The sequence below is a fragment of the Lissotriton helveticus genome, chromosome 4_1 (genome assembly GCF_964261635.1).
Source record: "Lissotriton helveticus chromosome 4_1, aLisHel1.1, whole genome shotgun sequence".
Lineage (NCBI taxonomy): Eukaryota > Metazoa > Chordata > Amphibia > Caudata > Salamandridae > Lissotriton > Lissotriton helveticus.
The window spans coordinates 370,749,150-370,821,238 of record NC_136063.1 but is presented as its reverse complement, the minus strand read 5'-3'; positions in this window follow the sequence as shown (position 1 = coordinate 370,821,238).

Sequence of the window (72,089 nt, the reverse complement as noted above, 5' to 3'; positions counted from 1 at the left end):
AGAAGTTGCTTTGATGATGGACTTTGAATCTGTAATACAATACCCAAATCTGATCCATTACTGTCTGAGTCTCTTATTGAGTCTGTTGGTTCTTCAATTTAGACTGTATAGTTTAGAATGATTTAAATGTGGTGTAGGAAAAATAAACAAGATTTTACTGAGCATCAAGTTCTGATGTTCTTGTTCATTATCACAGCAGCAGAATTCTGTATTTGTATTGTCCTAGTTCTACTTAACTTCTTCAGGAGGCTGGGTTTACCTGTAGGGATTCTTTTTTTCTATAGCATGGTCAAAAGAGTGGTGTATCTGAATCTGATTTCTAACTTTTGAGTTGATTGCCAATGAATGGTCCTCATTGGACAGCTAATGTGGTGTTTGGCCACCCTAATTTGTACCCCAGAGGATCATTGCCTTTGTTGTAAATCGGGAGCAAGTATTTATTTTAATCGTAGGGGGCCCTGTACGGTAAGAGTAGTTAATAAAATTTTAAATGTGCTTCACGCTGCAACAAATCTTTGTAGCAGAGCTATGGTTCTGCGTAGTGAAGTGAGATTTTACGGTAAGGGCACCAAAAATAAGTCCATAGCCCAAACCCAGAGAGTCAACATTTTTGAATTGACAAAGAGGGACGGAGTGATGAAGTCCTGATGGAGTATTGCACAGCAAAGGCGGGTGAATATTAATAGGGATGCATGTTGCAATTGCTTTTGCTTAAGGTTGGCGTTTTTGAAATGTCTGTATGCTGATTGAGTGGAGTGAAGTTGTTCAAAACTACATGGGTAAAGTCCCTGTATAAGTGTGGCACTTTTGTGCAAAGTTGAAGTGCTAAGGGTTCTCTTCGTATGTTAGTGTTAAGGGATTGGTATGGTTGATGTCAGGTGTGCAGGTACTAACTATATCAATTAAGGGTGAAATCCCACTAGTAGAGGTTTCATTTCAGTAAAAGAGTATAGAGTTGTTAGTTACCATGTAAGAGTGAATATCATATTGTTTCTTAGAAGGAAACATGTAGGGGAGATTGTGAAGGAGGGTGAGCTGCTGCAAGGAGTGAGATTGACGTCAGAGTGTGTCACACTGTGATTGGTTGGTTGGTGCAAAGCTACACTGGGATTGGTTGACTACGTCATAAGAGCTGTGCTGTCATGGGTTGAAATTGCTTAATAGGTGGACTGTGGGAAAGAAATTATTTCCTAGATTTGTGGAATCATTGGTAAAAACAGAATTGAATAAAGATGAAACTTTTCCAGGTTATACAAAAATGAATGAGGAAAGAGGAGACAGGGTTTGCTAAAACCAAGGTAGAGGTACCACCCAAGGGTGCATCAGGATATGTTGTCATGATGGACAAAGGATTGCATCCATGTCTGTGGCTCAAGTTTTGGCAAACACTTACTGCGAAAGATAAGGACTGACAGTTTACTTGTTATGGGACTTTAATTTGAAAATTCTAGAAAATTTAAGAAGAAGAATATATGAAATTCAAGATCCGGTCAGACTCACTGTTCTTGAGGCTTTAAATACCTGCGAACATATCGCTCAGCAGAAAGATAGAGAGAAATATCAAGGGAGATATTAGAGGTCAATGGATCATTACTCTGAAGCTAGTTGGGATACTCAACAGAAAAAGTAGAGAACAGATAGAATATACAGAGTATGGTTATATTCTGTGTTAGAGGTTGAGGAAACAGCAAAGAGCAAGAGAAAGGAGATAACAAAACATCTTGAGACAGACCAAACAGATTGTGTGGAAGAGACTGACATAGATGACAAACTGTTTAATGATTTATTGATGCTTCTCCCACCACCTTATAATGAGCTGCCAAACACAGACTTGATGCAAAAGAACACCACTATTGAACCAAATGCTCTCTTAATGCCTAAAACCCCAAGGGACTGACATTATTATTGCACAAACTGTGAGCTTAGACCCATCTCTATTTTTCGTCCTTAGTTCATCACACTCCAGATGTGGTTGCAGGTCCAAGTTCGATTCAACATTCAAATACGAAAAACAACCTAACTTTAGAGGTGAGCTAACTTCAAATTTAATTGGTGGAGATGATTCATTGAATGCTTAGCCCACTCTAAATTAGAGAATTACCTGGACGAGGAACTATTGTTTCTCTGAAAATAATACATGATGAGCGAACTCGACTTAGAAGGGATTGCTTGAATTGGCTCAGAAATATGGTATAGAACCTTAAAGTTCAAAGGCCTTACAGAGATCCTATAGGATGCCTTTTTCTGACAAATACATTGAAAACATGAGAATCCTAGGAAAGAAATTGAAGAGCTGATGACAGAGTGTGCAGTTACCTTCGGATGTCTTTGAAGGCAGTGTAGGAAATGTAAAAATTCTCCCTGTTAGAGAGATACCTGGAGGAGGGTATGTTCACGTACCACAGAATAGACAGGTTATTTTGTCATTTACCAACAAATTCCCCTGATTAAGAGAAAAGCCAGTGGAATGGTACAGACAAGTTGAACGGTTTGTTAAGATTTCAAAATTTTTGTTGATTGATTTGAATACCTTGATTGAGATAGTTTTTCCAGCAGATTTGTGAGAAGAATGTAAAATTGCTGTGGATTGACTAGAAAGGAAAACACCCAGGGAAAGTAGAACAGGTATACCATCTCCAGAAGTATGGTGGAAATACCATCAGGTGAGAACGCATCTGAAGACTAAAGTCTCACCTAAAGAGATTAATTGGTTGCAGATTGACAGGAAGACTCAGGAGCTGAAAGAGTCAGTACATGCTGGTTATGAGAGGCTAGTACAGATTTTTAAACAGTACAGTGGCTCAGATACTGTTGTAGAGAGAGATATGGGTCAACTTGTTTATACATTTAATATGGGGTTGAGACCTGAGATTTCTGAAAGGATTCGACAACAGATACTCTGCTTGCAAAGCAAATCTGTAGAGAAATTCAGACTTTTGCAAAATATTGCACAGATGATATTGATTTCAGGCACAAAAAACTGAAAGAAAAGTTGATGATTGCCCAGATAAAAGCAGTGCAGTACAGAATCAAACAGGTAATGAAAACACAGGACCGGTACAGAGAAGCTATAATCAGGTTCCAATGATGCAGGGTGCAAATGGTTTACAACAGCAGAACTTTCTGTCGCACAATAGAGGTCGTGCTGGTCCTGTGGATCCTAGAACAGGTATTTAGGTGTCACTCTTGAGAAAGACAAATCCATCTCACGCATGTGGGAAGCTTGGACATTGGAACACAAGGGTAAGGCTGTTTTAAATAATGTAGGGAATCTGATGCAAAATGTGGAACATATACAGTCTCAGGGGAATAGCATGGACAGACTCAACAGATGCAAGGATAAAAAATGCCGAATTCTAATGTATCATAGCAGATGCAAATGCCTCAACCTCCCATGCCCCAACAGAATGTTCAGGAGCAAAGATATAATGTGAATCATAATTTCTACCAAAATCAGAATGTGGCACAGCAGTACTTGACTGAACTAGATGACATTGACGAGAACCCGTTAGCATGATGGGGCCTGAGGGTGGAGGAGGACTGCATGCCTAGCACAGCACTAGAGGTAGACCAAAGTGGTACTTATATGGATGGAGAAGTGAATGGGAATACCATCTGATTCTTTGTTGACACTGGTGCTACCCTCTCTACTGTGAGAACAGCAGATGTTCCAAATCTGCCCCTCTAGGGAGAAAGTAACCAAGCTGTTGGATTTACTAATTGAAAATTAAATGGTCTACCCTATTTTCAAGACCAGTTACTCTAAAAATAGGTTCATAATTGATTTGTGGTGTGCAACACAAGTCCAGTGAATCTACTTGGAAGTGATTTACTTTGTAAACTAAATTGTTCAATTTATTGCACACCCAGAGGAATGGAATTCCATAAGAATGATGAGGATGGTGCACAGTGCCATGCTTCTAAAGAGTAGTCACCATGAATGCTCAGCTACACTCATACATTCCACATTCTCCGATGGTGACTCAGCAGTTGGATTTTTAAATGGTTACGTCAAACGGGTTGCTAAAAAATATCTAAGTGGAAGTGATGGTGATGAGCGGAGCAACTTTCCTGTGATTTATGCACCACAGTTAGAATTGTTTGCTTTAACTTATCCAGTTACTTTTAGTCTTAAGTCTGGAAAAGAGAAGCAAGCTGAACCTGGTGCACCAGACAGTGGGCACAGATTTCATATCAGGGTTGAAGATTAGCAGTTTTTGAAACCAGCAATGAATAAACTATTTACAGACAGGGAATGAAACAATGCATAAATATCACATGGGCCCTGTGTGGCGATGGGTGGACCACTAACCTGAGTGGAACTTGCTGCAATCAGATGGAGCCCCCAGAAGTGACCAGCATCATATCCGCCAGTATTCCCGGCACACTCCAGGACTGAGGGTCATGGAGAGATGTGGTAGCAACCCATCAGTTGTCGAATATGACCGGTGCGAATAAACTCAGTTCAGTTCAAATAACTTTATTTCGATTCCACAAGGAAATCATAAAAGTATACATCAATTTAAAAAGCACTTGAGCTGCCATAAAATCACAATACATGTTTACATGATTCTATAATAAGACCATAATACATAATTACATAAATCTGATTTTCGAAAAACATTCAATATCGGTTTCTGATCACAAGAGCTGATCTGATAAAATTCAATACAGCATTACAGATATTTACAGTTGACAGTGATAACAAAAATTCATAAGCTTCTTTATAATAACACGTTCCAAGGGATAGTAATAATGGTCTGATAAAGGTATTTCTTGGAACCTTATACAAAGTGCAAAAAAGGATAAGGTGCAGGGTATTTTTTCGAAACCTTATTATTACAGGGACAGGATGGTAGCTTCTCCCTCCAACCCCCCTGCTTTGGAAAAGCAAAAAGGAAGTGTAAAGTACCAAGGCGGAACCTTGTGAGATAGAAACGCCATTGGGTGTTCATAATAAATGATAAATAAAAGGGTTGCACTAGCCTTCCCCAAACACGCAATACACAATCATTCTTCTTTAAGGAACCCAATTTAAGACTATAGGCTTTTTAAATAATTTCCTTAGTATCCTTACTAAGCATGTCAGGATTTGTAAACATGGTGCCTAACCCAATTTTATAAAAGGTGTCTCTGACATATCGAAGCCATGGGATTTCCCTGTAATGCTCAAGTTTAAGGCAATCTTGAAGAATATCCTTTGTCAATTTCAGTTCATCAGATTGCCAAACTTTAGACCATAATACTAAAGGTGCAACGTGGATAATATCACTTACAAACTCAATTCCAACCTCCCCTTGGCAAAATATATTTGATGTAGCCAATGGGACAGATAGTAAACGTTTTAAAAACTTATTCTCCATAATCTGTATCTTTTCACAATTTTGTGACCCCCAGACACCAGCACCATAAGTCATAGCAGAAACACATTTGGCTTTATACAAAGATGTTATTTCCGCTATACGTCGTTGTCCTAATTTACTAGCGAAAGAGAGCTTCAATTGACTGTGTAACCTTTTGGACCCGGGTTGACATCAGAGGTTCCCAATTCAGTTTTTTATTAAAAATGTTTCCCAGATAATTGAAGTTATCAACTTTCTCTATATTAGAGTCCCTCACCTTGTATTTGCGGGTTTTAACACTTTTCGAACCGCAAGTCATGGCAAAAGATTTAGTAAAATTGACCCCAAGATCTAAATTTCCCATAAACATATCAAAGGCATTCAGACAAATCTGCATGCTATTGGGAGTAAGGGCCATTAGGACAGTGTCATCTGCATATGACAACATTGGAATTCTTTTACCATTAATCTTAGGAAAATCAGCTCCAGTTTCTAACAGAAAACCTTCTAAACCGTTTGTATAAACCAGAAATAAAAAAGGAGCTAAAATACATCCCTGGCGGACACCTTCAGTGGATAATATAGGTCTAGATTTCTCTCCTCCAGGGCCATATCTAATTCTAACCGTTGTGGCAGTGTGCAACCTACGGAGCAGAGTGACCAATGGCTCCTCGAACCCCATAGACTCCATCATGCGCCACAATTTATCCCTACATACCGTATCAAAGGCACTAGACAAGTCCATGAATGCCAAGTGAATCGAATTATTCCTGGCACCCATGTACTTGCCCATAATCAGTGCTGAGTTCAGGGACTGCTCAGTAGGTTCTTTCCCTCTTCTAAAACCACATTGGGATTCTACAATAATCCCCGCTGACTCTGCCCATGTTTCAAGACGAGCCAATATCACCCTACCCATTAGTTTACAAGAAGCGTCTATTAATGATATTGGCCTATAACAACGTGGGTCAGACTTGTCTCCCTTTTTAAAAATAGGCACCACGACTGCCTCTTTCCAGGAGGTCGGAATGGGCCCCAGTACTAATGCCTTAAAGACATTCAAAAGTAATGGGGACCAGATCTCCAAATTATGTTTAAAAAAGTCTAAGGGCACTGCATCTGGGCCAAGGGCCTTTAAAGCTGCCCCCTTAGTCAAAGCTAGCTCCACTTCCGAAAGCGTTAATGAATCACTGAGTGGCTTTGCTGATTCCGTGTTAATATTACTATATCCACCAGTTACGGTCAGCAAAATATCCCAAGGCGTTTCCTCCTTCAAAACCTTTTAAATGTTAAGGCGGGGCTTGGTGGACAGGGAGAGCGGCCAGGTGACGGGAGGCGCGGGTTACCGAGGCTTCTGGTCCTTGAAGTCCGACCCCACTCGCTCGCAGCCCTGGCCAACACACGCTTTGCAGGAATACACTGTCAAGGCTTCCAGGTGGGAGTAGAACGCAGCGGGACCCGCGGAGCGGGTACCGCAAGTTGTAAACAACGATAAGGGTCCAGGAGCGCCCTCAGCAGCACCAGTTACGGTCAGCAAAATATCCCCGTGAATAAACTCAGTGGGGGCTGCCCACCATAATATTTAAAGATAAAGTTCGGCATACCGTGCTGACATGGAGAAGATAAAGCAGGAGGGGCGCCCTATTTAAAGTGTAAGCGTTTTGTTTTGTGTAGACACGGACTGATGTTTAAACAAAATGGTGCCACAAAGCTGCTAGATACATTCACTTGGGATTAGGCAGGGGCCACGTGTGAGTGATGTGGGAGGGTGTTGGAAGAGACACAAGGAGGTTAAATGTGAAGCGTATTTTAAATTAAAAGGTAAAAACAACTCTTGGCAATGGCAAATCACTTAATCTCCTGCTCCACGTATTTAAATTAAACAAAAATAATGGCATGTGTGCCCATTCGAGGATCGCAAAAAACAAAAGAAAAGTGCAGCTGCCATTAATCCACTGAGATGTGCTGCGTGAATGAAAAACAAAAATGTTGTGGTAAAGCGTGCCTTGCCTGCAAAAGCAAGCAGAAGAAAGTCATTCAAGAAAAAGGTGCTCAGAGGATGTAATTAAAACCTACCGAGTAACAACACATGTAACAGGGGGGGGGGGGGGGGTCCTCATGGGAGTTTACAAGAAGAGAGTAGGTGGTACTAAGGAGGAACTACTAAGCTGATTGACCAATGAAAAGCCACCATTTACAAAGGACAGTTACAGGAGCTAATTTAAAAGATGAGCGGAATGTGGGCAGAGCTTCTGAGCCATACCCTGAATACAGTAGGTCTCGAAAAGACAGCGCACGCGCTTCCTGGGCAAGACCTAAAAACAGGAGTCTGTAGTATAAATGGGAAGTCTTTAAGAAATGAAAACAAGTATAAATACCTTGGGATTATCATTGACAATAGAGTCTACATTATCCATCACAAAATAGGACCAAAGCCTGGTTGCTCAACTTTGTGTTTGTAACTTTGCCAAAAGCACTCAAGGGTCCATCACGTAAAATCTTACCACAACGTTGACACCAACTCTGATATTCAGCAGTGAAATACTAAGGGGAAGGGACTCATAGGTCCTAGAGAAATTAGTAACTAAATTCAATTGTTCGGCCTTTCCTTTGCCGAAATTTTTCTCCCAAGCCCAAGTGCATCTAGAGTTTGGTCTCCAAAAGTAGAGTCTAGCTAGGTGAGGAGCATTTCTTAAGGCATGTAATCAGTTTAAGAACACAACACTAGGCACTTTGGATAACCTAGTTTTGCACGAACTAAGGGGTCCATTACGATGGCGGGCAGCCACCATAATGTACATGGGACCGACCGCCAGAAGTGCAGCTGTCCCGCCATGGCAATTAGGATGCCACTGACACGGTGGTGTTGGTATCCTGCATATATTGCATTGTGGCGGGCTGTGCTGTGAGCAGCACCCGGCACAACGCAATATATGCATGTTGTGCATTGGCAGGGCTGGACTGGCTACCAAGCGCTTTGGTGCGCTGCGGAGCTGGGGGCTAAGTTCACTGTGGTGGAGGCTGATTTTATTGATGGGGACCTGTGTGTGCTTTGAAATAAACAATGCAAAACAAATTCTTTTCAGCACATGCAGGTCCCCATCAACGAAATCAGCCCCCATCTCTGCAGCACAAGAGAACGCCCAGTGGCCAGTCCGCCCCTGTGCACAACATGACAGCCACCACGTGATGCCTGCCACCTTGTGTATGCCAATGTTGGGGTGTACCATAGGTATCCCCAAGTGCACTCCCCCACCCCTCCACCCCTCTAGGGGCCCACAACGGGCCCACAAAGCAAAATCTGCATGCCTTTCCATGGTGGAGTCTCCGCCATGGAAAGGCATTGAAATAGCCACATGTTAATACATGCACATGCTAATATGGATGGCGGTGCCTGCAAGGCACCGCCACCATGTTAAGGGCCTTTTCTGACCGGCGGGAAAGCGGCGTACGGTCTTTCCGTCCGCCGTGGTGCCCCATGCCATCCAAATATGGCGGGAGGTGATACAGGGCTATCTGCCAGGCGGAGCACCACTGCTGAGCCAGCGGTGACCACCGCTTGCCCAGCGGTGGTGATCCGCCGCTCATGCTAATGACCTCCTAAGCACTCTCTTGAAATGTTCCCCGTACAGGGACTACATGAAGTTCTCGCTGTCCTTACCACAGGTACTTGAGCAGTCAGTGCTATCATGGTCCGGAAAGGAATTTCAAACGCACCTGTTCTCATTCTCCTCACATTTCTCACATTTTCAAAAATTACAGCTTCTGAGACTCCAGTTTCGGGCTTCACCAACACTGGATAGTATACCCTCATTTTATAATAAGCCAGTTTCTTTAGTCCTGCAGACTGTGCATAAAGGCAGAAGAAACACTCTTGCACATAATATGTATTCTTGTTCTCTTGGATGAACGAAGATATCTTCTAAGAAAGTTATTTATTTTCCTGGGGATCTGGTCCTGAAGGCATGCTATTATCAAGTGCATGAACCCTACAAATGTAGCGGTTAGAGTGGTTTTTGTCCAGCTCTTGGTGCATTTCACAAAACAGGTGGAGGCCAGGTGTTGCTCAAAATGCCTGAAGGGCACTACATCTGTGGGATAGTCATCATAGTAATTTGGTTTTGAAACGTTCATTTGGCAACAATATGTCAGAAAGGACAATCTCAGTGACCCCAGAATAACTTTTCTTGTCTCTGCTTAGCATGTCCTTATGTTTTGCACAGCACCCAAAGCCCTTTATCTTCCATATCATAAAAAGGCCTCCTGTTCAGGTGATCCATGATGGAGCATAGGTTGGATACAGGGACCAGCCTTGGCCCGCTGAACAGTGGCTGGGATGCGTCTTCGACTGAGTCGAGATGCGAGAATTGAAGATGCTTCATCAAACCGCAGGATATAGGTAAAACATCGGGAACTGGAAGTAATGCCTTGTGCAGTGGGAAATGTTAGGTCTGCGGTCCATGTAGCAGCAGCAATGCATCGGCGTTGAGGGGGATGCACTGTTTCTGATCTGTGCAGCATCATCAATGTATGTATTCTAGCAGTTGCAGCACTTTATACCCACATCCAAGGGCACAGGACTGGGTTTGTACCCATTGGCAGGTCAAGACCTGCTGAAAGCAAAGTCCAGGTACTGTTGCAAGGTGATGAGAAGTCTTTATCTCCCTGAGACCTAGAACAGTGGACAACCCAGCATGCACTTGGAGTCACTCTGGTGTCCATTCCTTTCTCAGCAGGGCAGAGGGTAGCAGGCAGGAAGGTAGCACAGCAGAAAAACAGTTCATCCAGAGCAGCAGTCCAGCAGAGACTCAGTACTTATAAGCAGTTATGCTTTTGAAGTGGAAGTGACTTCAAAGAGGAGCTTTGAAGTGCACAGAGGTCCTCCCTCTTAGCTCTGGCACCAGAATCACTACCGTGGGGCATGCAGCCCTTTGTGTGGGGACAGGAGACAGCATATTCAGGTGTAAGTGTCAGCTCCTCCCTCCCATCCTGCCCAGGATTTCCCATCATGATCTGAATGGCCACTCAGTCACAGGTTTGCTCCCTATGTGTGTGGCTATCTAGAGGGAATGCGCAAAGCTGATCTGTATCGTATCCTGGATTAAGCCTGCCACATTATGCAGATTTACGCAGGAGGGCAGAGTTTCCTTGTGTGCCCGTTCGCATTGCATTTTACGTTAAATGCAATGCACAGTATGTCCTTGCAAACAACACCACGCAGTTCATATGAGCGTGACCATCTGTTTATGGTGCTGGGCCTGATCTTCAATCCCTTCCTAATTGTTGTAATCCTCCACCCTCCTAATTCAGCTACCTCTCATTTTTATATATTGTATTAGTGTGTTTTTGTGTCTGTGTCTTTACAGTTTTTTTTGTTTTTTTCTGTTTTTAGTGACTTTATGTATCTTTGCTTATGTTTCCCTTCACTTCTTTATTTCTTCCTTCCTTACTTCTTTTTATTGTTGCTTTTCTTTACCCTACCCAATGCCATGGCAGAGCAGGACGACCAGCGGAGCGGCTGCTTCAGGCCCCTCCAAACAGCCAGCAGCAGTATCAGCCTACCTTGTGGCGAGCGACACCACCAATGGGTGCAGGCCTGGGCAATTCTTGGTGAGGTGGAGGTGCCATCTCCCTTTAATACTTGCAGCAGTCAGGAGACCTGGCAGTGGGTACCCCCTGCAGGAGCATCGGCTGTATTGGGGCAGGGTGTGCAGGTGTGTGTAGCGCACCAACCAAGTCCAGCGCACCACCTAGCAGCTGACGCACCACTGGGCAGACATCTTAGACCAGGAACAGGACCTGCTCAGCCTGATAGGTGGCGAGATTCCAGGGCTCAGTGACTATTAATTATTTGCTGTGTTTGTGTTCTACAATGCTAACATTTACTTTCCAAATAGCATGCTCCTCACACTCAGAGGTAAGTTAAATTTAGTTTATGTTATAATATTATTATGTCATCCAGATTCAACTAGGCAAGTGCTCAGCACTACCTAATCGTACTCATTGGCGCTCGATTTGACTGATTAATTAAGAAGTCATTGCAGACTCTTCTGTAATCCTGTCACCATAGTGAATCAGTGATATCAGCGAGTTAGTGTTCTCTGTGACTTTCTTTACGTAGCTTATACAGTCCCAAGCTATTTCACAGTTATGTGTAGGATGCTTCAATGCATTGCAAAAAAGTGAGACTGAGCTGGTCCATCAAGGGGGTTGAGAAATGATAATAGAATCAAAGATCATTCATTGCAATCCAATAGTTCCAAATGTAGGTTTTGTTAAGAAACTTTGGAGTAGGGATTATAGGATTAGTATGGCCAACTCAATGACAGTCAATAGACTTGATTCTAGTACTATGGGGAATCAGTTTTAGATATGCAAAATGTGACTGCTTTTGCCTGTTAAAATAATTTTGTGGAGATAAACTCTACCACAAATCTATCTTTGTATTTTTGTATTTCTTCCAACAGAACCCAAGGGCAAGAAGAGGGGAAGAGTGGAGAAGGGTCAGGGAGGAGCTGGTCCGGCGACGCCGACCACCAGCGCCACTGCCAAGGGCTCTGCGAACCCCAGTAAGTTCAATTATTTATTACTATCATTTCCCTAATGGGTTTTATGATTGTTGTGGGCTTAAGGTAGAATCTTGGGGTATTGGAATGTTTGTGCTTTGTTTCAGGACGGGAGTTGCTGCCTGGAGCCTGTTGTTGCTGGCAAGAAATAAAGTTGCTCAGGCACCCTTACCTGCCATCTTCCTTTCACGTTGCGATGATGATCGGATACAAACTGACGCTTGCAAAGCACAATAGATTAGCTCTTATTCCTCTGCCCACTTTGGTAATTTTATATTTTGCCTTGTTCAATATTTATACTGTTCAAATTTTTTTCTAACTCCCCTATCCAATGTTTGTTTAATTCTTGTTATCCCTGCATTACCTTTTTTCCATATTTCATGTTTTCTTTTTGTAGCTGACTTTCTTCTGTCTGTACTAGTCTATAGTTTTCTTCTTCTTTGTTAGCAATCTTTCTCTCTTCCCTATATATCTTGTCGGGCATAGGAACAGTGTCTGTCAGGCTGAACAAAGGTTAGCCAGACAGACACTGTTCACTTTCAGTTCAAGAAGCCAGGAGCCAGGCATGCGCATTTAGCGCTGGCTCCTGGCTGCCGGAACTGAACTTTGCTGGGCTGAGAAAGGCACAGCTCTGGTGGGCGTGACGTTCTCAGATCAGCAAAGGTTACTGAGGCCCCCCCCTCAGTGACGAGGGGCAGTGTCACTGATTGCCTCACACCTGGGCACTGCAATTTTAAGCCTTGAAGTGCCCAGGGTTGAGTGTCAATCAGTGACACTTCATCACAGAGTGGGGTGGGGTCAGTAGTCTCACTGACCCCATCCCACTCTCTGATGACGTTGGGACCAAGGGTCAGCCAATGCCTAGGGTCAGCAAAGGCAGCAGTCCCAAGCCTTCTAGAACCGCTGAGGCAGCACAGAGCTGGCTGAAGGTAAGTGTGTTTTGTTTTGTTTTTAAATTGTTTGATGCGTGCGTGCATGTATGAATGTTTGAGAAAGAGTGTTGTGAATGAATGTGTTTGTGTGTGCTTGCACGCGCGCGTGTGTGAATGCATGGTTGTGAGTGTTACGGCACGAGTTAGAAGGACCTTGATGAGACGGACGTCTTCCTACATCGAGAAGCGCAGGATCCGTATGACGCATTTCCGGCGCAATTAAATTCAAGCTGCCAACCAGTACTGACGAACAGGGCAGATACCTTTGCCACCTTCTATTAAGTGTTTATCGTTGTTGCAGTGAAAATACACAAAGATATTCGCCCAGCACACGCCTGAAGAGTGTTCCATGATGAACGCTTAGAGCGACAAGGCATCACTGGGTAACATTACGGAACCACACATCACGAGTCTTCATCTAACTTTCTGAGAGCAAAACATACCTTTGAGCCGCTATTATACCCTCTAACAGATTTTAATAGGTTCAAGAATAACTCCGGGACCCACAGCCACAGATCGGATTATACCGTGATTCTTAGACGCTCCAGACATAATCAACTCTGCAGAGCGGTGCACACACAACTGAAGACTTCGCTCATGTCCTCATTAACCAAAACATAGAGAGCCTTTCAGTACTCAAAAATACATGAAAATACAGAACTCCTGAGGAAGGCCACACGCCGAAACGCGTTGATAGGAACTGGTTTTGTATTTGTCAACAACAAACAATCCCCATTTGTGTCCTAAAATTAGCAAATGCATTTATCATTGTAAATAGGATGCTATAGAATTTATTGTGGATATTTGTACTGAATTTGATAGATATGTATAAAATGTATATGAGTTAAAAAAAGAGGGGGGGGGAAAGAAAAAACATTCATCAGATATTTATGAAAAAGATAATAAAATAGATTTTCATATATTTCTTTACCATATTGTCAATCAATCTATAAAACAATTTGTGACGCATTTTAGATAAAACACACACATAACCCGGTGTATAGATCTCTTTTCAAAAAAATGTGAGTGTTATGTGTGTATGTGCGTGTGTATGTGTCCCATCTACCCCCTCCCTCCACAACTTACCTGCTGCCCCTGGATCTTGTGGTACTGTAAAAACAGATGTTTGCTAGTCTACTGCCTTCTGTGAAGATTGCAGGCCCAAGTAAGCAGGTGCTACGAATAATATTCACCACGCATGTTTGTTGAGAATGCTTTTCTTTTCTTGCTCATGCTCTAACAGTTAACGAGAGAGTGGCCATTGTCATGAACCCCCCCAATGTTGTGCTGTAATTAATTTATACAGTATACTGGCAGTGCCCATCGCAGTGCAGCATGGTTGAAAAGTATGGGGTCGCATTGCATTTGCCAACCAGCACCATAGGTCCTTCACTAACCCTTATTCAACCCTTTGATTGTGCTTCAATGACTCAGAGTCATCATCATAGGCTATAGATCTGCCCCTCTATTACGAAACGTTTTTGGTTGGTTTGACTACCTAGTTTTCTAACATTGTCAATGAACCAAATGCCCAAAGAGATATTTGATAGATGATACTGATAACCGAACTGTAGCGATGTATTGAGGTTGTATTTTTTCATTTAAAAAAAAGAAGGGGAGGCATATCTGTCATCTAAAAACTGTGTAATGTTTTTTCAGGTTGTACATACCATCACTGCAATGCTAGTTCATCTGTGGAGGCGGTTGGAGGTAGACACAGTGGCGGCAGGCATGGGCAAGGGTAAGTCATAGTGCTTGCTTATTGGATGGATTTGTGGAAGGATTGTTTAAAGGGTAGATACTGAATGGATGGATATATGGATTAAACATTTTTGGTGAAAGACTGGATGAGAGAAAGTAAAGCTTAAATCATGGTGGCTTTCAATGGGTGAATATAGAAGAATGAAAGGAAGAAAGGGTAATTGCTTAGATGAAGAAACAAGGGAGCTCTTCTGCAGAGGGGCATGCTCACCTACTTCCCTTATTTGGTTTTATCAAAGCTATGGCTCAAATTGGGGGGTATATTTATTTTTGGTCTACTCCCTTGACTCACTGTATTTGTTAAGGGATGCAGATATGTATCCCACCCATAATCATTCATCATCTCCCTCCCTGCCCATTGCCTTTCGCCACCATAATAGAAGTGCAGCATTGTTAATGTAGTGTTAGCCGATTGAAGTAAGGGTAGCATTTGAAAGGCATTTGGAGAAGAAGAGCAGGTCCATTGTAATTAAAGTAAGATAATTGTGCATTACAGCTGAAGCCCGCTGCAGAGTGCCTGATGTGCTGGCTAGCATTCCCCCATTAACTTAGCTCAACAATTTGTACTCCTTAGTGCATAATGCTGTTCTTGTTAATGAGAGGTTATTTTTTTCCCACACAAAGTGTCTGTTTAGTTAATAACTAGGAAAGCCTTTAATAGACAAAAATATAATCACTCTGTTTTTTTAATCTGGTGCTATTGTGACTTAATTCTTTTCAGCCAGAAAGTCAGTGTTTTTTTATGTGAGGCATATGTGGGTTACAAATGGCCATGTGACTCTCCTAATCACATAAAATTCCAATGGCCCTAGGTGACCAGCAATGTGCTTCTACTGTGCCACTATTTAATTTTAAACCAGTGTATGCACAGAGCATTATTTTCAATGTTTCTTTTAGTTTTTTCTTAATATAGCTACTCCTGCCGGTTACCCTCCTACAAGGCAATGGCTGGACACTGTACTTGCAACATACTCCTGGCTGGTGGCCCAGGAGGAGGAGCAGGTTCAAACATCTGCCCCAGGTACCAGCTCACATAGCCTGCCGCAGTTGCCAGCTACCGGCCAATACATCATCACCGCAATCTGTCATGGGCACAAACCACCACTGCTGCCCCCCCCTGCTCAGACCTGCAATTCCAGTACTGCCTCATGCAACGTATGGACCAAATTGATCCAAAATGGCCAGGATGGAACACAGCCTCAATCGCCTCCAGACCAGCAGAGATGATGCCCTCTTTTAGCCCTTTTTTAATGATTTGTTTGGTGGGAGGGACTTGGTTGGGGACGGAGAGGATGGGAATTGGGTAGGGAGTTAGGACCAGGAGTTTGGACTTTGACAGGTTTCTTTGGACATTGGTTGGGGTTGTGGCGATTTGTTTGGGGAGAAGGTGGGCCTGTTGTGGGTGATGAGGGTGGGTGCTTTTTGTAAAAAATCAAAAGGGAACATTTTATTTCTTCACCATTTTTGCCTGAAGTCGTTTATTTGTGTTTTACTTTTACTTTGCACTGCTGCTTTTTTATGCAGCCTGTTATCTTTTAATCTGCTTATAATAGTGTATACCAGTTTGGTACAGTTAGCTATATACCTCTGTAATTATCTTGATGCTGCCATGGCCTATATTGCCTACAACAGTTCTCTTACCTGAATATAGATGATCACAGGGAAGGTATCAGAACTTCACAAGAGAGGTCCCACTCCCACCCAGGTGAATTCCAACTGTTATCCTCATCAGAAGGATTCTCTTAGGCAGGCAACTAAATGGAAATACAAAAACTGATTTAGTGGGTTATATAAATGATATCATAGCTTTATAAAGAATTGAAACCAGACCACTATATGACAGAACAAAGAATAACTAATACTGATACAATAACAAAAAATAAAAATAATAACTTCTTAGCAATGGGGAGCTAGTATTTAATTAAAAAAAAAGTTACAAAATCCTCGAGTCATGAAAAGTGAACTCAAAGTCTAGAGTGGGGAAGGTTAAGCATTAACACAACAAAATGGATGAATGCAGATACTGACAACGAATGTTCTTCTTTATCTAAAATATGGAATTAAAGATCACTTTTAAATGCAGGTGGGTAAATGGGGCCAGTGTGGGCTATTGCTTAGGTAATAGAAGATCCTGCAGTGAGTTGATGTTGCTTTCACCACATCCGCCCCACCAAGTGTGTGATCCATTTATGGTGTAAAGTAGGTCACATGACAATAAATCACTCAGCCCAGAGGAAGAAGGTTAGGGGTTTGAAGAATGAATGGGAAAGGGGATTTGGGGTAAGGTGTAACAAAGACAAACAATACAAAAGAACAATGTTCCTCTGGGAGATGAGCAGTACATAATCGTATTGAATCTGTTGTGGAAAGAAACAAAGGAATGAGTATGATACAGTACATTTAAATGCATTTCAAACACTTCTTCTGCTCCAAAGACCCAAGTTGTCCTTCGCGATCGTCAGAGAGTTCACCTGCACATGAAACACAGAAAACGTTATCCCTGCCTAACAGGAACTCTGTGACGCCCTCGTCGACCACTTCCACAACAAAATTGCAACTATCTACCAAAACTTCGATCCCTAACCCTTAACCTCTTCAGCAACCCATCATCCACAACTACCCGCTCACTGCATGGGAGCAACTTAGCACAGCTACAACAACCACCATGGTAAACTCTATCCACTCAGGAGCACCCACTGACCCATGCCCCCATCGACTCTTCAACCTTTGAAGCGATGAGATCAGCCACCACCTAACCATCATTCTCAGCTGCTCCATAATGACAGCCACCTTTTCCGATGCATGGAAACATGCGAAGGTTAGAACCATCATCAACAAACTTTTGGCAGATCCCAGCAAGCACCAAAACAATCGCCCAATTTCCCTTCTCCTATTACCCACCAAACTCCTGGAGAAGGCCATTAACCTCCAACTCACCAATCATCCGGAAAGAAACAAACTGCTAGACCCTTCCCAATCAGGTTTCAGAGTCAACCACAGAAACGGGACGGCCCTGATAACTGCAATAGATAAGATCCGTGCACTACTGGATAGAGGAGAATCAGCCGCCTTCATCCTCCTGGACCTCTCCGCAGCTTTCAATACCATCTCCCACCAAACACTCATCGACTGAAAACTCCAGATTGGAATCACAGAGGATGCGCTCAGATGGATGGCATCATTCCTCATGGGATGCACTTTGAGAGTCTGCCTCCCTCCCTTCACCATGCAACCCAAGCTCACCATCTGCGGAGTACCACTAGACTCATCTCTTAGTCCAACAGTCTTCAACATCGACATGACACCGGTCGCCGACATTGTCAGAACATACAGCGCACCTCAATGAAGACCAACTTCCACAACTGCTTGAAGAATGTCATGACATGGATGAAAGACAACTGCCTGAAACTCAACCCCGACAAAACTGAAGTTTTGATCTTTGGAAGAAACATCATCTTTTCCAGCTGAGCTCAAACCCACCCACACCAAACAAACACACCCTTAACCTTGACATCATCCTGGACAGGTACCTCTCCATGGAACATCAGGTCAATGCTGTCTCCTCAGCCTGCTTCAAAACTATCTGCATGCTCTGCAAAATCTTCAGATGGTTCCCCAGAAGCACAAGGAAAACAGTGACACAGGCCCTCATCACCAGCCGTCTTGACTACAGCAATGTACTCTATTCCACCTTCACCACCAAACTCATGCAAAGACTCCAGACAATCCAGAACGCAGCAGCCAACCTGGTCCTCAACCTGTCTAAGAGGATACAGATCACCCAGCACTTAAAGGACGTCCACTGGCTCCCTATCCAGAAGATATGTCCTTTACAGCTCTTGACCCATACCTTCAAAGCCCTGCACAACCAAGGACCAGACACCAAGAACCACCACCAGGTCTTCCACTAACCTACCAAAAACCTCAGCTCTGCACACATTGCCTCTGCTCAGACACCATGTATCCTCTGCAGCTGCTCCAGATGACACTCCTTCTCCCATCTCATCCCAAAAGCCTGTACTGCACCCTTGCTGACCCACTTCAGGAAGGGACTCAAGACTTGGCTCTTTGGCTGATATCTACATCACAGGGCCTGGATACCTCCCGGGGTAAATATCCGCACTTTACAAATACTACTTGATTGATTGAATGATTATATCTAAATGTTCTGTGTTCTAGGTTTGAAAAATTATGGAGCAGTGAACCCAACAGGTTCTAAAAATATGACTGTTAAAAGAAAAACGATACTGTAGTGCAAAATTAGGTGGTGCATCTGCATTCTCCTGGGAAATGTTGATTAACCCTGGGCAAAGCACTATGCTACACTTGCGTAGTTTGCGAAGTTTGAGCTACTTCGCACTACGCAAATTGCACGTAGCACAATGCAAACAAACGTAGCATAGTGCAGAGGTAATTCTTTGCTTGCTCGCGGTCCTCAACATCAAGTTGTCGACTGGGAGCAAGCAAAATGACATCCTGGCGAGACTTTTTCCTTGTTCGCCATCAGCAACATCAAGTTGCCGATCGCAAGCGTGGAAAATAAACCTACCAGCGAGATTCTCAATGCGGGGAGGTCAGGTTTCTCATTGCAAGAGGTCGCCTATGCTTGCGACCGCTCGCGATGAGAAACTACCAGTCCGCATTGAGAAAGATGCAGCTCGAGCAGAAATCTACTCGAGCGGCAGAAAACGACCGCTTGCACTGTGCAAGATGCAGTTTGCACTGATTGCACAGTGTAGACAAGCGTCCGGCACTGTGCAATCAGTGCGAACCGCATTTTGCACAGTGCACCACGCAGTTCATGTAGCTACGCGTGGTTCACGTAGTGCGAAGTGCACTTCGCGTAGCTACTCGTAGCTCTACTTCGCGAACTACGCCCACCCTTAATGTTGATCACTCTTGGGTGCCTGTCTGGACTGGTCTGGTAGATAAGCAGGAGTGTTGAGCTCAGCTTTTGCCTTTTGTTTGTGTAGGAGAAGAGAAGGCCAGCAGATTGAAAGACAGAAACTCTTTTTAAGAGACAAGGAGAAGGACAGGTGGAAGGTAAGCTTCATGAGGAGTATACCAAGAAAACTAAGAGGCAGGGCAAGGACTCAGAGTTTCACTTTTACCATCAGTACAACACCCACTCTCAGCTGCATTTCACACATCAAGGTACCTCTCTCCATTCCACATAGCTGAGTACTAGGTCTCAGAGTCATGGTTTCCCTTTGAAGTTGATAACTTCTTTATAATAGCTGTTGAATAGGTAGTCCTGCCCTCCCTGAGCTCTTCTATCCTCCTCCTGACTCTGAGTAACTCTGTCCCAGTCGCGACCCAAGCAAGATAGACATGTAGTGCACTGATGCTTAAAGAACAAGTAAAGAAACGGAATTGCAGTATTTTGTATAGTTTTTGTTTGTTAACTAAAGTGATTTTTATGGCCTCTGCAAAAACAGAAAAAAGGAGTGCACTCTTCAAGTGAATCTGGCTAAGTGTGTCAGACTCAACACCAAGTGAATTGCGCAGGAGCAGACTGATGCTAGTTCCCAACTCCCCTATTCACTTTCCCAGCAAAACACCTTAATAAGTATTTGGGCTGAAGTAAATAAAAGGGGGAAAGGGGCCGGGGACAAGAAGATACAGCTACACTTCTTCAAGATTCTCTTCGTTGTTTCTTGCATATTTCTTTTAAATGTGTGAACTGCAAGGAAACACCTAAATGTTTCAATGTTTTAAAACACAAAATGTGATTTACCTCAATATCTCATTACTCTATTTATCCTCTGATATTCTTACCCTGTTCACAAGTAGCTATTGCCTCTCTTCTATATATTAGTAGGACTTGGCCTTTTTGGCTAAAGTTCCCTAAACCTTTTGCTCTCCCCCAGACTGTTTTTCTGACATGGAGTTGCCAATTTAGATGCTTTAGGTTCTTTGCCACTGCTGATCAGTGTCAAAGTACACGTTTTCCCTATGTAAAATGTAATAGTAATTGATTGGTATGCTTGCCTTACTAGTAAAATCCCTAGTGATGTGCTCTGTGTGTGCCACGGCTAGTAATGCAAGGCGCGTTGAGTAGGGAACTCAGGCCTGCAGTATAGAGTCTGCGTGCAGAATGCTAAGTAAGCATGTTGTCCTGACAAGTGCAACCACTTGTCAGGCCTGACTTTCCCTTTTGCATACATATTGGGCACCCCTGTGGTAGGTCCTGGGTAATCCCTGGGCAGGGTGCAGTGTAGGTAAAAGGCAGGACATATCCTAGTGTGTGTCTTATGTTCTGACAGTGAAAAACACTCCATTATATTTTTCACAGCTGAAAGGTCATCCTGCCCTTAGGACAGAATGGGGAGTCTGAGTGTTGTGTTTGTATAATGGAGAAGTAAAGTTTAGTATGAATGAACTCACAGTGTCATAACACATCTTTCTGTGAAGGTGGTTTTGTCACTGTCTGTTCAGAAACCACTCTTTTCGAAAGTGGCCCAGTTTTCTGTCCTAAGCATTTCTATGTGTCTCTGCTGAAATATGGATTGTCTGTCTGGCTCTGAAAGGTGAGAGGAGCTGGGAGAGATCTTTACCCAGGAGGGGTTGAGATGGCACCAGGTTGCCCTGCATCTGGAGAGTAAGGGGATGAGAAACCCGGGAGGTGAAAAGGCCTGGGATGGTGCTAATAAACCAATTTACCCATCTCCTGCTGAGTTAATAAGGAGCCAGATGCCCAGTATCAAAGGGAGAGAGGTGAAACTGGGAGGGAGACACCCAGAACTTATTTAGGGTGGGTTCAGGGACACCTGAGCACAAACAAACTTCAAAGACATTAAGTGGTATAACTATGAGAGCTGAAACCCCTAAACGTGGTCAGGAGGAACCTTTGCTGAAGAAAGAGCAACTGAAGAGACTGCTGTGGAAAGACCAATCCTTGCTTCGTGATCTGGGACAGTTATGCAGTTTGCTGTTCTAACCAAGGAAGAGGCTGTTGGGACTGTGCTTGGAGGTGCTGGGTCCCCCTGCTTGAAGAAGACTGTGCTTTGTGCTGTGTCTTGTAGCCCCAGGGCCCGGAGTAACCTGGTTCCCTGTTTGTAAATACGGGATCATAAAAGTTTCCAGATAAGTCCCAATCAATGGATTGTGCGCGGGCTTTTGCAGCTTGATACCACCGGCAGGTGGGCCAAGCCATTGGGCACTCTGAGGAAAACAGCAGTGGCCCGGACCAGCAGCCCCAGAGGAGCTGAGCCGCTGGCCCGTGCTCGCCACACCATGGGACGGAGTTCTGGATCAAGGTCCAAGTCACAGATGTCGGACAGGAGAGTGGGGTTGCAGCCCCCCAGGTAACGTGGATCACCACCTGGGGTGAGATGCGGGCCCCGAGGGACACTCTCTCAACCTGTCACTTCAGTCAGCTGAGCAAGCCTGTTTCTTCTGCTTGTATCTCGGCCCATGCTGACTCAAGGAGGGCCAGTACTGGGGCCTGAGTGGGAAGCAGTACTTTTGTGTCATCATTGATCCATATTGGGGACATTGTAACAGAGCACCTAAACTGTCGTATTACACTTTGCATTATTGTTGCTAACAAATTATCGAACTGTCGTATGATGCCTGACCTCATTTGTGTGTGACAAACTACAGGCTTGGTCCGCTACGCACTGCGTAATTTTTCCCTTGCAGATTACCTGATTGTAAAATGGCACATTGCAATAATTCTTCATTGCACAGTATCTGATTATAACGTGGCACAGTGCAGTATTTCTTCATTGCAAAGTACAGCATTGTAGCGTGACGCATTGCATTGTTTCTTCCTGGTACAGGGCATTCTGGTAGTTATACGCATTGCATTATTCCTTCTATTGCAATGACTTTGGCGCTACGTATTGCATTGTTTCTCTGTTGCACAGTACAAGAGAATATTGTTACGCTTTGCAGTATTTGTTTTCTTTTGCAACACGTGTGATTCTAGCAATGCGACTGGTCTAACCTTTTGGAAACGGTTAGAAGTGAGCTTAACTGTTGGTTAGAAGCGGTGGTTGGGATTAGAACCTACCAACCCACCGGAAAGAATACTACCCATTCTTGTATGTTGATTTTGTATTGTGTGATCATAAGGTATAACCTCTTATATAAAGTTTATACTCATTTTATAAAAACTCCTGTGGAGTCTATTTGTGGTGACATCATTGGGTCGCTGTGAGCGAGGTTGCACATACTGTACACTTGTGCCTTGGAGATAAGCATGGCTGCTCGTGCCAAGCTACTAAGGGGGTGAGCAGGGCTATCTCAGACAGTGTCCTTACTTAGCCTAACGTTTAAGCGAGGGGTCGGAGACTCCTGCCTCCAGCATTTGGTGGCGGCGGTAAGCGATAAGGACCCCCACTGCCAACAATTTGCATAGCATGTAAATCTTCATTTTGAGTAAAACTCTTTTCTCTCCTTACAGGAAGGCTTCACGATGAAGGTTCAGCAACACTTTGTGCCAGCAGGTGGTGCTGTTTGGTGAGTATATTATATGTGCACTAATTCACCCTAAGACTTGGTGTAAGGAAATAACTCTTTCCATGTACGATATCTAAATATTCTGAAAACAACAAGTAAATGCTGAGAAATAGCCTTTTGAACAAGTATTCTCTTAATGGTCAAGCAACGAGCAATAGCAGGAAATTTACGCTCCTGACTGAAAGGTTTTAACACCAGCACTTGTATTCAGAATTATGTGCTCTAAACTGAACTAATAAGGTTCAGTAAAGAATTTTACCTTGGGCAACTCGAGAATACAGATTCTCAGAAGAGAGTATTGAATTAAATGACATTGAACTGCTGAGGCCAGCGCAACGATTGCCCTCAATGCTAATGCCTCAGAGCTTCGATAGTTACACGAGCTCTAAACGAAAACAAGTGAAATATTCAAAATTCTCCCAATTCAGCTAAGAGCTTCAAAAGAACAATGTGCATAGAAGCGGTTGAGAATTAGACTCCCACTACACTTGTGACACCTGAGACAAGACTTTTAAGTATGCAGTTACTTAATAACCTGCTTACTAAATGCAGCAATACAATATATGTAATTCTAACACACTGCAACAATAACAATGCAACAGACAGGCGCTACATTAACTAGCTAACGCACCACTAGTTCACAGAAAAACTTTCATTACCTCCAAAATCCTCAGGTGAAGTGCGAGGATTCTAATGCCACAGCTGTCAAAATTCTATCACTGTCTTCAATCACAGTAGCTACTAGAACGCTAAGTGGGACCTTTCCCTGTCCTGGCGGCCATCTATGGGTTCTTCCAGGAGTGGAATCTGAACCTAGCTATGCCATTTCTGACCCTGCGTAATGCCTGATGACTAACTACATTGACAGACAACCTCATTTTTGCGGAATCTGGTTGAGTTCTGACAAAGTGTGAAAAGGCCAATCACTTTCAGTAAAAATGACCACCTATCAATCAGGACCCACACATTGCAAATCATCTGAATCAAATTCCCAAATTACAGTTGAGCACACGCTCTCACTGTCTGCCACCACATGAATCATCAATCATCACCCACAATCACTCAATAATATATCACTTGTTGGAAGTCAGAGTCCCAGTCCGGCACCACTGTCACCAAATAAGAGACCTAGGACTCCTCACTCAAAGTTAGGCCAAGTAAGGACACCATTTGAGATAGACCTGCTCACCCCCTTAGTAGCGTGGCACAAGCAGCCAGGCCTATCTCCCAGGCACAAGTGTACAGTATGTGCAACCACACCCACAGCAGCCCACTGGTGACACCACAAATGGACTCCACTCAAGTTTGATAAAACGAGTATAAACTTTATATAAAAAGATATACGATCAGACCACACAATAAAAAAGCCAACATATAATAAAGGGTAATATTTGTTTCGGCTGGCTGGTAGGTTCAAATCCCAACAACCGCTTTCCAAATGGTATGCTGGTCGCAAAGCTAGAATTACAACTGTTTGCAAAGGAAAAATAATACAGTGCGTAACGATACACCCCGGTACCTTGCAATGGGAGAAATAATGCAATGCGCACAGCTACAATCATGTACTTTGCAATGAAGAAATAATGCAATGCAAGCCGCTACAATCCTAATCTTTGCAATGGAGAAATAATGCAATGCGTAGCGCTACAATTGTGTACTTTGTTATGCAGGCATCATAAGACAGTCAGGCAGTTCGTTAGCAGCAATATTGGCAATGTGTATTACGACAATCAGCCTCTTCATTAACAGTTGCCCCCCACACGTATCAACAACAACATAAAGTACAGCTTACCCTGTGCTGCCACTCCTTTGGTCAGTATGGGCCCCAATCTGACCTGAAGCAAAGACTCAAGTCGCCAGAAAGACTGAGAGGCCGAGAGAGTGTCCTTCCGAGACCCCACCTCGCCCAGGTAGTGATCCATCTTACCTGGGGGCGTGACCTCACTCTCCTCTCCTCCTTCAGCGAAGTGGGCCTTCCGTTCAGAACTTTCTCAATGGGCCTCTGCGGCTCTGCCTGGCAGCTCATCTCCTCCGGGGCTGCCGGTCTGGGCCCCAACTGTTAGAAAGGTCTCAGGCAGCCACAGGGCACAAGTACCCCACGCCTCTGAGATTACGTTATTAGGTGTGCACGTTCACCACAGCACCCTCCGGGTCTCCTCTGGCACAAAGCCACACACACAACTCTGATGGGACTTCATGTCAACTTTGAGGGCACGTTCACAAGGCACTCCTTGCTGTGATCTCAGTTGGCAACAAGACACACACACCGTGCTGCAGAGACTCACTTTCTGCATATGTTGACCAGGCACTCCTCACCAATGCCTCCTATTCACCATGACATGCACCCTGCGCGTTTGAGACTCCCTTCACCTTTGATGCACACACTGAACAGGCGCTCTTCACCAGGGCCTGCGGTGAACCACCACATGCACCCTGCATGTCTGAGTCTCACTTCACCTCTGATTTACACGCTGACCACGCGCTTTTCACCAATGCCTGCGGTTCACCATGACAAGCACCCAGCACATCCGAGACTCACTTCACCTTCGATGGACACATTGACCAGGCGCTCTTCACCAACACCTCCTGTGCACCACGACACGCACCCAGCGCGTCCGATTCACACTTCTCCTCCGTATGTCTAGGATCACAGGGCACACCTTCAGAGGGTCTCAAGCTGTCACACCACGCGCCCACCACATCGCTTGAAACTTCTCCAGAAACTTTTATGTTCCTGTGTTTCCAAAGGTAGCTATCTCACCTCTGGCCCATGGGGTAACAAAACACAGCACAAAGCACAGTCTTCTTCAAGCAAGGGGGCCCAGCACACAGCCCCAATAGCCTCTTCCTTGGTTAAAATAGCAAACTGCAGACCAGCCCCAGATCACGAAGCAAGGGATGGTCCTTCCCAGCAGTCTCTTCAGTTGTTCCTTCCTTGGAAGAGGTTCCTCTTGACCACAAAATGGGTCCTATCCTTTTAAGTGTCAATCAATTTATATTGCAACATTCAGGGGCCTTAGCTCTCATAGTTATACCCCTAAATATCTTTGAAGTTTGTTATGCTCAGGGGTCCCTGACCCCTGCCTAAATCAGTTCTGGGTGTCTCCTTCCCAGTGTCACCTTTCTCCCTTTGATACTAGGAGTCTGGATCCTTAATCACTCAGCAGGAGATGGGTCAATTGTTTTATGGCAGCAACCCAGGTATCTTCACCTCCCGGGGCTTCTCCTCGCCTACTCTCCAGATGCAGGTCAGCCTGGTGCCATCTCAACCCCTCCCTGGGTCAAGACCTCCCCTGCTCCTCTCACCTCTCAGACCCAGACACACAGAAATGCATAAAGCACAAAACTCAGCCACTTTCTAAAAGAGTGGTTTCTGAACACACAGTGACAAAACCACTTTCTTAGAAAGATGTGTTATGACAGTGTGAGTTCATACATACTAAACTTCACCTCTCCATTTTAAACTTATTGGAAACTAGGCTAACAAAACACAATTCCCAGCCTCCCCCATTCTGTCCTATGGGCAGGATGGCCTTTCACCAGTGAAAAACGAAATGGAGGGGTTTTCACTGTCAGGACATAGCACACACATCAGTATGTGTCCTGCCTTTTACTTACACTGCACCCTGCTCAGGGGTTACCCGGAACCTACCACAGGGTTGCCCACTGTGTACGCAAAGGGAAAGTAAGGCCTGAGAAGTGGTTGCAACTGTCAGGACAACATGCTAACTTATCAAACTGCGTGCTGGCCCTACACTGCAGGCCTGAGTTCCCGTCTCCGCGTACCTTTGAATTACTAGCCCTGGTACACATCACTAGGGACTTTACTAGTAAGGCAAGCATACCAATCATGGACAACAAATTACCATTACACTTTACACAAGGAACACTTGTACTTTGACACTGATCAGCAGTGGCAAAGTACCCAAAGCATCTAAATTGGCAACTCTATGTCAGAAAAACGGTCAAGGGGAAAGCAAAAAGTTTAGGGAACTTTAGCCAAAAAGGCCAAGTCCTACATCACTCATTGGTGCAATGGTTACCTGTTCCAATCCAAGCACAGTGGCAGGTACACAATTGTATCTCCTCTTTGATGCAAGAAACAGATTGGAATTTGGCAGTCTTGTAAATCAAATGGTCTTCTGGGGAAGCTACTCTAGATGATGAGAAAAAGAAGGATCATTTATTTTTGCTAAGTAAGTTTGTAAAGACCAATCACTTCCGGAAAAAAGATCACCCATCATTCAGGCCCCAAACATTGCAAATCATCTCAGTCAAGTTCCCAAATTACAGTTGAATGCCCTCCCTCACTATCTGCCACAACATGAAACATCAATCATCACTCATAATCACTCACTCACCGTTGCATGTTTGTATTTCCCTCTTCCAATCCAAGCACAGGTAGGTTAGGTAGTAAGCACACAATTGTATCTTTAACAGAGGTAACACATTGGAATTTGGTATTGGCACTCTTCTAATTCTATGATCTTCTGGGGCAGCCCTGCTAAGTGATGCAAAAAAGGAAAAGCATGAGAGGGAGGTAGGAATTGTCTCCACTGTCATGAAGGAAAAGTTGAGGCTTTTTTACTGCAGACTGGTCTAACTGCACTGTGGCAATATATGTGGCAAAAAATGGTGGGCAACATACATCTGGCACAAACACAATGTTACACAAGCTACTTTTTTTTCAAAGAAAGAAGTTCAATGAGAAATAATTAAAAAGGTCTATGGGGGCACTGGCATATTGAATCCGGGTAGAAGAGTTCATGCTCAGACTAAGATGGTACACCCAGAAGTTTGTCAGCTAACACACTTGATTCTGACCAATTCTCCTCCTTAGGGATGGTGTAATCGTGGGGAATTAAATGTTGGTTCATTTTGATCATAGTAAATCTCACCATATTTGGAGGTGAGAGGCTGGTGTTTCTCATTGTAACGACTGCACCAGCTGCACTGAACACATGCTCAGCAGACACACTGCTACTGGACAAACCAGGTAATGTATTGCCTGCCTGGTGAGCCTTGGCTATTGACACATTGATGCATCTTCCCCTACAAATACATCAGTGGGTTTTGATTCACTTAAACCTCTTTTGAATCACACAGATACTCCTGGAACATCCTCTGGATGGTCATTGTTGTTGCCACTTGCTTGACCTCTTCTGGCTGGACTTAAGCCCTGCCTGTTGATACCAAAATAAATCAGATTTTCGGTCTGGTCCTTCTGTTGCTGTTACTGCCGGTGTTCTGGTTGATGGTGTTGGCTGTCGTGTGACAAGACTGCCCTCTCTGGAAGTTGAAGGCGCACCCCAGAACTGTGGGGTGAGACTCTAAGTCTAAGCTGTTCATCTTCAAGGTCTCCAGCTTCCTCAACAATCTTGTATTTTGAAACATTCCCTTCAGAAAAAGGAATAAAAGTGAGCACAATCTTTTTGTACCGTGGATCAAGTAGTGTGGCACAGATGTACTGTTTGGACAAGATGATGTTGTCTTGCAGCCTTGCATTGAAAGCCAATCGAAAGAGTAAGCTCTCAACCAATGCATGCACTTCTGTGTTCTCGTTCACATCTATGGGGGCGAACCTTTCAGACACTTTCTTTAGTTGGTCCTGTAGCAGATGCAACAACGGGATAGCTCGGCCCATCGCACTGTTCACCTTCATAACTTCCTGTGTGAAAACCTCAAAAGGGAGTAGCAATTGTGGCAGGCATTTGACTAGGATTCTACACATTCGTGGCAATAGCTTTCCCAACTGCATCCCATCTTCTTAGAATGACATAGTCATTGATCTGTTTCTACTGCCCAAATAGACATTGCAATATGTAATAGGTCAAGTTCCAACATGTTGGATTCACCTGTATCATGGCTTTAACTGGTATTCTATTAGCATTCTGAAGATTCCACAACTGCTTCTGGGCTTTAAAAGAATGGCTGGAATGAGTGCAGATTCTTCTGGAGGTGGTCAGTATTTTGCTACTGTCTACTTTGGCCTTGACTAAGTTACTTATTAGGGAAACAATTGGACCCCCTACATACAACAAATACACTTGCTAGCTGTAGGGAAAGCAACATGAGGGGGGGAACAAGCTAGATGCAAGTATACAATGTTTAGAAGACCATTAATCTATCAGGACAACATATAGTCAATGAAATAACATTGTGCATAAATATTATCAAAGATATTTTTATTTTCATGATATTTATCATTTTTTGAGTATCAAAAATATTTCCATTTCCATAAAATCGTCAATGCATCAAACAGTTTATGACATATGAATCATGATCATATTATTAAAAAGGTCATACAATACAGTAAAGTTGTATATATGTTACAACACTTTGTCATGTATGTTATGAACAGGGTCCAGATGGTTCATGAACAGAAAGGAGGGTTGGCAGTAGATGGGAACTACGTGCGTTTCGGCAGGTTGTCTTCATCAGGAAACCGTCTCAACTTTTTCTGCATTGGACATATAATGGAATAATCACAAAATTATTTCAAGCACATATGTCAATTATTTGTCCTGAGAGAATTAAATATTGAATTAAAATGTTTAAACATTAATCATTCTAGATACTAATGTTCAGTGTGTTTAAAGGGATCAATTCAGATTAAGTGCATCTTAAACCATATTCTAATTGTAGAATATGTAGAAGAAAGAATGTGTCATGACATGCCTTGTGCATAGAACACCTCTCAGTGCTGCATCACTTTGCATTTCATATTGGTGCTTTTGGAAACTTGTTTTTGGAAGAAACCTGTTCCTATAAAGAGCATGCAAAAAAGTTGGTTTTACATTGTGTGACATGCAACAGTTGATTAAGTGAATAGAGAATGACGAAGAAAAAGGTTTAACGGTATCATAGTCACCTATTTCTGTATATATTCATTGACTGTTAGGTAATTCTGCTTTTTAAAATTCCTGGGCGTTCATTCGAAAAGTGCACTGGAGACTGAAACATGATAATATATATACCCCAGTGATTATGTGGCCCAAATATAGATGATATTGTTATTTATTCAATGATGAATGACAAGTTCGTACCTTTTAGAAAGGGCATGAAGGACTAAAGGAGAATTAGTTGGGCCACATGTCTCATTTAATTCCATATTTACATATATATTCCTTGATTTGGGTAGGTCAAAAAGTTACTGATGTGTACCTTCTAATATATGCAAAAACAACAATAGTTTAAATCCCTCGTTTCGTGAAGAAGAGGGAAGGGGACATATTAGGTCACTGGCCATTTTGGGGCTACTTTGGTTGTTTGAATATACCTGCATAGGGTCCCAATCTTGTAAAAAGAAGGATCCTTTCTCTATATAGTTATACTTCTCTTCTTGAGGGGCATAATGTAACGTTACCCACAAGTTGTATGTCTTAGATGTCAATGCAGGCTTCAGAGCTAGAGAAATATATATATAAGTTAGGGGATAAAAAGACGTAGAATATACTACATATTGTATGTTACTTCGTGTCCCTCATCTACATGTGTATCTAAATAGGTACAGCATACAGTAGTTATACTTACTAGTGTTTTCGAGATATCCTGACACAGATTTTTTGTAGCATGAGGTGAGGTTCCCTCAATATTCAGGATTGATTAATGTTTATCTAGAGGGAACAATGAGTTGCGTTCAGAAATGCAAACAGCACACTGTTTTTTTTAGCATAATGTATATCCAATATTGAAAATGGGTAGCTCGCTCTCTACTTCCTGCACCGGATATATTGAGGGGATATGGTGACACTATCACCAGACAGAGGGACACTGTTCTCTAATTTGTGAACTATGTTTATTGCTGCATAACATTGTGAACTGCTAATTTCCCTATTGCCATAACAAAGCAGGTATAATTTAGAGACTGACACATGTCGTAACAACGTGTGCCAACTACCGAAAGCTATCGAGGCATTAAATAACCGACGACCCACATATAGTGCCACATAGTTTTGGTATGTTTCATACTACACGCTGTAATATTTAGGAGCTGTAAAATGCAGAACTTAAATTACACGTTTCTTCTGGAATAAACTTCTTGGGGAAAAACTAAAAGCAGCACCAGGGTCGATGACCATTCAGACTTCCATATTGCTTTGATATATAATGAAAAAACAGTATTTGTAAAGCGCACAGCTACCTCCGAAGTGGTGTCCCGGCGCTGGGGGCCCTCAAGAAGATTAGGCAAGCCATTGCATAGAGTCACATGGTGCTGGGCTAACCTGCCGCCGGAGCCGGGGATCGAACCATGAACCCGGTGCTTCGGAGTCAGGCACCCTGGCCGCTGCGCTACACTCTCCAACAGGGGCGCAACTAGGTCTTAATTTCGGGGGGGGCTAACATGGCAAATGAAGGGGCGTGGCTAATGTTAATCAATGGGGCGGGGCTAAAATGTCAGATAAACGGGATCGATTAATGCTCAGGTCAAGTGGAGAAAACATGCAACCCTAAAATTACCCCCTCGCACCCCAAAACCCATTACCACCCTGAAATCATCCCCCTAGAACCCCAAACCCACGCCGATCCCTAAAATTACACCCTTACCCCCCAAAACCCATACCCACCCTGAACCCTAAAATTACCTCTCGCACCCCAAAACCCATACCCGCACTGATCCCTAAAATGACACCCTTGCCCCCTCAAATCCATTACCACCCTGAACCCCAAAATTACCCCCCGGCACCCCAAAACCCATTACCACTCTGGACCCTAAAATCACCCCCTTGGAGCCCCAAAACTCATACCCGCGCTGATCCCTAAAATTACACCCTTGCCCCCCAAAACCCATACCCACACTGAACCTTAAAATTACCCCTGGCACCCTAAAACCCATACCCATGCTGAACATTAAATTCTCCCCTGGCACCCCAAAACCCATACCTACCCTGAACCCTAAAACTGCCCCCTGCTCCCCTGACACTCGAAAACCCACACCCACCCTGAAACCTAAAATGTCCCCCCTCACAAACCCAAAACCCATACCCGCACTGAACCCTAAAATGAACCCCATGGCACCCCAAAACCCATACCCACCCTGAATCCTAAAATTGCCCCCCTGACACCCGAAAACCCATACCCACCCTGAACCCTAAAATTAACTCGATAGCACCCCAAAACCCTTAACCACCCTAAACCTTAAAATTACACCCTGGCACCCCAAAACCCATACCCACCGTGAACCCTAAAATTGCCCCCTGACACCCGAAAACCACACCCACCCTAAACTCTAAATTGTCCACCCCCTCACCCCTAAAACCCATACCTGCCCTGAACCCTTACAACCCCATGGCCCCCTAAAACCCATTACCACCCTAAACCGTAAAATTACCCCCTGGCACCCCAATTCCCATACCCACCCTGAACCCTAAAATTACCACCTGGCACCCCAAAACCCATTACCACTCTGGACCCTAAAATCACCCCCTTGGAGCCCCAAAACTCATACCCGCGCTGATCCCTAAAATTACACCCTTGCCCCCCAAAACCCATACCCACACTGAACCTTAAAATTACCCCTGGCACCCTAAAACCCATACCCATGCTGAACATTAAATTCTCCCCTGGCACCCCAAAACCCATACCCACCCTGAACCCTAAAACTGCCCCCCTGCTCCCCTGACACTCGAAAACCCACACCCACCCTGAAACCTAAAATGTCCCCCCTCACAAACCCAAAACCCATACCCGCACTGAACCCTAAAATGAACCCCATGGCACCCCAAAACCCATACCCACCCTGAATCCTAAAATTGCCCCCCTGACACCCGAAAACCCATACCCACCCTGAACCCTAAAATTAACTCCATAGCACCCCAAAACCCTTAACCACCCTAAACCTTAAAATTACACCCTGGCACCCCAAAACCCATACCCACCGTGAACCCTAAAATTGCCCCCTGACACCCGAAAACCACACCCACCCTAAACTCTAAAATGTCCACCCCCTCACACCCTAAAACCCATACCTGCCCTGAACCCTAACAACCCCACGTCCCCCTAAAACCCATTACCACCCTAAACCGTAAAATTACCCCCTGGCACCCCAATTCCCATACCCACCCTGAACCCTAAAATTACCCCTGGAACCCCAAAACCCATGCCCTCCCTGAACACTAAAACTACACCTGGCACCCCAAAACCCATTACCACTCTGACCCCCAAAATTACCCCCGGAACCCTAACATTACACCCTTGCCCAACAAAATCCATACCCACCCTGAACCCTAAAATTACCCCTGGCACCCCAAAACCCATACCCACGCTGAACCTTAATATTACCCCTGGTTCCCCAAAACCCATACCCACCCTGAAGCCTAAAATTACCCCTGGCACCCCAAAACCCCCACCCACCCTGAACCCCTAAATTACCCTCCTGGCCCCCATACCTGTCCTGAACCCTAAAATTGCCCCCTGGCACAACAAAACCCATTACTACCCTGAACCCTAAAATTATCCCTGGCACCCTAAAACCCATACCCACTCAGAACCCTACAATTACCCCCTGGCACCCCAATCCGTAACCCACCCTGAACCCTAAAATTACCCACTAGCACCCCAACAAATGAACACTACAAACTTACACTACATATTCATATTCGGAGGGGACTCTCCTCTTTAGAGAAAGATACATGGCCCTGTTCACCATTTATCTGGTGAGCTGCGCTGTGGATGTGAATTCCCTACAAGTGCATGGACAGCAGGGGTAAAGGGATGTCCAGTGCAAGTGAAGCTTTTACTTTGTAAATTAATTCCTTCTGGCGTCATAGCCCAGGGTTTGATGTCTGTGCACTTGTATGGAATACACATCCATACAAGTGGACAGACAGCAAACCCTGGGCTATTACACCACCATACATTCCTTTACAAAGGAAAAGCTTCACCTGCACTGGCCAGCCCTTTCCCCCTGCTGTGTGCATCTTCCTGCTTCCACCCCCACCCCATGCTGAACACATCAAGTGCTTAGGTGAAATCCCTGCCTTCAGGCAAGGATATCACCTCGGCGCTAGTAAAGGAAAACAAGAGGTGGGGGCTGGGGGTTTACTTGATACTGTTCAGAGGCTGGCTGGCTCGGGCTGCTGGGCCTCTCAGAATGCATCAATAACAATGACATTCTCAGCTCCGATGTGCAGTCATCTCAGTGCGTGTCAATTAGCCCGGGCTGAAGAAGACGACGGGGGGGGCTGTAGCCCGGTGAGCCCAATGGGTGTTGCGCGCCTGCTCTCCAAATGTGTATATATATAAAAACAACTAAATGTGGCTCTCGAGTTGCCTCCTTCCCTTGTGGAGAAATAAAGCTGCACTTGAGTCAATGCCTCGTGAAGTGCCAGAAGAGTATTAATAAACTACAGCAGGTATCCACCGAATTTAACTGCTGCCTACTGCAGTGTTTTCAGGGCAGCCAGGGTTGGCTCTTACCGTAAAGTAGCCGGCATGTCCTTTTCAGTGGTGAGGCCCTCTCCGTGGACGTTTATGGGCAGTTGGCATTCTCTATTTAAATTCCCATAGCTATTGATGATGCATGGATCATAAGTTTCAACAATGTGGCGTGTCGTACGTATGTAGACATAAAAAGAGGATTGATAAGTGTTGTGTTTACATGTGATTGCGTAGCATATTCTCGTGCAATTCCACGTGTACTTGTTCCCTAGCTACCGGGGTATTTTAGATTGTAAGGACAACAGTCCAGGGAGCCGGTGGAGCAGGGAATTGTTGTGCTGTTTCTTCTGTTAATTTGGTGTTTTCAACAATAAACTATTCAACTTAAAATTATTGGATCATCATTACTCAACAATTTGGCGACAATGACTTCCGTGCTGGAGCACCAAGAGCCTACGCGTGTGGGAGTTTCAACATTTAAAGGACATTTGAAGGTGCTTCTTATTGTGTTTAGGTATTTTTTTTTGCCTTCTACTTTGGACTGTGCTAACGCTCAGAAATTCGTCCGCCTGTGTGGATCTTATCATCCATTGTATTGGCTTTTTGCACAGAAGTTATTTTCAAGAGTGTTATCTTGTTTACCTTCAACAAGATCGTCAAATACCACCTACGAATCCTGCCTTTCTCCGCACTCCAATGCGGCCCCCGGGGGAAGTGAAGGTCGCAGACTAGTCTTCCCCCGGGGTTTTCGCGCTATAGCGGAAGGACAAGGTGAGGGGGCGGGCTAGAGGGGTCAAAGGAAGGGGTGGGATTGGGAGGCCATATAAGGTGCGAGGAGAGGAAGATCCGACTTCTTCCTGACACCTGAGCACCACCGGGAGGGTTGAGAAAGTTTGTGGAGGTTTAGGAATTTTGTGGGCCTGTGCGTGGCGCGGCAAGGCCGGGGAGATCGTCCTCATTTGCGGTGTCCCCAGAGAGGTGTGCTGCAGCGGTGGTGGTTTTGCACGTGGGAGACTCGCCGCTGGTCCCGTCGGAGGTGCAGGTAGGGGCGGGGGGTGCATCCTGTTCTGGGGGCGGGCGGGGGAGCCTGCTGCGCGTGCGCCTTGGGGGGAGGGGCAGGGGGGTTTCGGACTGCATCCGTGGATGGGGGAAATGCCTTGACAACTTCCCAGCAAGCTGAGTGAGGTTAGTGGGTGAACACGAGGGCTGACTGTAAGCCACTCGCTCTTCAAGGGTGAATGACGGCAATGCGTACGGGCAGGCAGCAATGGGACACGTCGGGACCTGCTGCTGGACGCGCTGGAGCTTGTAGGCGGGGGCACCCTGTTCTGGGGCGGGCGGTGGGGGGCTGCTGCACGCGCGCCTTCGGCCGGGGGGGAGGGGGCTGGAAGTTTCGGACTGCACGCGCGGCTGCGTGGGACCTTTGTTGCGGCGGGGGGGGGCGCTTTCTGGCCTGGGGGTGGGGGCCGGGGTTTCTCCCTAGCGGGGGGAGGGGCGTTTGGGTTGCACTTTGATGGCAGTTGTTTCTCCTGATTTGCAGGGGAAGCCCATCCCCTGCTACAGGCAAAGCCACCTCGATTGTGTAGCGGGTTTGTTCCGGGTGTGGTTAGGCGGTGGGCTGTGGGGCATCGGTTACCGACGATGCTTGGGGGCTGACACCGGTTCCCTCAAGGACTCTCCTTTTCTAGCAGCGAGGTTGAGGCATGGGCCCATCCAGCTTTGTAGCATGCGCCAGTTAGTCGGTCAGGGGCACTGTGGATAGCTTGGGGTTTGGGGCATGAGTGGCTTGGGGGGGGGTCGGTCATCGGGGTTTTTTCTTGTCGGAGTTTGCAAGTGGCGCGGTGTGGGGATGGGGGTCAGGGGTGAGGGACTGCCAGCACGGCACGAGGCCCGGTGGTGCTTGGACCCGCCTGGTTATGACGACCCGGTTGGGAGGCGAAACGAAGCTGGTGGTCGAGCCCGCCAGTAGTTGCGATGCCAGTGGGGCGCATAACGGCCTCCTAACGCTGGCCAGAAGCAGCAGGGGGGGTCCGCGGCGGCCTGCCCTCCGTCGGGGGATCGCGCAGTGACCAAAACAGCTTCTTACTCGGACAATGTCTCATATAATGTTATGTATAAGATGCACGAGTGTGGGTATGGAGTTTGAAGGCAATGTGTGAAGGGGTGTGTGAAAGGGATTGCGTGTGGAATGGATGTTGTGTGAGAAGGGCTGGGGCTGAGTGGGTTTTGCTGCGGCTGGCTAACCGGGGGTCGTGGCAATGGGGCTTACTGGGAAGCAGCCTGATTTTGGTTGTGCATGGTAGGTGGCCTTGGGGGCTTGGGCTAGCCACACCAGGGTGTTGGGCCGGTTGTGCAGGGTTATAACGGATGGTTTATAGGTCTTAGTTTCCTGGATGTGTCGCATTGCCCGCAGTGCTAGACGGTTTAGGATTTTTTCCCTTGCGGCAGGTGGGGTTGCGCTGGGCGGTGGGGGCGCCCAGTTGGGGCGCACGCACTTCGAGCGGAGAGCGGCGGTGCGTTACAATTGTGACAAAGGTGTGCCCGGACGTTGGCAGTGGGGCTGGGCAGCGGCATTATTAGTGTAGATGTGTTTGGGGGGCAATGGGGGTTGTGTGTCGGACATGACGTATGGACGGTAAAGGACATTGGGGGGGTCGGTGTTTTTCCATTCAAAAGTGGAGAGGCGTTTTCTCCTGATTTTATTGGCCTTGGGTGTTGGCAGGCTGTGTTTGTGGCAGGGTTATCTGTGGGGCATGGGTTTTTTGCGGAGGTTAGGATGACTGCGTACGAGGGATAGGGACCACGAAGCAGGTCTTGCGGGCTCATTTTTCTTTTCTATCATCAGGATCTGGAAGTTGAGTGGGAACCGGGCGGTCGCCTGGATCGGGTGGTTTTTCTCACTGCATTGGATGGGGGCGGTGAGTTTGTGCCTGTACGGGGGGTGTGTTTGGTTGCCCTGATTTGGGGATACAGGAGGGGGAGAATTTTTCCTGGGATATGTCAGGTCTGGCGTTATTCCAGGGTTGCTGGCGGGGGGATGTGTTACCAATAACGTTTGTGGCAGTACGATGGCCGTGGGGTCCCAGGACATATGGTTGCCCTGATTTGTGGATACAGGAGGGGGAGAACTGTTCCTGGGATATTTCAGGTCTGACGTTATCCCGGGGATGCTGGCGGGGATGTGTTAACGGTGACGTTTGTACCAGTACGATGGCTGTTGGGTCACAAGACATATGGTTGCCCTGCTTTTGGGATACAGGAGGGGGAGAACTGTTACTGGGATATGTCAGGTCTGGCGTTATCCCAGGGGATGCTGGCAGGGGGATGTGTTAATGGTGACGTTTGTGCCGGTACGATGGCAGTTGGGTCACTAGAAATATGGTTTCCCTGATTTGAGGATACAGGAGGGGGAGAACGGTTCTTGGGATATGTCAGGTCTGGCGTTATCCCGGGGAATGCTGGCAGGGGGATGTGTTAACAGGGACGTTTGTGCCAGTACGATGGCCGCTGGGTCACCAGAAATATGGTTGCCCTGATTTGAGGATACAGGAGGGGGAGAACTGTTACTGGGATATGTCAGGTCTGGCGTTATCCCAGGGGATGCTGGCAGGGGGATGTGTTAATGGTGACGTTTTTGCCAGTACGATGGCCGTTGGGTCACAAGACATATGGTTGCCCTGCTTTCGGGATACAGGAGGGGGAGAACTGTTACTGGGATATGTCAGGTCTGGCGTTATCCCAGGGGATGCTGGCAGGGGGATGTGTTAATGGTGACGTTTGTGCCGGTACGATGGCAGTTGGGTCACAAGAAATATGGTTGCCCTGATTTGAGGATACAGGAGGGGGAGAACTGTTCTTGGGATATGTCAGGTCTGGCGTTATCCCGGGGAATGCTGGCAGGGGGATGTGTTAACAGGGACGTTTGTGCCAGTACGATGGCCTCTGGGTCACAAGAAATATGGTTGCCCTGATTTGAGGATACAGGAGGGGGAGAACTGTTACTGGGATATGTCAGGTCTGGCGTTATCCCGGGGCTGCTGGCGGGGAATATGCTCATGGTGACTGGGGCAGGGAGTACCCTGGTTAAACGCATGGTTGGTGCTTGGGGGATGACGACCTGGGGGGTTTGAGGACTTGGAGGTCCAGGCGATGGCTCCCTGGTGATGGGCCGGTTTGGGGGAGATTGAAGGTGGGCCCCCTTTTGGCAAGGGGAGGCACCTGTCCCGGTACATGGATGGTGGGGAATGGTTATTCACTTACACTAGGACAGTGGTACAGAGAGTGGATGGTCGTCCACGGGGGGGCACCTCGCCTGGCGGGATTTTGGCCTGACAATCGTTCTGGGTGCGGGATACAGGCCCGGGTGGTGAATAGTCGTTCACTGCCTGTAGTGGGATCCACTATGAAACATCTGACGCTCTGAGTTGTGTGAGACTAGGTGGGGATGACTATGCAGGCGTCTTGATTATTGTCATAGACCAAGAGTTGTTCACGGTGAGCTTATATGTTCATCTGCGGAAAACGTCATGTTTTGGAGTGCTTCTTGGGCATCAGGAATCCTAAGGTTAAATATTCCTTAAAGGTATGGGGCAATCACATAGGGAGGGCGAACTGACTGACACGCTACGGTGCTGGGCGAGGGGCACTGTTTATGGATCAGGAACGGGCTACACATCTTATTGTATCAAGGGATGTAGAGGACGGATGTACAAGGGGTGGATGGTCATTCACCTCGAATTGGGGGGGGCACATTGGAGGACCAATGGATTGGCCCGGGGCGGTATGCTTGTTTTGCTGAGCAACAGGACAACTGGTGAACTGTCGTTTGCCGCGAGGGGGGGTGCAATTGTACAATGCACGGAGATATGAGGGGAAGGGAGGGGGTAAAGGCAGGACTTGATGCTTAATTAGGACCAACGTTTGTTCACATTGGGGTTCTATGATCATCTGCGGAGCACGTCACGCTCTAGAATGCTTCTTGGTCACCAGGAACTTCTAAGGTTAATCATTCCTGACAGAGGTGGTGACATTACAAATGGCAGGGGAACAGAACTGGCATGCTACACGGAGTTGGGGGGGGGGCACTTTTCTGGACCGGAGTGGCCACAAACCTGCATTGTTTATCGAGAGATGCCGAGGACGGAGGTACAAGGGGTGGATGGTCGTTCACTTCGAATGGGGGGGGTGCACCGTGGAGGACCAATAGTTGGTCCGGGACGGTTTGCTTGTTTTGCTGAGCAACAGTACAAGTGGTGAACAATCGTTTGCCGTGAGGGGGGTGCACTTATACAATGCACGATGATATATGAGATGAAGTGAGGAGGTACATGCGGGAGTTGATGCTTAGATTGAGACCAAAAGCTGTTTACATTGGAGTCCTATGTTCGCCTGTTGGACCACGTCATGCTCTAGAATTCTTCTTGGTCATCGGGAACTTCTAAGGTTCATCATTCCTAACAGAGGGGATGCCATCACATATGGAAGAGGAGCAGAACTGGCATGCTACACGGAGCTGGGGGGGCACCTTTCTGGACCAGGAGTGGTCGCCAGCCTGCATTTGTTTATCGAGAGATGCAAAGGATGGTGGTACTGGGGGTGGAATGTTGTTCACCTCGGTGAGGGGGGGGCGCCTTGGGTGGCCATTAGATTGGTCCGGAGAGGTTTGCTTGTTTTGCTGGGGCGCAGGTACAAGTGGTGGACGGTCGTTCACCGCGAGGATGGGCCCCAATTGAAGTTTGCATGTGCATGGGGCACGGGTCCAGGCGGAGACTGTTTGTTCACGGCGAGGGGGTGGGTTTTTGCAGACAGGGTTTTTGGCCCTGCAGGATTGCTGTTTTCATGGGATGCAGGCCAGGTGGTGGATGGCTGTTATCCGCGGAGGGGGCAACTTTGCGGTCGAATGATTGGGCCCGGACATTTTTCTGGTTATAGGGGCATTTGTATTGGCGGTGGATGGTCGTCCACCACGTTGGGGCGCCGATTGCGGCGGCGAGTGGCCCCGCGGGATGTTATTTGCTTACTCGGCACGTAGGTATTGTCCCGGGAACGTTCCTGACTTTAGGGGACGCATGTTTGGGTGGATTGTCATTCGCCGGGTGCTGGAGAGTGGGGCAGCCTTTAGGGCACAGGACTGGTGGGCACGTGGGCCCGTTGGATGGGCACCTTTCGCGATTCCCGTGGGTACCATGAATGGTGCTTTGCTGCAGGACGCTGGGTGAGGTGGTGGATGGTCGTTTGCTAGGAAGCTGCAGGGTCGGCGGGCAGGAGGTGAAAGGTGCCCAGGACAGGGGGGGGAGGGGGTGGGGCAGGTAACCACCCTATGGGGGTTCCCTGGTTGGCGGTACTTTGGAGGGGTGGGGAGTCACATACGGGCGGAGCCACCCCTCGGGTGGGGGGAGAACGGTACACAGGTGACTGATAGCGGGGCACGGGAGGCAATGAGCAATGAAGGCAAAGTCAACAGAGGATGCTTGGAGGGCAAGTGAAGGTGAGAATGGGGAAAGGAAGGAGGTTATCGAGTGAATGGGGAACAGTCAAACAGGTGAGATGGTTTAGAGAAGGCAGAATGGAGAATGCCTGTGTATGGGGATGGGAATGTATATTTCTTGCATTGATGTACTGTTAATAAGTCTAAATGATTGCAACCTTGTCCTAATAAAATGGCCTTTTACGCTTCAAGTAACAGCGTGGAGTGTAGTTATTGCGCGATGCGGCCCTCGGGGGAAGTGAAGGTCGCAGACCAGTCTTCCCCCGGGGTTTTCGCGCTATAGCGGAAGGACAAGGTGAGGGGCGGGCTAGAGGGGTCAAAGGATGGGGTGGGATTGGGAGGTCATAAAAGGTGTCAGGAGAGGAAGATCCGGCCTCTTCCTGACACCTGAGCACCACCGGGAGGCTTGAGAAAGTTTGTCCACCCACCCACCCTACAGGTTTTCAGCGAAGGACTAAGAGTGGTTTAGGTCAGGGGTGCCATTTTAGGGCGGGTTGCAAGGCTGTGGCGGTACGGTACTTTGGAGGGGTGGGGAGTCACATACGGGCGGATCCACCCCTCGGGTGGGGGGAGAACGGTACACAGGTGACTGATAGCGGGGCACGGGAGGCAATGAGCAATGAAGGCAAAGTCAACAGAGGATGCTTGGAGGGCAAGTGAAGGTGAGAATGGGGAAAGGAAGGAGGTTATCGAGTGAATGGGGAAGAGTCAAACAGGTGAGATGGTTTGGAGAAGGCAGAATGGAGAATGCCTGGGTATGGGGATGGGAATGTATATTTCTTGCATTGATGTACCGTTAATAAGTCTAAATGATTGCAACCTTGTCCTAATAAAATGGCCTTTTACGCTTCAAGTAACAGCGTGGAGTGTAGTTATTGCGCGATTGCTGCCTCTGAGGGACGGAGTCTTCAGGAAGCTGGTATTCTGAGATCAGCTTTCCTGATATATGTGCCGCGCTGTTTCCTGCGGTGACGTCCCATTTACTACACACAAGGAGTTCTGTTTCCTGCCTGCTTACACTTCTAGGATTGCTTGTATCCTAGTAACGCCACAAATCGGATCTCTTGAACTAGGATTACAAGTCTATCCTAGCAAATAGCTTTTTGTTTTGTTTTCATTTTTAACTTTTTTTGACCAGTTTGGTGGTGTCATGCGCCACCTTGTGGATTTCTTTTGCAAATTTCTGGTCTCTGTCTTCAAGTAAACTCAAAATAAACTATTTTACACGTAAGTCTTTATTCAGCCTCCAACTTTATTTAAGATTCTTTAACCGTGACTGACTTCCTGCCAAGAATGTATTTTATTAAACCAAATTACGGCTGGCAAGTACTTAAATTTCCTAAATTTTACAAAGTTTTTCCTAACTATTGTTACTTCGAGAGTCAAGAAACTGTTATTCTTCTTTTATTTATATAACTGTGAGGAACTACAATAATGAGTTGTCAGAATTACTCATTAACTCCAACTCAAGCATTTTGGCCAGCTGGGGAAGAACCATGCATGAAATGGTTAGATTGGAAGGCGTATTTTCAAAACTCATTGTCAGAGTTTGCCGTGCACTCCTGTTTACACAATTTAACTCCTTTTAGACAAAGTTCATCCGAACTCTAACTTATATGCGTGCTCCCTGGAATATGTGATCTGCCCCTTATCACGTCGATAATTTGCAACAACAGATATGGAGCGATGCTACACTCCAATCCAGACGCACAGCCAGTATTGTGATGATCACACGTTATTTTTCAGTAGTTTCGCCGTTTTTTTACACAATAAATGCTCCTTGTAATCCAACACTTTTCTTCATTTCATTTTTATTTTTCAATGTTCTTTAGCACACGTGATACGCTTATGTTCAAACAACTTCTCATGCCACGGATATGCCTATCCAGGCCTTTTTCCGGGCACGCCAAAAAACATAAAACATCATCGGTTGCAGGTTCTTATTTTACCCAATGCATTTCGGACTGTAAAAAGTCTTTCGTCAGGGGTTCACCGTTCCAATCGTTTCGTGCAGGTCATAATACTTGAGAAGTTCATCATAGTCATCCACGGCCATGTTAGTTACCACAGAGGGATTGTCCGTGATGGAATGCCTTCTCAAATCTAAAGGGATATATTTGCTCGGCGGCTTACAGGGATAAAATTTGTAAAAAAACGGCGAAACTACTGAAAAATAACGTGTGATCATCACAATACTGGCTGTGCGTCTGGATTGGAGTGTAGCATCGCTCCATATCTGTTGTTGTATTTTCAAAACTACCTAGACACTATTGATTTAGATGGCAAAATGAAACCTGAGCCAAAAAACGCATATTTTTACATTCTATTGGGGTTGAAAGTTTTCGAACAGCTTCCAAGTGTTTCTGGTGTTGGTGATATTAATGTATTTGATGCTGCTATAGTGGCTTTTGACAAGTATTTTGCTCCCAATGTATGCATTGGTATTGTTAGGTACAATTTTTGTTAAAGGAAACAGAATGCCAATGAAAGTGTTGATGATTATGTTGCGGCTTTACGTAAATTGTCTCTTGACTGTAAGTTTGAAGGGTTACAAGAGCAATTTATCAGGGACCAAGTTGTGATGCATGTACATAATCCAGTTATCCAAGACAGGCTCTGGATTAATGGTGACGCAAATTTAGCTGACATTTTAGCCATAGTACGTAAATCTGAAATGTCAGGTCGTAGTTTAAAGGAGGTTAAAGGTGAAACTTCTAGTTAACAGGATGATTCTGTAAACAAAATTAAAGGTAACAGAGTAAAAAGGTTGGTTCTTAATGATAAAGCAAATGATAAAGATAAATCTAGTAAAATGTTTAAGTTCCAACCGAACAGGAAGAAAGAGGTTCTCAAATGTTATTGTTGTAATAGTGAAACACATTTAGCACATAGTAAATCTTGCCCTGCTATTAAAGTTAAATGTTCTTCATGTGGTAAAATTGGGCATTATCCAAGGTTTGTAAGTCTAGGAAGACCTCTGAAGTTAAGTATGTCGAAGAAAGTGATGATTCTGATACTGAAGAACAAGTTAATAGAGTATTTCACACTAAGGACTCATATTTATTTATGGTCAATGACAGTGAAAATGTGAGGAAGAAAAACCTATATGTTCAATGGAAATTGTTGGTGTTCATATCAATATTGATGCTGTATCACCCTACACTAATATTAACAAGGAAGTGAGGAAAAGTAGTTTTGTTAAACATATTGGAGAAAAATAATTTCCTATTGACATTAGACAAGAGAGTTTCTCTGGAGAAAAGATTGATATGTTAGGTTATAGACTTTTACTTTTGAAGTTCAAGAATAGAGAAAGCCGAGGTCATTTGCACTTTGCAAAAAAAGGCCCCTCAGTTTTGGGGTGGCACGATCAAGGCAATCTAGGGATCATTTTAAACCCTGTCATGAGTGTTGATGATGGTGAGAGAATAGATAATGTAATGCTTGAGAAATTCCCTAAAGTCTTTTCAGTAAACATTGGTAATCTAACACATTTTGAGCATTCTATTATGCTTAAGGAAACTGCTCAACCTAAAATTCATAAGGTTAGAAACATTCTGTTTTTGTTAAGGGATGAAGTACAAATGGAATTGGACAAATATTAACAAGCAGGCATAATTGAAGATAGATTCAGCAGAATGGTTATCTCCGGTTGTTATTGGCAGATGCAGTAATGGCAAGGTTAGGTTATGCATTTTATTGCGCTACCTGAATAATAATATCATTGACAAATTTCCAATGACAAAAATGTCTTAAATGCTTGCTTCTGTAAATGGTGGTAAATGGTCTACCTCTTTGGATTTATCTGCGGCTTACCATCAAATTTCATTGCAAGAAGACTGCAAGAAGTATACTGCATTCATCACTACAATGGGTTGCTTTCAGTACAGGAGAATGCCGTTTGGGCTGGCGTCTGCAGCCACAGTCTGTCAGAGATTGATGCATCATCTTTTTGGAAAGTTAAAAAACATCAAAATGTTTTCAAGATGACATTTTAATCTACGGCAAATCTGAGGAAGAACATAATTCTGTGTTGAATTCCGTTCTAGAGATTTTAAATGATAGGAATCTGAGGGGTAGATGTATCAAGATTTGTGTTAGCGACTTCTTAATAGCGAGTCGTTGCGAATCGCTATTAAGAAATCGTTAAATGCGATGTATGTATGTTTCTGCGACTTTTTTGCGATTCCTTAAAAGTCGCTATTTTTTTTGAGAATTTTATGCGACTTCTTAATTTGCGAATTTTGCAAATTAAGAAATCGCAAAAATGCGTGAATCTGCTGCAGCCAACTACAAAATAGCTGAGTCATACTCAGGAAATGCTCTTGATTAGTTTCACCTGCATGCCTGAGCCACACCCAGTGGCAGTTGGAAACCTGTTTGGCTGGAGAAAGGAGCTGCTTGACTTCAGGATGGAGGCTGCAAATTCAGAAGGAGGCCCCTCAGCAGAGAAAAGGAAGAGGAAGCAGAAGTTTTCTGAGAGGGAGGTGGAGACACTGGTGGAGGAAATGGCCTGCAATCATGAACTTTTGTTTGGAAAGCATGCCAAATATGTTCCAGAAGTCAGGAAGAGGAAGTTATGGCTGGAAATCCAGGAAAAAGTCAATGCAGTCGGTGTCATCCCAAGATCAATTGATGAAATTAAAAAGCGTTGGTACGACATGAGGCTGAGGGCAAAGGAGAAACTTGCTGAGAGACTAAAGGAAGCAAATAAAACTGGTGGAGGATCTGCAAATATAGACAAACCAACCCCACATGAGGAGCTCATTGAATCTACAATTCAGCATGAAAGTGTTTCTGGAGTCTCAGCCATTGACAGTTCTGATCACACAGTTGCTGAACATGGTAAGCAGGATGCTTGACTATTTCATTGCATAAGTTAGAAGCATGAGTGTATGAGTATGAGTGTGTGAGCATTATACCATTTTTTGGAAAAATGACAGCACTTAAATGTGACAATTGATCCCCTTGTATCGTACATGACTTCAAAATTATTATCTACAGTACAATTTAGCTGCACTTACATACATACCTCTGAATAAGTACACAACAGTACCTCTGTAGTTAGCATAATTTAATAGTTATGAAGCAGACAGACAGACAAGCATCTCATGTGACTCTTTCTTTATTCCCAGATCATGTTGTAGATTCACATGATGGTGATGGGGGGCAATCCTCACAAGAACATATTACAGCCCCAGAAGAAGTAAATGTCAATGATGAGCATGAATCATTGTCTTTTGTGAGAAGAAAAAGAAAAGCAGTTGCTCAACTGCAACCTTTTGAAGAATCTGATGATGAACCTGAGGGATCAACAAATAGCATACATGTGTCAGAACAGGAAGTTATACATCTTGACAAAGTTACTGATTCTGCTGCAAGAAGAACATATTCTATTAATAGTACCAGAAGAAGCAGGGGAGAAGTCACAGAGACAGCAAATGTTTTTGCTGGTTTGGAAAACAACATGCTTTCAGTGCAAGAAAAACAACATAAAGCATTAAGGTCAATTAATGCCCAACTGAATAAATTAAATAAGAGTAACAGTAAGGTGGGTGATGGTATGAGGCGCATGGCTGACTCCATGGACAGACTTTGTGTAGCATTTGAAAGATCAGAGTCAAACAGAGTGAGAGATTCTCGCAGTCATAACATCAGACTACAGAAGTACTATTCAGCAATAAATAGACTGTGCACTGTGACAGCACAGAGTAATAGGCGTAGCATTGCCATGCAACGCATGGTTGGTGAATGCACTAGAAATGTTGCCAAAGGGCTGGATAAAGTATCCAATTCTTTTGAATTATTAAAAACTTGTCAGAAAGGGGCAAGTGCGTTCTTTGAGGCCATTGAGTCTGAGGACACTGGCAGTAGAACCAGCAGTAACCCTACGCCCACTTTGGACACCCCTGAAATGAGGAGTGGGAGCCTTGGGAGCCCACACACATCTGTGAGGAGAAGTGGGCCAGGCCAACGCAGGAGTAGCAGAAGGGGAAAAAAATAAAAAGATATTTCCACATATATTTTAAGAAAAGTGAATGTCACTGTGATCAAACATTCTCAGATGTATGTCCTGTGGATTAACAGATTTCAGATTTCTGTTACCCTTGTAAGTTTAAATAATTAAAGGTTTACATAATCAAAATACAGTTGTTGTGTTTTTATTTCTTACCTAGAAATAATTGTTTGTAATTTCTGCACGCCTTTGTCGACCAGCCACAGCTCCTAAACCTGTAGCACATCTTCTTGGTGGTGGAACATCATCATTGTCTGAAGATTCAGGGTCACTAACTTCACATTCTGTTCCTTTTCTAATAGCCATGTTATGTAGCATAGCACAACTTGTAATTATTTTGCAACACAATGATGGTTTATATTGCAAGGATCCTCCACTTTTATGGATTCTTCTGAACCTGCTTTTCAAAATTCCAAAAGTTCTTTCAATAACTCCACGTGTAGAACGGTGTGCCTTATTGTACCTCCTTTCATGAATGTTGCTTGGATTTAGATAGGGGGTCAAAATGAAATCACGAACTGCATAGGCACTGTCTCCTAAATGGTAATTTAAGAAATGTGACAGTTTCAAAAATAGATGACAATAGAACTAATTCATTGGATTATGTGTTTTGAACTAGCACTTACCAAGCAGAAATCCATCTCCAAATTCACCAGCACTCAAACGTCCATGTAATCCACTGTGTCTAAACATGTATGAATCATGAGTGCTTCCTGGAAATTTTGCAACAATGTCAGTAATAATATACTTAGCATTACACACCATTTGAATGTTTAAAGAGTGGTAACTTTTCCTATTCCTATAAACATGTTCAGTTGCAGCTGGAGGAGTAATGGCAATGTGTGTCCCATCTATACATCCAATAACATGTGGAAAATGAGCAATTTGATAAAAATCAAACTTTGCAATTTGGATATCTTGAGGTGTGCTGGAGAAGTAAATATGATGTTGCAACCTGTTCATCATTGCATCCAAAAACACCCTAAAAAACCTTGAAAAAGCACTCTGAGATACTCCTCCCACCTCTGCAATCACTCTTTGAAAAGATCCTGAGGCAAGAAGGTGCAGGGAACATAAGACCTGCACATGAGTTGGTATAGAATGTGTCCTGTGTGTCTCATGCTCCAAAAAAGGCTTCAACTCCTCAATTAGGTCCAAAATGGTATGTGGATGCAGTCTGTATTTTTCAAAAATGTCTTCTTCAGTCTGTTGAAATAAGGTAATCCTCAGTTTGAAAATCCTTTCCTGCCTCTGTCTCATCTGTGCAAGAGCTTGGATGCGCAGTCTCCTAACTATCAGGTAAAGTCCAGCCATGGTTCTGTTGAAAAAATCAGTTGGGGCTGACTTTTAAAGATTAAAAAAAAATTACACCTGATGTGAGTTAGTGTTAAATGCGAATTCTTATTTTGCGATTTGCCGTTTTTCGCTATTTGCGATTCATTCATACATTTCACAGCGACTTCTTAACATGCGATCATGCTAAATAGAGAATCGCAAAAAAATATTCGCAGAAAAATGAAAAACGCAAATAAGGAAACGCAAAAAATTGCGAATTCTTATTTTGCGCTGCGAGAAAACACATACATCCCGAAATATGCAAAATGTTCTTTAGCGATTCGTTATGGTCAAAATTCTGCGAATTTCGGCCATAACGATTCGCAAAATGCTTGATACATCTAGGCCTTACTGTGGAGTTCTCAAAGTGCAAATTTGCTAATAAATCTGTGTCTTATTTAGGGCATGTTTTGAGTATAGAAGGTGTCTCACCTAAACCTGATTAATTGAAGCCATTATTAAAGCTCGTGCACCTTCTAACAAGGAGGAATTAAGATCATTTTTGGGACTTGCTGAGTTTTATTCAAAGTTTGTCAAGGACGTTTCTAGTAAAATCTATAATGTGAGGCAATAGTTAAAACAAAGGTGCAAATTTGAATGGTACTCTAGATGTCAATTAGAGTTTGAGCAGATCAAAAAAAGACATTGCTACTGCTCCTACATTAAAACATGTTGATCCTGAACTTGAGAACATTGTTACGGTAGATGCCAGCAATAAGGGTTTAGGTGGTGTGTTAATTCAAAGAGACTCTAAGGGGGCAGAGAAAACCATGGCCTTTGCCTCCAGGGCTTTGTCACCTTTAGAAGAAAAGTTCTCTGTGATTGAAAAGAGACTTTGGCATGTGTTTGGGCCTTAGAACGTTTCAGACCATTTTTGTGGGGTAAAGCATGTTTGGTGAGGTCTGATCATAAACACTTAGTGAAATTATTAACAACAGAAGGTATGATTAGAGCATCTGCAAGGATAGCCAGAATGTCTATGAGACTTCAAGATTCTATTTATACTGTTGAATATGTTCCTGGCAAATGTAAAGTTACGGCTCATTTCTTGTCTAGGATGCTATTAGAAATTGAGGAAGAGATATATGAATGGGAAGATTTCAGTATAGCATATATTTTTGATCAGGGTGTTACATGTGTCAAAAAGGAACAATGGATTGGAGAATGTTCTTGTGACAAAGTTTTAGTCAAACTAGGTGAGTACATTAAGGATGGGTGGCCTAGCAAATCAGGCCTTTCTGTAGATTTAAGACAGTTTTGGGAAGTAAGGAGTGAGATGTCTGTGGAGGATAGTGTTACCAAAAGAGTAGAGAGAGTAATTCCACGTATAAGTCTGTTAAAGAAACTTGTTTCTTTATGTCATAAAGGGCATTTAGGAATTGTAAGGACTAAACAGAAAGTTAAACTATGGTTTTGGTGGCCTGGCATTGATCGTTTTGTAGAGAGGTTTGTGAGGAATTGCACTGCTTGTGCCAATTCTGATAAATCATTGAGCACTTTTAAACCATCCATGTGCCACCCTATTGTTCCATTTGGGCCTTGGCAAACCTTAGCTATTGCTATTAAAGGCCCTATAGGAGAAAGTCATAAATTCATAATTGCTTTCATTAATATGTTTTCTAGGTGGTCTGTCATCACAATTGTGGAAAGGGTGGACTCTAATGCTGTTCTAGAATTTCTGGATGAAGTTTTTCTCAATAAAGGTATTCCCAAACTTATAATTAGTGACAATGGTGTGCAGTTTATTTGTGGTAAAGCACAGGATTATTTTACTAAAGTTGGTATTAGGCACAAAACTACTTCTCTCTATAATCCCAGTGAAAATGGCATGATAGAACGTTTGAATAGAGTGATCAAAATGCTGTTCAATTATCCATGAAAAACAATGAGAATTGGGAAACTCCTGTTGTGAGAGCTGTATGGGCTTACAGGACTTCGGTAGAAAATGCTTTGTGAGTGCCTCCTTTTGTTGTCATGAGGGCTAGAGAAGCGAGAACTAAACCCAACCCTGATTGGCTTCTGGATTCCACTGATGAAGAGATATCCATGAGGGATGTTAGAAAAATAATTGTTGATATGCATTTAAAATATAAGGAACAAAATGATCTTAGGACAAAATCTAAGGATATAAAAATGGAGGTGGGAATGTTAGTAAAAGTGAGGAATCTTGGCAAAGCTAAGAAGGGTGAGAGTCAGTTTTCAAGATCACCTGTGGTGTACCCCAGTGATCATCAGTCAGCCCGACCCTCTTCAACATCTACATGACCCCCTTCGCCAACATCATCCGATCACACAACCTCAACATTGTCTCAAACGCCGACAACATCAAGCTGATCCTCTCCCTCACTAAGGACCCTGCCACCGCCAAAACCAACTTCCACGAAGGAATGAAGGCCGTCGCCGAATGGATGAAGAACAGTCGCCTGAAACTGAACTCAGACAAGTTCTCGGCTCCTCATTCTTGGCTCCACCGCCTCCACCTGGGATGACTACTGGTGGCCAGCCTCGCTGGGAGCTGCGCCGACACCCACCGATCACGCACGCAACCTAGGGATCATCCTGAACTCAGCACTGTCAATGACCCAGCAAGTCAACGCGGTCTACTCCTCCTGCATCAACAGCCACTGCATGCGCCACAAGATCTACAGATGGATCCCCACCGGACCCAGAAGGACGGTCACCCAGGCCCTCGTTACCAGCAGGCTGGACTACGGCAACTCCTTCTACGCGGGAATCATGGCCACCTCCAGAAATTACTTCAACCCATGTGCATCTCTCATCCTCGACTTCCCCTGCAACAGCCACATCGCTACCCACCTGAGGGACCTCCACTGGCTCCCTGTCAACAAGAGGATCACATTCAAGCTCCTCACTCTTGCTCACAAAGCACTCCACAACGCTGGACCTGCATACCTCAACAAACGACTCTCCTTCTACACCCCCAACTGCTAGCTTCGCTCCCTTGACCTCACCCTCGCCACCATTCCACGCATCCATCGAATGACCACCAGTGGCAGATCCTTCTCCCACCTTGCCACCAAGACATGGTACACCCTCCCAATCCACCTGTGCCAGACCCAGGACCTGCTGACCTTCAGGAGACTTCTCAAGACCTGGCTGTTCAAGCAGTGGCAGATCCCCCCTTAGCGCCTTGAGACCCTTGTGGGTGAGTAGTACACTCTACAAATGTCTGATTGATTTAAGGTTTTTGTTTTTGCGGTATGCAAAAAGTGGTTTATGGATTTTATCTTGATTTTCTTTATTGGCATTTAAAATGTGCCAATTGTTGCAAATGATGTTTTGAATCTGTTTATTTAGCATAGAATGTTGGGTTAAAAACACTAATTCCAAGTTAGTTTTGTTGCTTTTGTTAGTTAGTAAAAGCATCCTGTCAAAAAATCTCGCTCTTTTGTATGAATTCCTCACCAACTAGTGAGGGTACACTCGTTCTAACCATTTATCTCTCAGTGCCACTGCTTTTTCATCAAAAGCTTTGAAGCTTGTGCAGTTGAGGCGCACTCTTAAAAACTGACCAAAAGGTATACTGTCTTTTTGTGATGGGAGTTGGAAACTGTCCTAATGCAGAAGTGTGTTGCGAGCTGTGGGTTTGGTATATAGGTCCACCGCTAGCTGTCTATTGGCATTTTGGATAATGATGTCTAAAAATCCAATATGGGTTAGACTAAACTTTGATGTGAAATGAATGTTATTGTCACATAAGTTTAGCCATGTTCAAAACTCCTGCAGAATATCTACAGTGTCTGCCCATATGAAGAAAATGTCATTTATAAAGCGTAACCATTTTAACACTGTCTCAAAAATTTGAGTTATTTCGTTGTAAATAAAAATATTTTCAAATTTGGCCATCTAGATGTTCGCAATAGTGGTGGCGCAAGATTTACGCCCTTCACTTGTTTGAATATTTGGCCATTAAATTCAAATACGTTTTCCTCCAGAACTATTTTCAGACAGTAGATAATGAGTATCTTATTGCAATCTATATTCATATTTTCAATGAACCATTGCACAGCTTGTAGAGCTCCAGAAATTGGAATGTTACTATATAAGCTTTCAATGTCCAGGGTGACAAGGTACTGTTGTCCTGGGTTTAAAGACCTGTTCCATAAAACACCCTCTTTCTAGCGCCGCCTTAGACCTGTTCCTGAGGCTCAGCCGGGAACGCGCGCGCTAGGCTAGTCGATACATTTGCGATTGAGGCTGTGTATTTTAAATATTATGTGACAGTGTGTCATTGATGTTATTTTTAAAATTATTCTTGGTGACAGTGTGATTTCGCAGCTACTGTCTCACATTTTGTTGCGCTGACATTGAAGCGATTCTTTTAATATCTTAGCCCTACCTGATTTGGCACTCCGGCTAAAACGCTGCTTACAGCGCGGCCGCCATCTTGGGTGTAACTGCAGTCAGCACGCTAGTCTTTAGCGTCCTCTAATGCACTTCCTCTTCCCTATATCTTACGTATGCCTCCGAGGACGTGCAGTGGGCGCGCCTGATGCGCGCCAAAGGTGCGCCTAAGGTAAGCCCGTCTGCGCCCGTCAGCGTCCCGGAGGCGTCGGGTGTCGGGCTGGTGGATGGATCCTCAGCCATCACTTCTGGTAATGTGCTTATGTATAAGTCAGGCTATTTAAAAACTCTACGGGGCAATATTGGCTGCTGCTGTCCTGTGTTCCCCAATAATTTCAAGGGCGACATTCGCTGTTCTAGCTGTGGATGGACTCCTTTTAACGAACCATCTAGTAAGGAATTCCCGTGCTCTCTTAATCCGGCTGTCCCGGATTTGTCCGGGGAAAACCTTCAAAAAAATTACCCATGTATGCTACTCAACACACGGTCTTTGGGCAAACATGCCTTTGATCTTTTCAATCTATTAACTGAGTTCAATCCCGCGTGTCTTTTTTTGACCGAGACTTGGCTTGGAGATTCCTCTGGCCCTGACCAATTTAATGCTCTTCCCCAAAACGAATATATTCTGAGAAAGGACTGGGCAATGGGCAAGGGTGGGGGAGTTGCAATTGTGGTGGATAGCCGCTACACTTGCTCAATTGTTCCAACCGAAGATATTCATGGGGTGAAGTCTCTTGGGTTTTTTTGTCTTTCTCGCCCCATCATTCTTGTTCTGGGCTACTGTTGTATAGGCCACCTGGCCATGTTGGATCTTTTCATGATGAACTTCACATTGCTAACTCCTCAATATTTATGAAGTTTAAGCACTGTTTGCTTTTGGGGGATTTCAACATCCATATGGATGTGGCAGAGGCGGTTGATACCATTAAACTCCTAGATGTTACAAATCCATTTGGCTTGATCCCTTATCTCACCACAGCCACTCACAATAAAGGCCATACTCTGGACCAAATTTTCTCTACTATTCCAATCACCTCTTCCCCTCCTCTACCTTTGGTGTGGTCAGATCACTATTTAGTGAGTTTTGATATCTCGCGTATGACCAAAACGACCTTCAGCGGCCTCAGTCCGCAGGCCACTGCCTCCCGCTCCTACCATCGTGTGTCGCCTGACATGCTAGCCCAGTCTTTGGCCTTGCACCCTTGCCAGCTCACAGGTGATCTGGACTATGACTTAGATCTTTTTCAGACCTGGCTCACACAATGCCTCGACGAGCTGGCACCTCTTTCTATCTGCCACAAACATAACTCTCGTGCTTCGGCTCCTTGGCTTACTCCGGCGTTACACGAAAGTAGAAGGCTCTGTAAGAAAGCTGAGAGAGCTTGGCGCAAAAATTATGATGTTCTACTCAAGGAGGCATATAAGGAACGCATTAAAATTTACCATAAAGACATCATCTCTGAGAAAAAGTCTAATTTCGCTAAAAGAATTGAAGCAGCAGCTAATACTACTATGGAATTTTTTTTTTTTTCACAACCGTGTTTATTAGAAGTTTTAAGCAAATCATACGTACAGTTCTCCAGAATCAGGAGAACACTGTCAGTGGTCAACATACAACAGAATGCATGAATAGCTTAAACGTTCAACTGGCCCCCTTCCCGCACCCCTGTCCCCACCCCACAGCCCCAAAACCCCCACTACCCACCCCTTATCCCACCCTAGCCCGGTGCACGTGATCACTATCAGCTGCAGTATACAAATTAAAGGAAAATAGGCGTCCTGGAGCCACCTAGGCCCCGAAATCTCTACCGGTAGGCAGTCCATCATCCATGTCAACGGGAGGCTCCAAGGTCAGTTCCCTGTAGTCTGCCCACCGCTTCCAGATCTTATAATGTTTCCGGGGGCAGCCCCTGGCCTCAAACACTGGCAATTCCAACCCCATGAGGAAATCCAAGCCCGCCCTCCAGGCGCCAAGCGGGGGAGCACGGTCACTCTTCCATGCCCTTGCCAAATCCCGCTTGGCCACAACGAGGCCCAGCAGAAGGAGATGACGCTTATAGATGTTACCACCTACTTGATCCAGGATATGTAGAAGACCCAGTCTGGGCGTACGAGGAAGATCCCACCCCAGCACCTCCGATAAGCAGTTCCACACTCCATTCCAGAACCGGGTTAGGCCCACACATGACCACACAGTATTAACCCTGGGCGTAGTTCGCGTAGCCGCACTCCGCGACGCTACGCGAAGACGCACTTGCACTCCGCGAGCTACACGTAGCTCCGTGGACATGCGTAGTAGCTTGCTAGACCCGTTCGCGCGCCGTTTTTCGTCTTCGGGAGCGCGGTGCGCGTGTTCGGGGCACTGCCTGCATGCTCGAGATAGCTAGCGCGCTAAGTTACTCAAGAGGTTTGTCCCGCCCGCTTGCGTTCCCTTATTTCCGGTTCCGGGTCACAAGTAACGTGTTCGCGTTGTGTTAGACATGTTCGGGAACTCATCTTCTCGTTCGCACTGCCAAAGTGCGTGATCGCGTCAAATATCGCGCGAACTTACCGCGGCGGTCACGACGGGCGGAGCCATCTTCGATTTCACACTCTGGCTATGGTTTTGGGCCTACTTTAGCATCTAACTCCTATCTCTTCCATCCTGGTCTTTTCACTCAGTTTTTCAAACTTTCTTTACTTATTACCTATTTCTCTCTGTGCCTAGGTTTATATTTTTCATTTTATTTTTACTTTTACAACTTTTTTTGCAACTTTTCTCTTGTTTTATATTACTTCCTTCTTTTACCTTGCTTCTTCCTTCCCCTACCTTTTTGTCTTCAACTTTCCTTCTCCCCTCCACCCAGAACCATGGTGAAGGGTGCCAGCAGCATCGGCGGCTCAAAGGGCAAGGCGGCTGTGCCGAAAAAAACCCGGCTGCCTTGCGGCAGAATGCGCCCCGCAGGAGTGACGCCCCGCCAACTTTTTGGGGAGGAGGAGGTGGCTGCCCTGGTCTTTTTTATCCAGCGCCACCTCCCCTTGACTTTGGCAGCAGGCGGCAGGCCCGGCTCCGGCTACCAGCGCATTGAAGAGCGTCTCCGGCGGTGGGCGAAGGTGCGCCGTGCAGTCTTCCGCTGCTCCGGTATCCGGCGTACCCACCATCAGCTGTCCCACCGCTGGGCCGACATTTTGGACCGGGAGCAGGACCTGTTGGACCTGCTTGGTGTCGAGGTTGTGGGTCTTGGTGAGTGGCTACCCCAAAAATAAAGTGTGTATATATATATATATATATATATATATATATATATATATATTCACTGAAAAAACCATAGGTTATAGACCATATATAGTTAGGAATTAGCATTTACAAAACCTTGAAAATTCACTGAAAAAACCATAGGTTATAGACCATATATAGTTAGGAATTAGCATTTAAAAAACCTTATTTTACTCACACAAAACCATTGAAATTCCATATATAGTTAGTTGCACTAACTATATATTGCGCACCCGCAATCCACTGCTGATGATGTCACATATTACATCATTCATGACATGGTCAGTGACATCACTGATGACATCACTGATGACATCTCAAATGACATCACTGATGACATCACTGATGACAACATCCAGTGACTATGTTTCTGTAAAGTTAAAATATGTCTTACATATTGAAGAATGAGTGGATGTATAAGTGTCTGGACGAAGGATTTAGTAGGTGCATGACTGAATGTATGAGTGAGTGATTAAATGTGTCTCACTGAGTGCATGGGTTAGTGACTAAACTGTCTTAATTTGTGCATCATTATGTCTGTTGTTCTGTAAACTGCTGCATGTGTTGATCAGTAGCTATATGAGTAACTATATGGGTTATTGATTGATTGCCCAAGTATTTGCATGGGAGACTGAGTGTGTGTGTGGCTGGATGGGAGGTGTGTGACTCTGTACAGATCAATGTGTACTTGTATCAATGATTGTATAAGAGAGTAAGTATGTGTTAGTATATGGTTGAAAACGTAAGGTGCTCTATGTTTAACTGTATAGAGTAGAAAATGGAAGTGTGATTGATTCTTTACAGGACTGACTAGGTGTGTGAGTAACTCCATGGATGAGTGGCAGAGTGTGAGTGTCTGTATAGGTGTATGAGTGCATATGATTGTGTTGTAAACATGAGTGATTGTATGTATGAATGATTGTATGGGTGAATGAGTGAATGTGTGTGTAGACGTAGGAATCAGTGAGTACGTATGTAGTAACTAGTATTGGTGTGTCAATGGTTTCAAAAATTATACTCTGTTTTTAACACTGGGTGAAACAGAGGTTATATTAAAATGTGAGGAGATGCATTGTATTGTCACATGAATGATATCATCAGTGATGTGATCATTGATGTCAAGTGAGATGTCATCAGTGATGTCATTTGAGATGTCATCAGTGATGTCATCAGTGATGTCACTGACCATGTCATGAATGATGTAATATGTGACATCATCAGCAGTGGATTGCGGGTGCGCAATATATAGTTAGTGCAACTAACTATATATGGAATTTCAATGGTTTTGTGTGAGTAAAATAAGGTTTTTTAAATGCTAATTCCTAACTATATATGGTCTATAACCTATGGTTTTTTCAGTGAATTTTCAAGGTTTTGTAAATGCTAATTCCTAACTATATATGGTCTATAACCTATGGTTTTTTCAGTGAATTTCAATGGTTTTTTAATAGCAAATATCATAAGCTGTCGAATGTCAAGTACGTGGTAAGAATTTTTTTTTTCGTGTTTATGCACACTGATCTGCTTTGATTGCTGCCCCCCACCCCTCATTTCTATTAGGAGTACTCTCTCTTTGCAGATAGTGAAGGGTAGTTAACGCAGCCCTTTCCCCCTTTGTAATCCGTCGTGCCTGCTTCTCTCTCCATTTGATTGATTGTTCTCTTTGGTTCATTCTCTATTTACAAACAAGCACAGAGTCGCAATACTCTGTTTAGTCTTTGCAGATAGCGAAAAATCGTGTAAAAAAACAAAAGGAATCGAGCAAAATCAGTAGGCCACTAATGGGATCTCTTTTGACCTCGCTAAAATAGAAACATTAGGAACAACCTGTTGAAAATAGCAATGCGTATGTATATAAGCGGCGTTCATTTGTGTTCACAGTACCCCTTGTTGATTGTTTCAATCGAGCATTGAATTGTTCGAAGTTAATTCTCTTAACGATCTTCTCTACCTGCAAACGAGGAAGAATAGGAATATTCTATCTCCCTTTGCAGATAGTGAAGGGTAGGTAACGCAAGCCTTTAACACGTCGTACCTATTTCATTCCTCATTGATTGATTGATTGTCCGAACATTGACTGTTTGGGAATTAGTTCTTTTTGGAGGTATTCCCTGTTTGCAAATAAACGTAGGAAAATCTTTGCAAGTAGTGAAAGGGTACGTAATGCGGACCGTTCTCCCCCGTTGTAATCTGTCATGCCTATCTACTCCCCACTGATTGATGCACCTTTTTCACCCGGACCATTTACTAGAGATACGTCATCTGGCCCGACCAGAGAGCACCCCTAGTGAAAAGGACATATGCAATAATAACGAAGTGATCACTGTATCCTGTTAACAGAAACTTTACCATGAAACAACCTGGAAAGAAAAAAATAGGAAAACGAAAATCAGTAGGCCACTGATGAACATGAACTTTTATTAAACAACGAACAAAGAAACGATAACATAACGTAATGATAAAACCTATTAATGTCCTAGAAACAAGAAAACGTTAAAATATGCCAGTGGTGAGAGACCAGAAAAACAGTAAGAGAAACCAAATCACCCCTCGCTGTCCCACCGCCTGCCACGCCAAAAAAATCGATAGACTAGGGAAAATGCAAGTCAGTAGAACATCCACCCCCACTCTGGAAACTTCCAAGGTGGGGCAGGGTTCCGGCTACGCCCAGCCGGGAGCAGCCCATATAAGGCAGGTCCTGCTGCCACGCCTCGGCCAGGAGATCCTAACGTAGGGTGTAGCCGGAGGAGAGGCCGAGACCAGCGGGACCCGGCCAGGGGATTGCCTTTACAACGCTGAACAGTTGCAGGGGGGGGGAATGTCTCCTCGACCCTCCCCTCTCTCTCCCAGTCCGGCCGCGGTGGCCCTTGAGAGTTGCAGGTAGTCCCGCCACATGCTCTTCCGGTCCGACCACCAACGGTCGGGGGGCCGAGGCCGACGGGATCCGGCTGCAGCCGATAAACCAAGAAACCCGTTCATGGGGCCAGAGCCAGGGGCGTCCGGCCGACATCCACCGGAAGCCCGGCCCGAAGACGGACGGGACACTTCTTTCTTTTATAATGGCTGCGACAACACTGGAGGGGGATGTCTTGCACATGCCTCCGACCCCCCCCTCGTCCTCATCGCCTGGTCCGGCCATAACAAATCTCAAGCGAGACGCCGTGGGGTGCACTGGGAGGGAGAGACGGTGCGAACAGGCCTCTCCCGCCTCCCCAGGTGGAGGCTTCCCAGCTGCACCCTCAGCGCTCCAGGCGGTGGCATCCTAACAACTACAGTGCTGCACAGTTTCGGAACGACCTAGATAACGGTTCTTCCACTGTGGCCATGCTGCAACGTCTCGCCCGGCAGGGTGGAGCCCGTCCGCTCATGTGACCCCGCGATCGCCGGTAGCTGCCGAACTCTCAAAATGGCGGTCGACCTGGCAAGAGCGGGCCCAACATAAAGAAATGGCCCGGTCACTGGTTGACTCCACCACCGTAGTCCTCCACGACCTTGAAGATTCTAGAGGAGCCGCGGGAGTCTCCGACCCCCGATGGGGAATGACTGCCATGATCGCCCGTGGAGTGACGAAACTGTATCCGCGGGACGTCGGCGCTCCCATGCTGGCGCCAGCCTCACTTTGAATTACTACAATCCTGCAGACCTTACTTCCGGTGAAAGCACAGTGTGACCCGGTAGGAAAAATTATTGCACCCCCTCCCCTTTTTGACTGATAGTTCAAACCACCGATCCTTTCCTTTGCCCTTTTAACGGAACTTTGGACTGCCTCCCCCTCTTTTACATTTTCTAGAGAAAACAAAACATTAACCACTACATTAGCATAGCAGTTGACACCAGAACTGTTTTCAAATTGAAAACCAACAACATCTTCAACAGAATCCTTTTTGTTTCTGCTGTGACCCTGCTACAGCACAGGCATTGTCCCCAGCAGTAATTCTGCAATGCCGGTAAGAATAGCTGTGGTGCCTACTGGACTCACTCACCCCCGCGGCGCCCCACGCCGTTTTTTGCTGGGCGGCAACTTACTAGACATCACTTTCGTGCCATCTAGATTTCAGCGCGTTCTGCTGCCTTGGAACTATTCGCACAACAGACCGCTACTGACAAGAATATTTCATTATTGGTGCTGTCAATTTCAATAAATCTATTGGATAATTAAAAAGAAATTGCCACGGTCTCTTCGTTGTTTAAATGTTTTTACTGTTTTTGTTTTGTTGTATATATTTATATGTTATTAAAGTTTTATATTCCTACTACTTTGTTGGAGTGCTATATATTTTTAATGTGACACATAATTGTAAAAACTTTGATGTACAAAGAGTCATTCCTGGAATCTTCCGCTTCAGGCTCGGTCCCCTCCCCAATCACAATACAGGATGGTTTTCAGATAGTAGGAACGCGTGTGCTGTGACGGATCACATCGGGTGTGGGCCTTGATCTACTATAACTCCTTTGAAGAGGGGTGATTCTTTACAGCTGGGGCCATAAACTACATCTGCAGGGCTAGCTGATAGCCTAGGACCGGCCTGGACATTCGGACACAGAGGAAGAGGAGTGTCAGAGGGTGCGGTAGTGAATAGGGCGAAAGGGAGGTGTCGGGCGGGCACAGAGTGTGATTCTCAGGGAAGAGCAGCGCAGATGGGGGAAGGTTTATTGCCCATGCATAAGACAGAGAGCGGTGGTGACCAGTGCCTGGGGGAGATGCTTACGAGGGTGAGGAGCCATGCTACGAATCGACAGCGTGCAGAGAGTGGGTCTGGTCAAGACATCTAAAATGGCTGCCGTGCACGACAAAAGTGTGGCATTTCAAAAAAGGCAAGATGGCGCAGACAATGTTTTTCAACACTTCCTCATTTCCTTCGAATCGAACGTTAACAGACGTTGGGGCATATTACCAAAGTTAAGCGATATTTATCGCTAACGATGCTTACCAACCAATTTTTTACCACTAAGCATCGTCAGAAATTATCGAAGATAAACCTTACTATTATCAAGGTTTATCGCAAATGCGATAATAAACGGCCGCAATGCATGAATATCGCTAAAAAGTCAGCGATATTCATGCATTACCGAGCTAATACTCTTAGCCATGTTATCCACCTCCCATTGGATAACATGGCTAAGAACTGCTCAGGGCAGGTGTTACTTTTTGGAGATATTCGCGCTTAGCGCGAATATCTCCAAAAGTTGGTAATAGGAGATAGATATCTTGCATGTTGTAATGCAAGTTATTGTGGTATATGGAACTCATACCATAATCTCTCAGGAAAGCAGAAACTGATCCTTTTGGGACCGCCTAAAAAGGCCTAGGGGGTGAGGAGTACTCTACTTTGCCCCCTTTTCACGTTCCGAACTATTTTATTTTACTCTCTTCTGTAATTACACAAAATACCAGCGATAAGATGCATCGGAGACACACAGTGAGAGAAAGGAGGCCGGAGATGAAGAAGACATGTCAAATACACATTGGAGATAATATAGTGGCAGAAGGGAAGTAAATATGAGTAAACTTACCATGTAACATAAAAATGTTGCACTCTATACTATAAGTCTCATTTTATACTACAATCACTTCGCTACAACCTCATAAATTAAAAATAAAAATAAATAATGTCTCAAACAATTTTTGATTTCTAAATATAAATTTATTCTTCAGAATTTTCTAAATTTGAAACAACTAGTAACATGTCCTCATCAGTAATTTCCTCTTCAATCATCTCATCTGGAATCTCCTCATTAAAAGTCTGCAATGATGATTCTTGTAACTCTATGGTCTCCAAACACTCGATAAATTCGCCATCAAGAGATTGATCAAAAAAATCATTCAAGTCATCTCCTCCTTCTGACAATATTTCATTATTGGTGCTGTCCATTTCAATCAATGTAGTGGAATCATTCAAGTCATCTCCTCGTGACAATATTTCATTATTGGTGCTCTCAATTTCAATCAATGTAGTGGAATCATTCAAGTCATCTCCTCCTTGTGACAATATTTCATTATTGGTGCTGTCCATTTCAATCAATCTAATGGAATCATACAAGCCATCTCCTCCTTGTGACAATATTTCATTATTGGTGCTCTCAATTTCAATCAATGTAGTGGAATCATTCAAGTCATCTCCTTGTGACAATATTTCATTCTTGGTGCTGTCCATTTCAATCAATCTAATGGAATCATACAAGTCATGTCCTCCTTGTGACAATATTTCATTATTGGTGCTCTCAATTTCAATCAATGTAGTGGACAATTCAAAAGAAATTGCCACGGTCTCTTCATTGTGAGCCATTTTATTTTGAAATTGCTTGCTGTAAATTGCAGAAAAAAATAATCACTTTCATTTATCGTTTTTAGTAATACATAATATAAAACTAACTTCATCAAGTATTTAGTATAACAGAAGGACTGCAAATAAATAACAGAAAACATTTTTCAAATTATCTTCAAGTGTACAACATAGTTCCCCTTACAAATTAACAACTCACCTTTTTAAAAGTAGCAGAAGTGTTAGTACTGTGTAAATCAAACACCAGAAATTCACCACCAAAAATTCCTCACAAATGTACCTCAGACAGTAGTATCACAAAATGGCTGTGGTTTCCTCTCATTTGACATATATACATAACCAATTAACTTTCATCACACACAAATACAAAACCAAAGTAACATTTTAATTGGTTCTAAATTTCAACACTTTCAAATGTGTTTTCCCCATGCAATTTTCCATAGGACATTTACATACGTCTACAGCCTGAATGGCTGAACGGAATTACACCAAACTTGGCAAAATGGTACATCAAACCTAAGAGGTCAGGAATGATCTACTATGCCCCCTTATGGTCATTTCCCCCTTCGCTTTGGCCTCCTCTTGTCTCTCAATCCTACCGAGGGACAAGATGGCGGCCGCTACGGACTGTTTGGAATGTTGACAGACGCCGGAGAACCAATCAGCTTCGCAAAGCTCCGTAACGCGAAAAGTACGCGAAGCGGAGCGCTGTTACAGATATATATCTTTTTTTCAACGTTAATTTCTCAAAATCCACTGGAGCACATATATTGAGACCTAGCAAAGGCACATCGGGCTACCAGTCCCTAATATTTTGCCAAGTTTCGTGCAAATCCATTCAGCCGTTCGATTATTATTATTTTGTTTTTTTTTTGCCCCGCGGGGCCCTTTTAAAACCTCCACATCAAACCTAGGGGGTCAGCGAGGATCTACTATGCCCCCTTATAGTTATTTCCCCCTTTGTTTTGACCTCCTCTTGTCTCTCGATCCTACCGAGAGACAAGATGGCGGCCGCTACGGACTGTTTGGAATGTTGACAGACGCCGGAGAACCAATCAGCTTCGCTTCACAAAGCTCCGTTGCGCGAAAAGTCCGCGAACCAGAGCGCTAACCGGTCCGCTGTTACAGATATATATCTTTTTTTAAACGTTAATTTCTCAAAATCCACTGGAGCACATATATTGAGACCTACAAAAGGCACATCGGGCTACCAGTCCCTACAATTTTGCCAAGTTTCGTGCAAATCCATTCAGCCGTTCGGGCTAAAAGTGAGGCCAACCGCCCTATGGAAAACTCAATGTTAAAAACACGTTTTGGGACCCCCCTTTTTTCTCGGCCCCCACTGGACGAACCCCCCCCAAATTTTCAAGGGCTGCTCAGAAACAAAATGTGCCATTTTCCTGAAAATTTCAGCCGATTCCGTCCACAAACGCCAAAGTTATTAGACATAGAATTTTCAAAAAACCCATAGAGAAAAAATCCTAACTATATATACCTACTGGCGACCGCCAGTAGGTAATATATATATATATATATATATATATTATATATTCACTGAAAAAACCATAGGTTATAGACCATATATAGTTAGGAATTAGCATTTACAAAACCTTGAAAATTCACTGAAAAAACCATAGGTTATAGACCATATATAGTTAGGAATTAGCATTTAAAAAACCTTATTTTACTCACACAAAACCATTGAAATTCCATATATAGTTAGTTGTACTAACTATATATCGCGCACCCGCAATCCACTGCTGATCATGTCACATATTACATCATTCATGACATGGTCAGTGACATCACTGATGACATCACTGATGACATCTCAAATGACATCACTGATGACATCACTGATGACATCTCAAATGACATCACTGATGACATCACTGATGACATCTCAAATGACATCACTGATGACATCACTGATGACATCTCATTTGACATTACTGATCACATCACTGATGACATCATTCATGTGATAATACGATGAACCTCTTCAGACTCTAATATAACCTTAGATACACTCAGTGTAAACAGACACTCACAGACTGTCACTCATCCATGGAGTTACTCACACACCTAGTCAGTCATGCAAAGAATCAATCACACCTCCATTTCCTCAACTATACAGTTATACACACCTTACTTATTCAAACATATACTAACACATATTTAAAATCTTATACAATCCCTGATACAAGTTCACAATGATCCATACAGCCACTCACACATTCACTGGCTCTTATGCACAGTTATTTATATATGTCAACTCTCACATGTACTGTGTTTTACATATGTACTTACTTTGACATGTAGCACTGAGATATCCATTCACTCATCAATACACTCATGCACACAGTCAACCGCCCATACAGCTTTTTCCACATGCACTTTTGAACCCATATATCTAGTGAATCAACTGCTCACACATCTATGCACAGAGTCATACACCTCCCAGCCACCCACACACACACTCAGTCTCCCATACAAATACTTGGGCAACCAATCAATAACCCATATAGTTACTCATATAGCTACTGATCAACACATGCAGCAGTTTACAGAACAACAGACATAATGATGCACAAATTAAGACAGTTTAGTCACTAACCCATGCACTCAGTGAGACACAATTAATCACTCACTCATACAGTCAGTCATGCACCTACTAAATCCTTCATCCAGACACTTATACATCCACTCATTCTTCAATATGTAAGACATATTTTAACTTTACAGAAACATACAGTCACTGGATGTTGTCATCAGTGATGTCATCAGTGATGTCATTTGAGATGTCATCAGTGATGTCATCAGTGATGTCATTTGAGATGTCATCAGTGATGTCATCAGTGATGTCATTTGAGATGTCATCAGTGATGTCATCAGTGATGTCACTGACCATGTCATGAATGATGTAATATGTGACATGATCAGCAGTGGATTGCGGGTGCGCGATATATAGTTAGTACAACTAACTATATATGGAATTTCAATGGTTTTGTGTGAGTAAAATAAGGTTTTTTAAATGCTAATTCCTAACTATATATGGTCTATAACCTATGGTTTTTTCAGTGAATTTTCAAGGTTTTGTAAATGCTAATTCCTAACTATATATGGTCTATAACCTATGGTTTTTTCAGTGAATTTCATTGGTTTTTTAAAAGCTAATATCTATAGCTGTAAAATTTATTCTTCTTTAAATCCAAAAATATATTTTATATGTTTATTAATAATTTTTTTTAAATATTTTTTTTGTTTCGCTCCCGGTCCGCGAACCGGGAAGCTTCCCGTTAGCTCACTTTGATTCCGCGACCCGGTCCGCGAACCGGTAAGAAATCAACATAGTGACGGTATCGCGTTGCCGCGTAATGCGTCTTATGACGTACTGCGTTAGCGCACCCGGAAGTGCCCCGGGGCGCGGACCGAGGCGCGAAACGCAGCTCCCCGGAAGCGATCCGCGGCGCGAAAGCGCGACGTATCGCGTTGCCGCGAAATGCGTCTTGTGACGTATCGCGTTAGCGCACCCGGAAGTGTCCCGGGGCGCGTACCGAGGCGCGAAGCGGAGCGACCCGGAAGCTAACCGGGGAGCGTTCCGCAGCGCGTAACATGAGCGTGAGAGGTCATGTGACTTGTTAATAAAACTTTTCATTGGTTCATTTCACTTTTGGTTTCATAATGATGGAAGGCTAGGTCAGGTGACTTAAAAATAACACTTTTCATTGGTTGAGAAGTATTGTTTTTTCCCAAATGATGAAAACCCCTCCTTCTTTCCTCACTCTGACTTTCATCATTGTGAGAGGAAGACCTATTTTGCTTCTTGGAAAATGGCTTCATTGGTAGCTTCAGCTGGTGGACCCCCACCACCACCACCACCTCCTCATGGGAAGAAAGGACCACCTCCCCAGGTCCTTACCAACACTGAGGAGGAAGAGGAAGAAATGGATGAGGAGGGAGAAGAACCACAATTTTTAGAAGAGTTGCCCCGGGTTTCCAGAAAGAAAGCCAGTTTCATCTGGCAGTTTTTTTCAATACCTCGTGGGCAAAAAAAAGTCAACGCGAGGTATGTCACCTGCCTGATATGCAAGGAACAATTGTCCAGAGGGACGGACAAAAAATATAGCTTTGGCAATCACACTATGCACAGGCACATGACGAGGAAATGTCGTGTATTTCTATAGGTTCTGATTCGATCCCCCTATTCCTGACCCTATTCTGGTTAAACTTACTAGCTAGTTAACTAACAGTCAGCCCATGAGGCAAGAAATTCCCCATGATGCAGATACCGTTATCTGACGCAGTCACACTACGGCACAGGAACGTGTTATCTGATTAGGTCATAACGCTTGAGATCTAATTAGACAAGCGATATTCCTCCAGCCCCTGATAAGGCATACGACGTTCTCATAACAAATCAAACCTATGACAACCTGGATAATCCGTGCGGCCATTGTTTTGATTTCACAGAGAACTTTAGTAAAGAATGTGCTAACGAGCAAGTCGTATGACATCTTTATTGACGTACCTATGTCCATCCTTACGTCAATCCCGGCACCTTTAAGGTATAAATATTGCCGACCTTGCCCTATGCAAACACACGCGTGGTGACAAGACGGAGCAGCCATACTTGCCGAAGCCGAGAGCAGAAGCAGACCCCGCAGCCAGCAGCCCCGCCTTCCTGACGCGCTGAGAGACGCGCTGCTATCTCAAGCCGAGAGACCCAGCACCGGCGCTTCTGGGCAGCCCTCGCAGGCAGCCTGGAATATCGAGAGCAGAGAAAGAGATACCATTCCTCATTCATCCTAAATTCCAGGTACAGAACTGAATAACCCCTCCTAGAGAATTCTTTAGTTATTCACTTGGCAAAAACAAACTTAAACTAAACTGTAACTTTCTATTCCCGCCCACGCATTAGACTTAGGTCAGGTACACGGGGTAGGCGTATTTAGAAACACCAGTTGAGTACGTTTAGTCAAATGTATATGTGTATGTAAATATATTTTATTCATTTTAAACATCATATGGCTCAGAAACCATATCAATGTTTTTACAGTATTATTTTATACTATTGCTTCTAATGTATGCACTTTACTTAACTATAAGTATTGCAATAATATCGATCCATTTCTCTTGTACGAGAAAAGAGACTGATCAATAAATAACATCTTTTATTGAACACGCCCGTCTCTTCCTTTTCTCTACATTCTGATGAGACTAAGAATGCACGTACTGACTGAGTAAAATAATTGCCTTGTGCTCACACGACTCTCGAGATTGACTCTTGATTAGGGGAGAGCAAAGTTGTCATGTTCTATGGTTGTCAGAAACTAAATCCCTTCTTGTCTAATCAGGGGAGTTAATCCTTCCTTGAACATTCGAGAAAGTTTCTAGCGAACTCTGAGCTTAGCTGGCAAACCCAAAAATTAAGTCTAGTATCGACAGTAGTAGACCTAGTTAACGTCTGGCCTAGGCCTTTACTGCTGTAGGCACTATTCCAATGCGCAGAGCCTATTGGGAAAATAGGAGCTACACTACATGGCGCCCAACGTGTTTGGAAAGGGCGATAAAACTAACGTAAGACATTTAGAGTAACTCAGTCGTGCTTTCTCACTCAGACCCCTTTTCCTAAATACTCCAAAGACGTCTGGAGTGGGTGAAAGGTTATAATATCCTCCAAAACCTCGCAGGAGGGAACTCCTATGTATGGTTCTTGGTATAGTCAACGTTGAAGGATAAAACAGTTCCAAAATATTGTGCACCTAATCTTTGTTCCATAAAGAAACCTGATCTGCAAACAAAAGACATAAGCCTCCTGTCGGTAAAATGACAGAGAGTGATGAAGAAAGAGAGGCAATTAGATTAGCTACTGAAATAGCAGCAGCTGATACTACAGCACTCGATGCAGACCCGGATATAATACTCATCCAGGTCGCCAAAAGGAGAGCTATAACTCTAAAACTTATAGAAAATGGACTGACACCTAGAGGTGGCACAGTCATATTCGTAATCGAGGCACACGAATATCGGCAGACAGAGGTATACTATACATGGATAAATTTTCCAGCAGCAAATGCTGTAACAAAGTACTTCCACTATTACAAAGTAGAGGAACCTCCTAATGAGTACACTCCTTTCGAGGAGGTGGAAGTACCACTCAAATTCCAAGAGCATTTGCTCTTATTTGATGGCGCCCTAATACATAACAATCACATTACAAGGCTCGGTCCTTTAGGAAGACCAGGAGCAACGTGGCCGGTCCTAGCCGGATACACACCACATCCAGACATCGAAAGAATGCCTGCAGCAGAGCTGTTAATACAGCTAAAACAACTACTAAAAATTCACAGACAATTAGTTCAGTATGTAATGCGGACTTCAACAATTCAGCCAGCGATTAAACTTCCACAGCTGACCCCTCACCAGGGGAACACAAATAAAATTACACCACAGAACATCCAATCCTGCCTAGGTAAAGTTCCAGCTAAACGGGAACAGATACCATTCTGGTTGGCACAGAAAATTACCCAAATAGAGGCAGTGTTTCCTGACACCACCCCATTAGAAAAACACAGGATTCTGACTATATGTCTCCCAATGGGAATCGCACCACACATTGAGGACTGTGACACTTGGGGTACAGTCTTTGCTTCCATCTATACAAAAACGCACGGTGTCCCATCCATTTCGGTGATACCAGATGTGCTAAAACAAATTCAAGATGAATACGGTCCAGAACCAGCTTTAACTCTTGGTATGAAATTACTAAAAGACTTCAAGCAGGTCTCGGCTATATTACTAGCCAACATAAAGGGTGAAGCAGCAAACGTGGCGATCCGCCAGAGGTTAAAAGAGACAGATATAGCAGACCAACCAGCTGAAATTGCCAGAATCATAGAAAAATCCTATGAAGAACTAGGCAGAGATAGTCTAGGTGGAATACCAGTAAAACCGCAACTGATTACAAGTCCAGAAAAAATATTTTTTAATAATAATTCACCAAAAAAGAACTGGGATGGAAATAAACAATCCAATCCTAAAGAAAAGAAATTCCAGTCCAGAGGAAGGTCTCCTAGGCGAAGAGAGAAATCTCCAAACCCGAGACAAAGGTCACCTCAGAGTGAACCCTCTGGGAATAGATATAACCTTAGAAATAGGGATAATATTAAAAAACCTGATAGATATCAAGACATTGATACACGTCCCTCTCAATCTTTTCAGAATTCCTCGCAGAAATCGGAAAGAAGAGGACGATCAGAAGAGCACGCCAAGTCCAAAGACAAGGAACCTGCTCAACTGAAAAAGAAATCACAATTTCCAAAAAAGAAGGTAGCCAGTATCAAGGTAGTTAACAATGCCGAGAATACTGAGGACACAACTGAAAAACGGAGAATGGGCTCAGACAATGCTAGACAGCGCAGCAGAGGTGAGCATAGCTCGCAAAGTCCTTATGGATCATCTGGAGACAGTGGACACGAATGAATACCTTCAAGTGGAAACTGCAGATACCAGAGTTAGCAAGCCCCACAAAATATACGAGATAACATTACGTATAGAGGGAGATAAGACTAGGAAAATAAGGGGACTATTTTGGGATAACCTATCCAAAGGCTATGACATCCTTCTAGCTGAAAAAGACTGGCCACCAGAGTTTGTCAGGGAGTGCCCTCATGGCGAAGAAGTAATTATGCCTGCCTTCTCGAATCAAATACCGATTCATAAAAAATATACACTTGCTAGAAAGTGGGCAGTGGCCTTAGCACCTGCTTTATATAAAAATCATGTAGGATGGGATGAGGATTCTCCTCCTCACAAAGTCCAGTTAAAATCACAACCTACTGCACAAAGGCAGTACCCAATTAAGCAAGAAGCTAAAAAACAAGTAAATGAAATACTAGATCAGCTAGAATACCAAGGGGTGATTGAAACTTGCACCTCACAAATGAACAATCCTTTATTTCCGGTCTCCAAACCAGACAATTCGTACCGTCTAGTTTTGGATTACCGACACCTTAACACATGTTGCAAAACTTTTGCAGTGCAAAACTCACACAGTGCTGCACTAATGAATAACATAGTGCGCAAAAAATACAAAACAACCTTGGACATCTCCAACGGTTTCTTTTGTCAAAACATAGCACCAGAGAGCAGATATTTAACTGCATTCTCAGTAAATGGCACTCAAAAACAATTCTGTCGGTTAGCCCAGGGGTACAAGAACAGCCCGGGGGTATTCTCAGCGAGAGTAACAGAATTACTACAACTATATGATGATGAAGCATTATCTTATGTCGATGACATTTACTTAACAGATGATGACTTGGAAACTCACTTGAAAAGAGTGAACACCATAATACTTGGTTTCGCTGCAGAGGGTTACAAATTCAACTTCAAAAAGTCCAGAATTGCCCATCTGAAAATCCAGTACGGAGGATATGAATTATCAAGTATTGCCTGGTTAACAGTCTTTTAAGAACTAGAAGAATTAAAAAATATAAAATATGAAAAAACGTATCCTCTGCCAATCGACATTCTGCCTCTACGACATTACGCCTGTGTAATCTATACAGACGGACATGCTCAACCCTCCGTTTGGGGAGAACATGCATACAATCCCACATGTGAGATTACAAAAGAAGTGTGGCACGGAGGTAAACTAAGACCTCTATTAACAAAAACACACTCAGTAGAAACTAATTCAGAACTACAAACTGAAATATTAGCTTTGAAAATGGCGCTAGATAATGCGGATCGCGAATTCCCGACACTTATAGTGTCAGATTCATATTTCTGCGTCAAAGCATATAACAAGGATTTGCAGACCTGGATTCAGAACGATTACAAAGATGACACGGATGCACCAATAAAGCAGAGACTGCTCTGGGAACAGGTAGCTCTTTTGAAAAAAGAACTACCAAAGACTCACGTGACACACTCACTGAGTCACCAGCGTGATGGCGTTCACGTTGTAGGGAATTCATTGGCTGAAACAGCCGCAGCGGCAGCCAGTAAACCGGCTCCCGTAGATCGGAAAAAGCGTACATTAAAATACATTGACGGCGAAACATTGCTGGCAGTAAAAACGTCATCAAAAGGCGACTGCTCGGCGTTACCGATCAACTATCCACTCAATTACACATACATCATAGATGCAAACTCCATTCCTTTTGCTCGAATCCCTGGAGTGGGGGATAGAGTGATTCCAAACATGGACAGGAGAAACTTGTTAATCGCAGACGCACACATGGGCGAGGGTCTCAGACACCTTAAATTAAAAGATTCTCTGGAAGAATTACAATCACGGTACTGGTGGCCAGGCATGAGCCTGCACTACACCATGTTTGTAAAAAACTGCCCAAACTGCAACAGAGATCGCAGTGGGGAGAGAAGCAGTTTAATACCTCGTCGTATCAAGGCAGATAACATCACCACTAAAAAGAATGGCTTGCGATTAACATATACAGGCTAGTTCCCACTTATAATGTAGATCCACAGCACTCGGCTGACGTCCGGACTGTTATACAAGATTTGCGAGTCTAAATGGCATATACGCTAAGAGCATGCTACGTTCGACCATTGTTTTCACTCAGGCAATCCAGCCTGGGGGGGGAAAGAATGGCCAAATGAGCACAGCCCAGCGGGAATCTTCTCACTTCCTTCCTGAGGGTATGGGATGGTGTAAAGAAAAAACCAAGACAGAAAGCAATCTATAATAGAAAGGATATTAGGTTCGGGAGCTGGGTGGGTCAAACATCTAATAAGTGTCCAACGTAGTCTTAATAACTTGCCAAGAAATTCTCTGAAGGGATTCAGTCCGTACGAATTATTATTCGGAACTAGGATGTTGATCTCTGACCTTGATAGTCAGACTTCAGTGGTAACAGAAAAAAGCTTTGA